General features: G+C 51.9%; 1 protein-coding gene and 1 long non-coding RNA gene across 3 annotated transcripts; one reads left to right on the top strand and one right to left on the bottom strand.

Moving 5' to 3' along the window:
• Positions 1-14,423: 14,423 nt before the first annotated feature.
• ARID5A (AT-rich interaction domain 5A) lies at positions 14,424-31,579 on the bottom strand. Of its 2 annotated transcripts, XM_045005067.1 has the most exons (7): positions 31,470-31,579; positions 26,434-26,570; positions 22,393-22,582; positions 21,325-21,377; positions 19,194-19,291; positions 18,157-18,322; positions 14,424-17,645 (listed from the first exon to the last, which is right to left on the bottom strand). In XM_045005067.1, the coding sequence occupies exons 1-7, from the start codon at positions 31,471-31,473 to the stop codon at positions 16,080-16,082; spliced, it is 2,214 nt and encodes a 737-aa protein (XP_044861002.1). In that variant the 5' UTR covers positions 31,474-31,579; the 3' UTR covers positions 14,424-16,079. The 2 variants fall into 2 exon arrangements, with proteins under 2 accessions (XP_044861002.1, XP_044861001.1); XM_045005066.1 differs by lacking the exon at positions 31,470-31,579 and having other exon boundaries at positions 26,434-27,059.
• A 217-nt stretch (positions 31,580-31,796) lies between these two features.
• On the top strand, positions 31,797-40,769 carry LOC123363744. The gene is made up of 3 exons (XR_006576880.1): positions 31,797-32,135; positions 33,419-33,543; positions 39,949-40,769. It is a non-coding gene; the product is annotated as an uncharacterized LOC123363744 (long non-coding RNA).
• The last annotated feature ends 20,179 nt before the right edge of the window (positions 40,770-60,948 follow it).

The raw sequence follows: 60,948 nt of genomic DNA, 5'->3' as shown, positions 1-60,948 counted from the left end.
GTTGAGGCATCTGCACTAATCATCCCTCAGTGATTCCAGATTCTGCAGGAAACCCACCCGCAGGGATCCAGGAAGACACAAGAGCTGTGAATATTCAACACCTTGTAGTGTCTGGCCCTTCTCAGTACAATGGCGTTTCAAGGGTTTTAATGTTTTAAACGGAAACTACAACATGGGCCGCAAAGATGCTGCATGTGGTCGCAGTATCTGTACCGGGGATCTGGCCCCTTTCCTCACGCGGCCAAATGGAATGAACTGGAGTCCTCAGTCTATGTCACGGAAATGGCACTTGCCATTATGAGCCCCTGGCTGGGAGCCTTGGCTGAGGCTTAGGTGAGCTGTCCTTCGCACCCTTGGCAAGAATCCCTCCAGGACGGGGAGGAGACCTGCTGTGGGGGAGGGAGCGCACCTGCCCTCTGGCCATGCCACACCCAGCCCGAGGACAGCAGGGGCCACGGCTCGCAAGCTGACACACTTCCTGTGTTGCGCTGGGCTGAGTGTGAAGAGCAGGGAACAGCCAAGCCCCTCGTAGATGGAGTGAGTTGAAGTGAGTCTGGTGCCACCAGCATGGAGGTAGAGCAGTTTTGGCAGCCACGTGCATCCTGTCTCACAAGTGGTCTATTCCTCATGATCAGAGTGCCCCTGAATCTGTGCAGGGCGGGCCACTGACACGGGGTTTCAGCTGCTCACACCCAGCTGCAGCAGGTTTTCTGTCAAAGCGTCACCTTCGAGGCTGCTTCACCCAGGTGAGCTAAACTTTAGCACCTGCTGCACCCACATCCAATGCAGCTGTGCCTCCGAGGCTGGCACCACAAGCTCAGTGGCTGTTCCATTCCCTCCATCTGCCTCGGAGGGGCTCTGATGGCAGCAGGGTGGGTTTGCAGACAGTAGGGTAGGCAGTGAGTGGCTTGCTGAGGAGAATTTAGCCCCGTGTGTTCTCATCTGCCCCCCCAGCCCAGAGATGGCTGTTTGGAAACACCCTTCAATTTCTCTTTAAAGTTTTGTGACCATTAAAACAATGGTTTTGGCTGGAGCTTGTCCCGGATGTCCTGGGCAGTGCTGGTAGCTGTTCAGAAGAGTGTTGCCAGGTGAAGCGAGGAGCAGTGCTTTTCCTTTCTCCCCAGTCTGCTGGCATTTTGGTCTCCAGAGGTGTATGGGCCCCGACCTGCTTGTGCCAAAGCTTCAAGGCTAAGCAGGCCCCATGTGAATCCAGTGGCCATTAGATGGGTCACTTGGTCCCCTGTCATCCCAAAGTCTCTCTGGCCCCTCCGCTGCTTCCAGGAGCCACAGGAGCCTGCCTTAGCCCCACTGCACTGCTGCCAGGACTTTTAAAGGCATGGTCAGTGGTGCTGACCAGAGCCGCGAAGATCCCTTTTCGACCAGATGCCTGGCAACCCTACTATAGCCCAGTGGTTGGGGCGCTCAGCTGAGAAGCAGCAGCACCCTCATCAGCTCCCTTCCCTCCTCTGGCAGAGGGGAGACTGGAACCAGGGGCCTCTCCCTCCTTAGGGAGACTTGCACCCTGGGCTCAGGTTCCAAAGGAGGCTGCTCCCTCTCTAGCCATTCTGTGAGCAGGGAGGCGAGGGCCCTGCAGCCTCCCCAGAAATGCGGCTGGAGGCGCTGAGCTGGAGAGAGGCTCTTCCCTGCAGATGGCAAACAGATGTTGCCCCTCCTGCAGCCCAGGATTAGGCGCCGAACGTCACAAGGGGTGGGACTTAAGACACTGCCCTCTCGGCAGCCCGTCTCCCTTGGGCCAGTTGTGGAGTCTCCCCACCTAGTGCCAGCTTTTGAGGAGTCTCCTCTTAGGTGCTGCTCTTCCCCACTCACCGTGTAAAGAGCCTCACTTGGGCTTTCTTTTTTTATGAGGAGATAACTGGCTCTGTGGATGGGGGGAAAGCAGTGGATGTGTTATTCCTTGACTTTAGCAAAGCTTTTGATACGGTCTCCCACAGTATTCTTGCCAGCAAGTTAAAGTATGGGCTGGATGAATGGACTATAACGTGGATAGAAAGCTGGCTAGATCGTCGGGCTCAACGGGCAGTGATCAATGGCTCCATGTCTAGTTGGCAACCGGTTTCAAGCGGAGTGCCCCAGGGGTTGGTCCTGGGGCCGGTTTTGTTCAGTATCTTCATTAATGATCTGGAGGATGGCATGAATTGCACCCTCAGCAAGTTTGAAGATGACGTTAAACTGGGAGGAGTGGTAGATATGCTGGAGGGTAGGGATAGGGTCCAGAGGGACCTAGACAAATTAAAGGATTGGAACCAAAAGACAAGGACAAGTGCAGAGTCCTGCACTTAGGACGGAAGAATCCCATGCACTGCTACAGACTAGGGACCGAGTGGCTAGGCAGCAGTTCTGAAGAAAAGGACCTAGGGGTTACAATGGATGAGAAGCTAGATATGAGTCAACAATGTGCCCTTGTTGCCAAGAAGGCTAGTGGCATTTTGGGCTGTATAAGGGGCATTGCCAGCAGATCAAGGGATGTGATCATTAGATCATTACCTGAAAGGGGGTTCCAAGGAGGATGGGGTTTGGCTGTTCTCAGTGGTGGCAGATGACAGAACAAGGAGCAATGGCCTCAAGTTGCAGTGGAGGAGGTTTAGGTTGGATATTAAGAAAAACTTTTTCACTAGGAGGGTGGTGAAGCACTGGAATGGGTTACCTAGGGAAATGGTGGAATCTCCTTCCTTAGAGGTTTTTAAGGTCAGGCTTGACAAAGCCCTGGCTGGGATGATATAATTGGTGTTGGTCCTGCTTTGATCAGGGGGTTTGACTAGATACCTCCTGAGGTCCCTTCCAACCCTGAGATTCTATGATTTTTCTAGGTGCCTAAATGCTAAGGCATTGCAACACTCAGCCTGACACCAGCGTCCCTTTGAACACCTGAGCCTTTGCCGCGATTGCCCACCCTTTCTCTTGGTTATTTCAATGGAAGTGCAGCACCTAGCCCAAAGGGTCCAGGCTGGCTTTGGGCCTTTAGGTACTGTTGAATACACAGTATACAAAGCACAGAGAACCGCACCAGGCAGTTATTTTTTAGGTCCTCAACAGAGAGCAGCTTTGGAGAGGCCCCAGGGGCCAGCACCTTTCTGCGGCCCTCTCCTAGCCAAGATCGCTGCAGTGAGGCTGGGCACGCAGAGAACGCTTCACCCTCATCTGATGCTTTCAGTTTAATCACAGGTTTGAGTTTTTTTTTTTTTTAAAATAACAAATGCCCCTGCTCCTGCGGTTCACATGTACTGTGAATTGTAAGCAACCCTTTCCAAGTGGATTCTGCAGGCCCTCAGAAATGGGGGTGGGAAAACCTTTTAAGCTACAGCACTGCCTGGCTGCTCCATGGAAGATGCATGCAGTAAGCAGCATCCCAGCCCCTGGAAGGAGAGCCTAGGGTGGGAATGGAAGAGCACGACCAGACTCCGCTTCCCAATGCCCCGGGGTTCAGTCCACATCTCTGTATCAGAAACTCTAGAAACACAGAAAACAAAAAAACCCCTTGTCAGCATTTTAAAATCTAGTTTAATTAAGCCCATTGTCAATAGTGGGGGATGGGGAAATGTAATGTTACATCAGCAGTAACTCGGCCAATCCTCTTCCAGCTGCCTGGTTGCTCACCCACCGCCGTCCTGCTCAAAATGCTACAAAGCATTCTTGCGTTTTCCTGACATTTGACAAAATTCCGCCTCTGCAGCAATGCCATTGAACCTCCGCCCCCAGCAGAGCCAGGAGCAGGGGGCTGTTCCCCGCAAGCTCCTGCTGCCTTTTTCATTACACACAGGCCCAGAATAAAGTTTTTCAGGGTCGTTTAAATTTCTAGCTCTCAGCTGAGAATTGCTTGTGCCGAGTTCCACTTGGGAGATGCCAGTACTCTTCCCTCCCACCCACCCGCCCGCCCTGCAGAGGTAACGCACAAAGACCAACAGCGACTCCTCTCTACACTCAGGCCTGGTCTACACTAGGCGTTTAAATCGGTTTTAGGAGCATAAAACCGATTTAACGCCAAAACCGTCCACACTAGGAGGCACCTTATATCGATTTTAATGGCTCTTTAAACCGGTTTCTGTACTCCTCCCTAACGAGAGGAGTAACGCTAGTATCGGTATTAACATATCGGATTAGGGTTAGTGTGGACGCTGATCGACGGTATTGGCCTCCGGGAGCTATCCCACAGTGCACCAGTGACCGCTCTGGACCGCAATCTGAACTCGGATGCAGTGGTCAGGTAAACAGGAAAAGCCCCGCGAACTTTTGAATATTTCCTGTTTGCCCAGCGTGGAGCTCCGATCAGCACGGGTGGCGATGCAGTCCGAAATCAAAATAAAAAAAAGAGCTCCCGCATGGACCATGCGGATGTGATCGCTGTAAGGGCAGGCAAATCCGTTCTATCCGTTCTATCAGCGCTCCGTTACAGAAGATGAAATTCAGAATCCTTTTTAAAAAATCTCCAGACAGACGCCAGAGCAGGGACTCAGCGCACTGCAGCGTGACAAGCGTAACGGAAAGCCAAAGAATCAAATGGATGCGCATGGACTGGAGGACTGAAGCTATCCCACAGTTCCTGCAGCCTCCTAAAATTATTTGCATTCTTGGCTGAGCTCCAAATGCTTCTAGGGTCAAACACAGTGTCCGCGGGTCAGGGCATAGCTCGGCAATCTACTCACCCACCCCCCACCCTCCCCCCGAAACCGAAGGGAAAACAATCCTCTGACTCTTTTACATGTCACCCTATCTTTACTGAATGCTGCAGATAGACGCGATAGTGCAGCACTCAACACCAACATCCTTGCTCCCCCCCCGTCATGGGCGGCTGATGGTACAATACGATGGAAATCCATCCTCATCATCAGCATAAGCTGATCGTGCAAAAAGATGGAAATCCATCCTCATCATCAGCCTCAGCTGATGGTACAAAAGGACTGGTAACCGTCCTCGTCATCAGCCTATTGGCCCTAATTTTTTCTGGTGGATGGATGGTGCAATATGGCTGGTAACCATCCTCATCATAGCAACAGGGGGCTGAGCTCCATCAGCCCCCACCCTTCATGTGTAAAGAAAAGATTCAGTTGCCCCTGGACTAGCAGTGGGATGCTGGGCTTCTCTCCTACACACTGCTTAATGTCCTGTCTGGACTATCATAGCAGCTGGAGGCTGCCTTCCACTCATTTCTCACTAACAAGTCAGTGTGTCTTATTCCTGCATTCTTTATTAATTCATCACACAAGTGGGGGGACAATGCTACGGTAGCCAAGAAAGGCTGGGGGAAGAACGGAATCAACAGGTGGGGTTGTTACAGGAGCACCCTGTGAATAGCATACAGATAATAATTTCTGCGGGCTCTGACACAGAGCAGGTGGTTCTCTAGCACACTTGCCTATATTAGGCAGCACTGATTCTATTTTTTTATACCAAAAAGGAGGGATTGACTCAGGGAGTCATTCCCAATTTTTGCTTTTGCGCCCCTGGCTGATCGGCCAGGGGCACTTATGACAGCAGCCAATGGTACAAAACGATGGAAGGTACAATATGGCTAGTAACCACTCTTGGCTTTTGCGCCCCTGGCTGATTGACCAGGGGCACTAGCAGCAAATGGTACAAAAGGACTGGTAGCCATGATCATCCTCAGTTCCAATTTATGGAAGGGTTTGGATGGTGCAATATGGCTAGTAACCATCTCTGCTGTCATGCAAAAGCAAAAGCATGCTTCTGTGTAGCGCTGCTGAATCGCCTCTGTGAGCGGCATCTAGTACACATACGGTGAGAGTCACAAACGGCAAAAAAAGCTCCATGATTGCCATGCTATGGCATCTGCCAGGGCAATCCAGGGGAAAAAAGGCGCGAAATGCTTGTCTGCCGTTGCTTTCCCAGACGAAGGAGTGACTGACGACATTTACCCAGAACCACCCGCGACAATGGCCCCATCAGGCACTGGGATCTCAACCCGGAAGTTCCAAGGGGCGGGGGAGGCTGCGGGAACTATGGGATAGCTAGGGAATAGCTACCCACAGTGCAACGCTCCAGAAATCGACGCTAGCCTCGGACCATGGACGCACACGACCGATTTAATGTGTTTAGTGTGGCCGCGCGCACTCGATTTTATAAAATCTGTTTTACAAAACCGGTTTATGCAAATTCGGAATAGTCCCGTAGTGTAGACGTACCCTCAGAGTAGGTAAGTACTGCTATTTCTCTGGTGACTGAAAACACCCCTTTCCTCATGCATCACCTATAGACGTGGGTGAGCCCCTGTAACCGCCCCGGGGCAAGGGCTGTGCATGCAGGTGGTGCAGACGCTTTCGCTGCCATCTAGTCTTGGAATCCAAGTCATTAGTTTTTCGACGCTGGACCAACACTCTCTACAAACTTTGCAGCCCATATGCTGGAGCTGTAACACAGAACTGCTCCCTTTCCAAGAGTTACAGCCTGGGCTTCTTTCCCCAGCCACACTAGAGCCTGGATAACAGATGGCCTTAGCTTTGGGTGATGGAGAATTTCAGCAGCTCAAAAGGAGCCGGGGGGGGTGGGGGGGCAACGTCTGAAAACTCTTTCAGCAGCAGCCAACATCAAACGAGTCCATGGTTGTCACCTAAAACAGAGAGCTGCATCACCAACCTGGGCACTGATTGCTACCACCCACTTGGGCAGCCTCAGAGTGGCCAAGGGCTGCATGGGCCATCTCTGGCCAGGATTCCTCCAACATCAGTCTTGACTCAGAGTGGCAGGAGGAAACTTGCACTGTCTCCGCCTCCGCAGTTGTTAGTGCTGGTCTGACAGTCTTGATGTTACTTGAGGCATTAGATCTTGCCCTTGGAACCGAGTAGAGATCCTCTTACATCAGGCCCGTGGTGAGAGTCTGGAAACATAGGAACCTTTTGGCTCCACGCTGCAGCCCCATTGAAGCAGAAAACCCCAACAGGAAAAGACAGCTTAGGGTATGTCTGTATATTGCAGATTGTAAAGTGCCCTGGCTCTGTAAAGTACTCTGGAGACCAGCTGCAGCAGCAGTTCAGAACCTCCCGCCTCGCAGAACCAAGGGAGCTGCTCTCATTGGCCCCCCCGCATCCCTTCCTAGGTGTGTCGTACTGGGTTTAGACAGAAGGCTTTAGTGAACTGGCACATGGCAAAGCTTCCCTGGACATATTCTTCAGATTCCCATCAAGAGGTATGGCCAGAAACTGGAGAAGGAGAAAGGGCTAGTAGAGGCTCAGTATGGGACATGAGGTGAATAAACCTCCTTTCCTAGCGGGGGAGCTGACAGACACACAGCTTCCTGGGGCCGTACCCTACTTTATTATATTTAAACAGCCCAGGGCTTAACTACTCAGGCATAGGCTGGGGGGGGGGGGAGGAAGATGGCTGTCATGGACACAAACTAAACTAACAATAATACTGCAGCACAAGCCCGTTAGAGACTTCTAAACATGACACACACGAGTGTTGTTGGAACAATTTAGTTCCTGAAAACCTGCTTCCAATGTAGGTGAGTTAAAGCACTCCAGCCTCTCCCACAGAGGGCCCAATCCAGCTACCCTCAGAACAGCAGAGGTGAACGTGAGCCGGTCCGGTCCAGCGTACGGGCAAGAGCCATTACACCATGCTGAACCATACCGGCTTCTGCGGCGGGGCTTTAAAGGGCTCTGGGCTAGCCCTTTAAATCCCGCCTGCAGCTCCCACGGCTGGGCTGGGGCTGGGATTTAAAGGGCCCGGAGCTCCACAGTGGCCGGAGCTCCAGGCCCTTTAATTTGCCCCTGAGCCCTGGGGGCTCTCAGCCACCTCTGCAGCTGGGAGCCCCAGGTTGATTTAAAGGCCCTGGGGCTCCCAGCCACAGCCGGTGCCCCAGAGCCCTTTAAATCTTGAGAGGCCACGCCTCTTCCAGTTGAGGCCACGCCCCCTCAGGACTCTGGCAGTACCGGTAAGTCCTGTAAGTTACTTTCACCCCTGCCTCACAGTGAACAAGTCTCTCTCCCTTGACTTCAAAAGTAGATGGGGCAGGCCCCAAGTGCCCAGAAATGGCTGGGAGATTACAGACTACAGGGCTAACTGCCGTGGCCTCTCCAGGTCTATGTGTATTTCAGCACTGGAAATAATTAGATTGAAAACAAAATATTTGAAAGCTAGTTTCTATTTCCCTGGCAAGAACTGGTCCAATCTCTTTTCCCTGGGACAGCTGGGAGCATCACTAACTACTGTTAGTTACCAAACCTGCGGTGGGTGGCTCCACACTTCTCAAACATTTTGGGCAGTTGCTGTAGCCCAGATGTATCATTCAGTAACCCCCCTTCCCCCCCATTCAGTTATGAGAATTCCAGCCTGTAACCCTGAGGGCGTCTCCAAATGGAAGGACTGGGGTTTGGGAGCAGCTCATCCTCTAGGGGAGGCTAGCTTGCACACAGACAAATGGCTGGCAAGCAGCAGCAGGATGCTGATCCCCAGCATAGAAGGTCTGCATTAAGGCTGCAGCACCTGCGTACCAAGCAACATACTCAGGAAGCTGGAAAATTCAAAATGAGGAACCAATCCAGCAATGCTAAGAGCCACCCTGCTTGCACGTTGCTATTTGATGGCTGAATATGCATGGCCCGTGGGGAAAGGTCTGCTCACACAAAGCAGCTGGCTCGTGTGCTGAATGACAGCTGCCGGTCCATTCCAGGATGTCTAAAACCAACAGACGTGAGCAGCCTGTATGGGCTTGCTGAAATCGCTCCACCAGACATTGGCAGAGTGGGCACAACCAAAATGGAATGATTAGGACAGGTTGAAGATGCCAGACAACATGGCCACAACATGGCAGTTCGCCACCTGAAATCACAAAAAGCTTCCTAGTTGCAAAGAAACTGCTAAAAAAAAAAATCACAGACAGGTGCATGGCTGGAAATGTGGTGCCCACCGCTCAAAATACTCAAGGACATCAAAATGCACATGGCCTTTGCCTTCCCGCAAGTGTGGAGAAGCACTGGTTGACCTGGAGATGTTAGCAGGCTAAAAGCCAGTATCTGGCAGTGGGATTATTCCAACAACTCAGGCACATGTGACTGTGGGGAAACACAGACCTTGGAACATCTGTAGGTCTGCCAGCTCCTGGAGGAACCGTGCACCATTGGAGATCTCAGTAGGGCTACAGACCAGGACGTATCATGTGCCCAACACTAGAAAAAGCCTAGGATTGTGGTGGAAGGACCCAAGAAGGAGAAGCGGCATACTGCTCACAGAAATGTAATGTACCTGTGATTAGAACCACACCTTTAGATACTGGAGATATCAGCCAGTGGTTTTACCGGCAATGGAACTGCCTCTCCAGTGTGTTCCCCTCAGAAATAAGTTTGGCCATGTTTAGAAAGATGGACTGATACAGGTGTTTGCCTACCACTGCTTTGGGGGACTGGCAAGGTCTCTCTCCTTTCTCTGTATTTATAACTACAGGGGAGCATTATGGTTCTGCTCCTCAAACTCAGAAATGTTAAAATCAAAATTTAAGCAATATCATGTACCCATATTTCACAACAATAGGCCCCTTAAAGGTCCATAATAAAATAAGCGTGAAGGAGAAATTGACTGTCAAATATTTTTGTTGGAAACCTGTGTTTCGAAATAATCTCCCATCTGCCTTAGAGAACTGCTTGGGATCAGAAAGTTCCTATTTATTTTTTAATACAAAAGTTATCTGTTCTCTTGTTTCCACCAAGAGCAGTTGCTACCCTACTGCCCCAATTACTGGCCTCCAACTGCATCAGCACCACAGGGTCAGATTTCCAGCTAGCGTAAGTCGGCGAACTTCAGCCGAACTACAGCAAGGTACAGCAGCTGAGGAGCTCGCCTGGTGCTCTCAGATGGGAAGGAAAAGAAAATGGGTCTGATTCTCTAGTGCCCTGCACCTTGGCCACGCTTTTCAGAAGGGCTTGCTCAGCACCCATTTATGCCCCCAAATGGGTAGCCAGATTTTCAAGCTCACCTGGTGAGTACTGAGCTCTTTTGAAAAATCTGACCGTGTGTGTCAAAACAGGGGTGCTAAGTGCAGGCTCTTTTGAAGCTCTGACCCCTTGTGTGGTCATTACTACCCGTGGAAAAAGCTATGCTTCAGCTTTGGCAGCATTTTGCATCCACTCTGCACATGTGTAAATGCCTGTACATGGGACATGGCAACGTAGATTCAGGCTCAATGACTCGGTGACTAAATATTCCCTGGCATGTTTCAGAAGAACACAGCAGATCTCCCATCCCAAATTCCAACGTGAGTATACCTTGCCTCTACACGTCAGCCCTGTCAGCCCAGCTGAAAGAAATGCTTTCAGTTCCTATTCCAAACATCGTGGGAGGTGTTACACATCTCCTGCAGTTTAGTGGGGCATGAAGTGATTACTGTATATAGCAGTTTGAAAAGAGCTTTGGTAAGGCAGTGTTAATTATTATACATAAACAACAACAACATTTCACAATTGCAGTAAGACTTCATTCCGTACACTGCATTATATTCATTCACACTGCACTTCCCTGCTGCCAGGCGACTTCAGTAACACATTACAATTCATGCCTCATCACACCTGTTAGGGTTTCCTAAACGAGACCCGTAAGTATATCTAAAGGAGCCAACGTGTTTGCCCATTTAGCCAACACAGAGATCATATTTAATAGATACTTTCTAAGGCTATAAACCTCTAGTCCAATGGAATAGGAAACAACTTAGACAAATACATAGGAAGAAAACACAAAGTGTCCCCAGGTTCACATTTTTATTTGCATGTGATCTCAGCCTCTTGATTTATAGAGCACCAAGGGACATTTCATCACAACACCGTGCACCTTTCCCTTGGTGGGCTCCCAGCGAGTGACCGACAGAATAGAAGAGCCTGCCTCCATGAGGCTAAGCTTTCCAGGGGATGACTGTTTACTTGCTAATGCCAGGCTCATAAAGCTGTCAGATTTAACCTGCTTCTCCGTTGGACACTGATGGCAGCTAGTCTCTGCCAAGGAAATCCTGCCGTGGAGGTGGGTGAGGCTGCATAACAGAGTGAAACTGGCATCTCTAGTGCTCCCCACCTCATTGAGCAAACACACAACTCCAATGTCTTTGACAAGAACCAGCTCCCGATGCAATGGGTTTACCAGAACAATGGGCCAGGGCACATGATTTGCCAACGGAGGTCAGCAAATGAAAAAAGGGGAAGACCAGACAAAGCGTTTGGATTGGAGGAATACCCACCTCACCCCACCACAGCTAACAAACAACACCAACAGAGGTCATGACTGGTGTGATTTGGGCACTGGAGCAAACGTTTGAAAGACCAGAGAGCAAAACCAAAGCTGTAAGTGAGAAAATGAACACTTTCACCTTGGCTACAAGTAGGGTGACCAGATGTCCTGATTTTATAGGGACAGTCCCGATTTTGGGGTCTTTTTCTTATATAGGCTCCTATTACCCCCAACCCCCATCCCAATTTTTCACATTTGCTGTCTGGTCACCCTAGCTACACGAGAACAAGCTGGATCTGACCTAGAGCACACATTCAGCACACCAGTGAGAAAAGGAGGTACAGCCCAAAACTGCAACGGAGATATTAGATGATATAGATAATCAGAGATACATAAGAACACTTCGATCTCCAAGTAGACAGACAGGGAAACTCCTGTAACTATCTTGCACAGATGCTCAGAAAGCAGAGAACGAGACAATTCAAACTGAAAGGGCACATTGGGTTGGCACCACAGGCAAAAAAAATTGTGAGACTACATAACTCCCTTGACTAATAGCAGGTTCTGGATGCTGCTGCTCCATTCTCTGCCTGAAGCCTCTTTCCACGCAGTATATGTAATATATATATTTATTTGAGAGGGGATCCCAAGGAGGAGAGCAGAGCTTAGTATGCAATGCTTGCCTTCCTACACGGCTCCTCTGAAGGCCACAGAGGAAGAAGCAAGGACAGGATTTGTTGGCACTGGAAACCAAGGCATGGCAGCAGCTGGAAAGGTTATTCCTGTGTCCTTAGATGGAGTCGTTAGGCTCTTATAATGAATGTACATACCAGGAAACGGCAGTAACCTAATTCAGTAGTAAGCTTCGGAACAAAAAGTTGTTACTCCTGACTAGCCACTTGGGGGTGCTGAACACCAGCAGGTGTTTCAGAACAAGCGCAGTGGGATTTTCGTCAGACTTTTTCGTGACATCAGCTGGGCCCCCTCAGAACCAACCCTTCAGACTAACACCATAACATACTTGCAGAAGGTTTCTTTTTAACCCTGTTATCTCAGGACTCTGCCAGGAGAGACACCCCATTACAAGTGGGATTCCTCAGGCTAGAGTAGTGGTTTGTAGTAACTCTGCCAAACTAAGTCCATGCCGAATGACAAAGCGTCCACCACCTCTCATTCACGTCACCTGAGGCTGCTCTGCGCCCCAGCTAAGACCCCCGGTAAATTGGAGCATGGATGTGTAGGGCTGGCGGCCAGAGGAATACACTGGCCTAATACATTAGGGTCACTGGTGTACAGCAGCAAAACCAGTGAGAATCCCTAAACTGATCTTCAGTGCCTAGCAAACTGGCCTCACATTATCCAGCTGCAGGGCCATAGGAAACCTAACCCTGAACGGCAGTTAAATACATTCATTCAAAATAATAGCTTGACAAGGAACCTTAAATACTGCATTGGGGGACTGAAAACAGACAAGTCATTTTCAAGTAACTTCTAATAACAACAGCCTAAAAACCAAGTCCAAAGCCCTCTCAGCCAGTTCCTGAAAATAGAATGTTATTCTACAGTCCCTAACATCATGCTAACTCACAAGACAACTCTCACCTTTGTGCCCAATTTTCTCCACCTTCATCGCCCTCAGCAACTCCCATTAGCGGAGCACGGGTGAGAGCCGGAACGCTGGCCACAGGTCTGGGTGAAGCTTTCCCAGGATTCTGAACAGTAACCGCTGTATACTTTGACCCATAGCTAATTATATAGTGGCCATAAATAGATCCAGTGCTGGAGCCTTCGAATTCCACCTGCCCTGCTGGGAGGGAGCTCTCTGGTTTGTTTTCACAGGGCCTCAGGGCTGCATGGGGAATTTTAAAACGTGTGCTGTAATGGGATGTCTATACGGAAATCTGTCTACCGTGCCCTCTCAAGGAAAGCATCTGAGCTACTTCAGTGCATCTACACTTCACCAACAGGTGTGCTGGCACCCACGGTTACAGTCAACTCTTTTGGAGCTGGAGCATGCAGCAGTGGCCATGAGAAGTTGTGGATAAGCTTGAGACTAGTCTGTTTTCTAGCTTGTGTTCTTCTCAGCTCCAGAAGAGGTGTGTCAAACCCAGCAGGAACTAGACCCAAGGCCAGGAGAAAGCACATGAGAATGGAGCAGCTTTCTCTGAAGCACATGGGACTCACCTAAATAAGGCACTTGTTTAGGATGACCACAGGACTCCTTAGGGCAGAAGCCACCAGGGCTCCTTGGACCCAGGGTGGGAGGCATGCCACTGCCCAGTCTATTCTCCCGGCAGAGAGGTTGATTTGCAATGAGGTGAAGGCCCGTTCAGTGGAATTAGCAGATAGCTCTAAATGGGTGAGAAAGTGGATAAAACAGTGATCATGCCTCCTTATGCCAGCTTCCCCAAGGGTCAAGGGACTTTCGGGCTCATATCTAGTTTTGACAGGACCCTTGAGTGTCTGCAAGGCATATTTCAGAGTCTTAGAAGCACTGCTCTGTGCCTCAGGCAGCACGGTATTTGTGCAGAAATAAAGGAGGGGGCAATGCAGGCAGCATTCCTGCAGCAGGAATGCTTCACAGGAGACACTTGGGGGCCAACCAGGGGAGGGAATGCCTTTCATCTTTAGGGATTTAGGCCAGTCTGCTGGTAACGTGATCCTGCAGAATCAGATGAGCCTGAGAAGGCTGGACACAAGGCCAAGTAAGAGACACATGGAGCTTGTCTCTTTTGGGAATGTGTGGCTAGGTCACCTGTCCATCTGGACACAGTTCCTCTATCCCTTACCTACAGCAGCATTTGTTAATGCTCCCATCTACTGTCCCATCAAATGACTGGAGAGAAGTGTAAAGTAAAATGGCAGGTGATTGTTTCTGCCACCTTTGTGTTGATGCTTTTCTTGCTTCCTTCCTCTTTTTTAGCCTCTGGCCACATAAGTCACAGCATCTTAGACTCAGGCCTGGCCTGGCCTAGAATTTAAAGGGGTGCTGCTAGCTAGAGGGGAGCTGAGACCTAGGCCATGTGAAGGTACAACTTGCCTTGTCTTGATTAGACTTTCAAAGGTGCTGGTTAGTCCAAGCCAGCTGACACGATCTGACACTGCACCTTTAAATCCTGGTTGAGCTGAAGCCTTGTGGGGGCAGATGCAGGTGAGCTGCGTAAGTTATATGTTGGTAAGCGGCTGTTTGAACTGGTGCCACACACACACACACACACACACACACACACACACCACTTCAGACTCCTGGACACGCTCACCTCTGAAGCTGTCCCTGTACTCCCGCGAGCTCTGTGGGCCTGCGAAGTCCCCAAAGGCAGAGTTAGGCAGGACAGGACACTAGCTAGAGTTCCTGGTGGGTCACTGAATTAGAGAAGAGGGTTTGTTTGAGGGAGCTGAACCAAGAGTTAGAAGGGAGAGTCCAGATATGCCCTTCGCCAACACTGCACAAGGGAAGGATGGCCACAGGGACGGGCAGAAATTCCCATTACTAAGAGGCAGGAGGCATTTCAGTCGGAGCAGTAGTTTTGAACACGACACCACTTGCAGAAGCTGAGCAACCCCCAAGATCCCACAGCTGAGGTGGCAAAAAGTCTTAGTTTCCTGCCAACTTTAAGATTCTGCATCTTTAACCCTTTCAAGGCCTTGAACTTGCTCCCACTGAAGTCAGTGGACAGGTCTGGCATCAAAATGGACAGGAGCAGGAATCAGAATTTACATCTCCTTCCAGTCCCACCGGTGTGATTAACCCTGCTGAAGTCAGTGGAGTCGTACCAGCGCTTACACCCTAGGTGAGGGCAGGCAGAACCGTTTGCTGCTCATTCCTGCAGAAGCATCCAATCACCTTCTTTCAAGGTGGTGCCAACCTGTTCCCAAGAGAGCTATTCCTCACCAGCCCTGTACATACTGCCAGGTCAGCAGGTCCCCATCACATGTGCTTCGTTAAGTGACAATGCAATCACCACAAAGCATACACACGGCACACACTGTTTGCTTAGTATTGGGCACTCCTGATGGGCCTCTTCCTCCTCCCACCACAGTCCCGGAGACCACAGAGATCCCAAACACTCTACCCATTTTGCACCATCTTGGACCAGTTTTATTGTAGATACCTAGATGCTTCCAACCAGACCAACGCAGCCTTTGCAGAGATCCACAGGAACCTCCACAGACAGTGTCATGGGAGTAGCTTGGGAACGTCTCAAACCATTTCAGGGTTCTGCAAAACCAATGGGTGTTTTAACTTCCCGCCCCCAATCCCTTGGAAATTTAAACCCAGGATTCCTGTCCTTGAGGCAACTCAACTGAAATAAACTTGCTCCGTTTTTAGATCAGAAGAACTAGTGCTCTGTAACATGGATCATAGAGCACCCCAAAAACACAGCTGGCATATTGGGATACCCTAGAAACAGTACTTGTTAGTACATTTGAATTTCTCCTCTCTCCCTGTCTTTACACTCCTATTTTCAGTCTTGCTATTAAGGAGCATGGACCGACAACATCCAAGTTCGCGCTGCACTTTGGAACCTACTTGTCTGAGCGACTACAAGGTGGATGGGGTCACCTCTGGCATTAAGAGGAATCTCCAGAACCTATTTTGCTCCCTTTTTTTTTTAAGCCCACAACATGTGTGTTGAAGTCCCCAGCGTACGATGTCAATTACAAATAAAGCTCAAAGATCAAGAGTAAAAACGATGTGATCCAGGGCGTCCGTATATTCTCTTACCGCTTTGCAATACAAGGCCACGGGACAGGGACAGCTCCAAAGGCGAGATACAGCACAGCTGCAACTCCAGTGTTACTGAGTGTCCTACCCCTGAGCCATGACTGGCTGAGACCCACTACCATCAGTAGAAACCCTCTCTCTCCACAAGGGACAGTGTCCATGCCAGTGGCTACAGCTTGTTGTTCCGGTGGAAGGTGGTCCCGTGGGGGGAGGCGTATGTTGGCTGATTGTGCCACGTCGAAACAGGGTATAGCCTGTGCCGCAGCGAGCTGTCGTAAGACGTAGGGTAGTGCACTAGGCTGGCAAGCGGCCGGCAGAGGTCTGAGGATTGAGTAGAGGCAGCTAATAAGTGGCCTGGAAACGCAGGGATGACAAATGGGTTGACAGAGAGCGAAGGGATCAGTGGAGAGGACTGGCCCTTTAAATGGTCCGCGGGGGAGCCAAAGTTCACCGGGAACCTCAGCATAGTCCCTTTGTAACTGTCCTGCCCTGCAGCGGAGGGGAGTGGCGCTGGGAAGCTGGGGTTTGGCACCACAGCCTGGGGCTTGGCCAGGCCCGGCTGGAGGCTCGGCGACTCGCCGCGCTTGTCCTTTGGCTCCACTCCCTTGACGAGAGGCGAGATGGCCTTTAGCTTCTTCCCATGAACAAAGCCCTCCTCCTCCAGACTGCGTTTGCTCCTCGGCCTGGGGCCCAGGGCAGGGCTGCCCACCTGGCTCTGTGGGATGGGCTGGATGAGCCCTCCATTCTTGGGTAGCTGGGGACTGGTCTTGGCAAAGCTGGCCATGGGTGGGACCCAGCAGCCTTTCACACTGGCGAAGGGAGAGCCTCTGCTCCCTGCAGAGCCACCTTTATAGAAGGCGGAGGGTCCCTGGCTGTCTCTGCTCCAGGAGGGCAGAGCCTGGCTCGTTTTGCTGCGCAGATCTTCTGGCTGCTCCACACAACCCTCCGTACCCTCCTGCCTCTTCCGAGGGAGGCTGGCTTGCTGCAGGTCCTTGCCTGGCTGCTGATAGATGGAGAGAGACTCTGGGAAATCCTTGAAGCCACGAAAATACTCCATCGGGCCTCGTAGGGGGTGGCAGCTCACGGGTTTCAGAACCTCACTTCTGTACGCATGGAAGTGGCCAGTGAGGATGGCAGGAGCAGGGGAGAGGTGGTGCCCTGAACTCCCGTCCTCTGTCCTCGGAAATATCTGGCTGCTTCTGGGGCTCAGAGATCCCTTTGGGCATGGTGCCCCCTCCCCTTTCTTAGGAGGGTGACACACTTGGGCTGGGTCATTGGCATCATCCCCGTCTGGCACAGGGCTCCTTCCCTCTTTGCTCTGATGAATGACTGATGGCCTGTTGGAGTCGAGCTCTGGGCTGGGGCAGGGGAGCCCTGCAGACCTGGATTTCTTGCCTTCGGGGCAATGGCTCAGGTGTCTCTCATGACAGTGCAGGGATTCCGCCTTGCTCACTTGAGCCAGCAGCTTCTTCTTGGCCAAGGGAGACATGATGCCATGGTTCCCTTTGAAGTAGAAGCTGGAGAAGAGCCGTTTGTAGGCCTCGGAGCAGCCGTGGGCCCTGCAGTTGCTGTGGCAGCTCACGGACGGCTGGCTCTTGGCCAAGTCTTTGGTGTTCGAAACGGGGAGCCCCTCAGCTCGGTCTCCCGGTCGGCTCTGCTCGGGGCCATCCGTCACAGTCTCCCTGCCCCGTTTGGGAGCGGCAGAGGCATCCAGCTTCACCTTCTCAGGCAAAACCTACAACCCAAGGGATGGGAGCATGAGCGCTGGGAAAGGGCTGGGAACACTCCCGTGAGCAGGTTAGGGTCAGAGAGGGCCCGGGACACAGCCCCTGCTCATCTGCTAAATGCAGGCCGACCCCTGACCCGGGTGAGCAGCTCCCCCCCTCCTCAGCCGCTGTGGTAAGAGATCCCCATTCTAGCTGAACTTCTAATTACAGCTGTGTGGGTTCCAGATCCACCCACCTGTCAGAGTCCCCCCCAAAAGCCATGGGGAGCCAGCCCTCCAGCTCCCACACTCCTTTGTTCTCTTCCCCCAGGCATCCAGCCACAGCCTCCTCCTCCCTGCTGTCCCCCAGCCCATTGCAGTTCTCTTCTCTCAGAGGCTTTTCTCCCTGCCCAGTCCCTCGCCCCAGCACAGCCAACAGTATCTCTCCTTGCAGCATGAGCACTGTCAGGAGCAATGGTCTGGAGGCTGCTGTCGAGAGGCCCTGAGGAGGGGGTGTCCCGGGCCTGGCCCAGTCCTGCACCTGGTCTCCGCTTTTCTCCTTCTTGACTCTCTTGCTCTTTTCTGCTGCGTCATCGCCCTGCTCCCCACGGGGCTCCCTGGAGACCTTGTACTGCTTCCGGGGCTTGGTGGGGGGCAGGGGCTTGTCATCCTCGCCCTTCAGGTGTCGCACGTACGGGAGGACCAGCCTGCAGGACAGAGAGGCCAAGTGCATGACTCAGGGACTGAGGCCCAGAGGAGCCCAGTTCCACTGAGATGTGCAGGCCCTTCCCACCCTAACCATGACACACAGCAGAGGACTTGGCTGGGCCCGGGCAGAGCACAGCAGTGGCACTAGCCCCACGCAGCAGTACCCGTGTTCTTAGGAGGAAGCACCAGATTCCAGCCCTGCTACACCCTAGCAGGTGCGACCAGCATCCTCGGGGACCTGTATGTCCTCAGACAATTGGGCTGTAATAAACAACCCCTCCCCTCCCCGCCACCCCACTCTTCTCTGGTCACTTCCATCGGAGGATCTCAAAATACCTCAAACATGGCTGGGTGCATCCCTGCCACAGCCTGCAGAGTAAGAGCGGTACAATCCCCCATTTTACTGATGGGGAAACTCAGGGACAGAACAAAGGGGCAGGACTTGCCGGGGAACCCAGTTTACACGTAGGGTGGGGACAAGGTGAGAAGCAGCAGATGCAGGCTGATGTTAACTGGAAGCCACTGATCTGGCGACCCAGGCCTGGAAGAGTGACTGAGGAGCAGGAGCTTCTGCTGCCTGCATGAGAGGCACAGCAACCTGCTCAAACCTCATGTGCCACAGAGGGAGCAAGCCCCCGGCTGCGCTAGTCTGGGCTCCGCACCACAGACAGTGCCGGTTGCCAGGACAGACCTCACAGCCTGGCTGGCAGGGCGGACACTCAAACCGAGGCCTCAAAGGCAGCCGTCCGTGGTCGGGAGCGGCTGCTCCTGGTGACACTGGCAGCTGGCTGAGGCGAGGCACTCCGGGCGGGCTGGCTGCTCTTCCTGTCTGTGCCCCAGGGCTGTGGCATGGGCAGGAGGGTTCCATACCTCTCGTAGTGCCTCCTGGTGCAGGTGGCCGCGCTGGTGCTTCCTGGGCTGCCTCCCAGCTCATCATACACGTTCTTCCAGAGGCGTCTTCCTGTGACCTGCAAAAGGAGGGGAGAATGAGCCCTACTGGGGACACTGTGTCCACAGCATCAAGGAGCACCTTGCGCAATGCGCCTGTGGGCGGCACCCTTATCCCAGCGATGTGCCACTGCTGCAGAGAAGGGAGAGGCCCTGCCAGCACAGGAAGCTGGGGTGCCTGAGCAGGGCTGGAGGCAGCGACAGCAGCTCCCCTCCAAAGCTGGGGGTTGGGGAGCACCCAAGGAGCTGACCACAGGTTCTATGTTAGAGCTGGCACCTTTGGGCCTAGGCACTCGGCCCTGCAGATGGATGCTCATTGCACTAACACCTGAGACTACATCCAGCCCTGCATGGAGCCTCACGACAGGGCCATGGCTGAGAACAGGACAGGCCAATGAGCACACAGATCACAGGCCACCTGTTGGGATCCGGCCTAAGGCTGTGACCATCACGTTTTACAGCTGGGGAAACTGAGGCACAGCACGACAATGGCACAGCTAGACCAGAACCCAGGCTTTCCAGTTCCAGTGCAGTGCTGGTGTACAAAGGCACAACCTGTCAGCTCCAACGCGGGCCCGACCTCCTGCTGTCCTGCTTTGACCCCCAGGACAGCAATCAGCACTGTGCTGCACTGGGGAGCCAGGAAAGAGTTAAGTGATGGGCACAGATGAGGCTAACTAGATCCATTCCCCTCACTCCAGGGTGGGTCAGCTGTAGGTAGGGTGACCAGATGTCCCGATTTTATAGGGACAGTCCCGATTTTTGGGTCTTTTTCTTCTATAGGCTCCTATTACCCCCCACCTCCGTCCCGATTTTTCACACTTGCTGTCTGGTCACCCTAGCTGTAGGCGGCAGGGCTTTTGGTCAACTTGCTGAAAACGCCACATGCTCCATCTTACTGGTGTCTGGAGCCGGAGAGCCCCTCTTGCGGGCTCCAGGCAGCCTCCCCTCCCCAAGGAACTCCGCACAGGTGCTGGCGCCAGCAACTCGCATTGCTGCTGTTTGCAGGAACAGATGGGGCGACGGGGAGGAAATCAGCTGAGCCAAGCAAAGTGCCAACATGAAGGAAAATGTTCATTCTGCAGTAAAGTCCCCTCCCCCCCTCTGCCCGTTAAATCCACCAGGGACAGGAAGAGGCAGCAGGAGATGCCAGCACTGCTCTGCTCAGAGAGATAAATCACCAGGTGCCTGGTTAACTCACTCATGCCCAGGAGCCTCGGCAGGGTGGGGCCTTTAAAGGGCCAGCTCCAGGACTCTGCACACCGCTCTTGCTCTGCGGGGCTGAGCAGGGTGGCAGGCGCCAGGTACCTTTCCCTTTCCCCCAAACTCTCTTGCTCTGGCTGCCGATGTCCCCAGGGACTGGATTTTCCACCCCTCTGCCTTCAGGTCCAGCACTGTGCTTTGCTTATTGCACTGCACCGTCTGTGCCAATCAGCAGCTGTGTGCGCTGTCCCTTGCTCCAGAACCTGAATCATGAGCTTCACCAAGACGACCCTGCCCCTGCCCCTCTAACATGGTGGATTTGCTTGTTGCAGGGAGGCGTGAACCAGCTGGGACACCCCAGCGATACCATCTTTGCAGTTCTGCTGCAGAAGAGCCCAAAGGCAAGTCTACACCAGCCTACGAGCCCCTTCTCTTCGTTCCAAGTGGGGTCGCTGGGGCCGAGATCTGCACCAACAACACAGTTTGGCCACCACAGCTTTGTGCACTAGGGACCACCTTCAGCCCTCTTGGCATGAGTCTGACTGGAAGCAATGGCCGTTCCACCTCGGCTGAGAGACTCTGGGAGGTCTCTTCCATGCCAAGGGGCCTTGCCCCATCGCTGCAACATTGCAGCTGAGACCTGTTTGAACAGGAATTTGGCCACAGGCTAAGACAGTCCCCTATGAGCCTCTAAACCCTGTCCTGCTCTCAACTGCTGCACATAGTAACAGATTTAGGCACCAGAGGAAGTTGTGTCCCACTTTGCTAAAGAGATGACCCTGCAACAAGGCAGCATAAGGGTGACGGCTGTGGAGTCCCGGCCCCAGTAATACAGTTCCACTCTTCTTACCAGCTCATATGCTCCCAGCTTCTCCACAGCTTTGTAGATCTTCCACAGGTTAACTAGACAAAGACAAGGAACAGGCAAGGAGTGAGGGTAGGTCACCGGGATAACGTTTCATGACCCCTGTGCCAAGGCACTACTCACCCCTCATCACCAGCAGCCCTGTCAGTGGGACTCTTGGGGGTGTGTGAGAGTAGGCCCCACTGACTTTAATGGGAACTACAGGATGGGCCATCAGCAACATGACGCTGGATCGTCAGTCAGGGCAGGGCTCCATACACAGGATGTATAGGGGGCACCACAGCCGTGTCATGCTGGGAGACCAGCTGCTGTGCTACCTTCCAGGGAGAGGTCAGTGCTGGGACACTGGGTGGCTTGGACAGGGCACTGCCACAAGGAAGATTACCAGACTTATGGTCCCAGTGAGTACAGAGGTGCTGTCGCAAGGAAGCTGCTCACCCGCCCGAGGCCCCTGCTGGCATGGCCAAGGCGCTGGCAGAGATCAGAGCAGTACACTTCACCACACACAATGACTTTCTCCTTTTGCTCTCTGCCGTTAGCAAGCACCTCCCCCCCCCTCCCCAGGGCACAGCATAGATCCCTTCCCAGGCCCTGCATGGGTGGGGGTGTTGAGTTCTGGTCACTCAAAAAGCCACCCTTGAATTGTTGTGAGCCACCTGCATGAGGATCTCACTAGCAGCCACAGTTTGCTTCCTTTGGGCCACTGAGTGGTGCTAGTTGCTCATGGCGCTGGCAGGTTACTCAGCCAACAGGCCTGGGCCTGCCAGTCATGGAGGGGGAAATCACTGGCACTGTCCTGGGGTAGCCCCATCTTCCTGCCCCCAGTCTATGACTGGCTGTTACATGGATGTGACAGCCTCTCACAGGCCAGCCCTGAAGAGCTGGCTGGCATGTCACTCCTGCACCCACTCCTGCCGTGCCACCTGTGCTGCAAACCAGCAAAGGATTTGGGGACTCCCCCCCAACCCCGGCCCCAAGACATGGTTATGAGCAGCCGAGCAGTAGGCTGTGGGAGGAGAAATGAGCGGATGCGCGCAAGGTGAGTGGACGCACTCTGCTTGAAGCCGAGATGAGGCACCCTCTCGATGGGGGTGTGACGGTCCTTCATGAACTTGTAGAGATTGACCAGGAAGGCCTGCTCCTCCTCCTTCTCCCTGCTCGATGCCTGCTCATCCCCCATCTCCTCCACCAGCCTCTTCTGCTCCTCTTCGGAGCTGGTGTCCGGCTTCAGTGCTGGCGAGTCCTGCGGAGAAACACAGCCAGGCAATCACCAACTGAGGCGGGGAAGTCAAAGGACAGAGAGGGAGGGGACCTGCCTCAGCTCATATAGACAGTCCATGGCAGAGCCAGGAATAGAACCTGGGAGTCCAGGCTCCCAGCCCCCACTCTATTCACTGGACCATGTTCCCTATCAGAGCCAGGAATTGTACCAGGAGTCCTGACTGCCAGGCCATTGCCACTCGGTCACCCAACTTGTATGCGTTTGCCACACAGAGTCAGCTAAAGTCTTCCTGACTTCAGAGGAGACTGCATTTGTGTGTGGGGGGACGATATTAATTCCTTAACCCTCCTAGATATGCACAGCTGAGGAGCAGCAGCAGCTCCCTCGGCCTAGCTCATGTTTGCTTCAGAACAGCTGTGCAGGCTGGAGTGCCAAGATCCAGGACCAGTTGCCCCCAGAGTCCCTCAGCAAGGAGAGGAACAATGCAAGGCCACTTACGGAATGGCAGGGATGATAAGAGAGTTACTGAAGCTTCATATTTTCTTGCCTCTTTTCAACCTCATCTTGGACACCCCCAACACACATCTGCATGGCTCTGCCTGCTGGATACCCACTCGCAGTAGTGAACTGGGAGTCCGGACTCCTGGGTTCTACTCTCACCCGTGGGGTTTTCACAGAACGCCATGCTGCATTGTACCACTGCTCTAAATACCACTGAGAGGTGTTTTGTGGTCGGAGGTATTTTATTAGCTCCGGAGAGTAACAGACTTGTGCAACTAAAGAGTGAGAGCCAGAGTTTATTATTCTCCCGGCTGGGAAGGCAGCCAAGTTGGTCAGAGCACTGGAGCTGTGTGAGAACACGAGGAACAGCTTCCAGGAAAACAGAAGGGCAGAAATACTCGCTCTCATCCTCTCTCTCTCTCTCGGCTAAAAATGTTTCTCGTTTGTTTGTTCTACATTTTCCAGAGTTATAAAACTTGTTGCTATTTTTGGGCAAAGCAGCTGCTCAGCTCCCAGCACTTTTTCTTCTTTCTATTCTTTTAACTGCTTGTGACAGACGTGTTATTTTAGCTGCTGAGCTATTTCTGGGCCTCCTTTTCCTTTTTTAAACCTCAGTGAATTCAGTGCGGGGGACTGTGTGTGAGCTGGAGTCCTGGCAATTCAAGGCCTCTGCCATAGGGCAAGTTTCTCAAACCCACTCAGCACCGCCACAATCCACTCAGGCCTGCCCTGATGGGACAGCCCTCTCCTCTAGGGCACAAGACACGTTTGTACACCATCCGGTCCTTGCCCACTCTGCTAAACCTGCCCACTCAAGTTGGCTGTGGCAGTGGTTTCAGTGAAGTGGCCACCTGCCTGCTGGAAACCGGACTGAGTGAATGAATCACTTCACCAAACTCCTTTCACCAGAACAACACTCAGAGGGGAACAATTTTTCCTAGATTGGATCAATACTGGTGGCCTGGATGGCGAGAGGCATGGTCTGCCATTGCTGGTGACCCAAGACATCCAGTGCCATTTAATAGGAGCAGTGTTATGGACGGTGTGTCCTGCCATGGCTCTCACAGCCGCTAGGCCCAGGGCAGGGGACTGCTGGGGACACTTTGTCTCTAGTCCTATCTTTAGCAATCACACCAGCCACCCAGTGCCGAGGACTCACACAATCTACACCCTTCACTCTCAGCACCATGGGGAAGGTCTCTTTTGTATCCATCCCATCTCTCTCCCCACCAAGATGGAAGTGGCAGGCGCCCCTTAGATGTGCCCACAAAGACACAAGGCATCATATGTGAGTTTCCATAGTGCTTGGGGAGATAATGGATTGACAAGAACCAGTGTAACCCAACACTCGACCCAGGGAGGCTGTACGACTCACACCCACCCCATGGCTGCAACCTAGGACGACTTTAAATTGACAGCTGAAGTGGAAGAGGAGGTCACACCAGGTCTCACGCGACAGTCCCATGGAAGGTTCTGTGGCCAGGAGGCCATGGAACAGGCCCCGTAGGCAGGCAGATGCCTACAAGCAACAGGAGGAGCAGAACTCACAACCTTCCACAATGGAGAAGCCACAGGCCTCTGGTGAGCTAAAGGGGCATCTTCCCCAAAACAGAGAACAGACACACTTCCTATGGTCCACATGCTCCATGCAGTGACCTGCACTGGGCTGGGCGCGTTCCCGCAGGCCTTTCACAGAGCAGCATGGGGCCACATGTACCCAGCAGCATACATGACTATGCAACATGCTCCATGCAGCAAGGGCAGCGATGCTCAGAGAGACAAAGGTAGACATGACTTTCCTGACTGTCCTTCACCCATTTCCCCCTCACTAATTCCTTGGCTCTCCGTTTCACATGATGCGGGATGGACAATCTGAGCATCTGCTTTCTCTTTTGGGTTGCCACCATTCCTGGAAATGGTCTCAATTCCATAACTGTACCGATTATCCCAGAGGCCTGTAATGTGCCTTGCCCCAAACCACTCTCAGTGTCTCAGTTGCAGCCTGACTTCCGACACCCTGCTCCAGATAGTGCACACCTGTGTGTGCACACCAGCCATTTGTGTGCGCAAACTGAGCACCGGGCAGGTTTGCACGCCTAGGACTGCAGCGTCATCAGTAGTCTGTTCCACAACTGCTTCAGCAGCACAGGTTGCATTTGTCTGGAAGTTCAAGAGAACCCCTGAGTCTTATCTGCATCCAGCTGCCTCAATCAACAATCCCCTTCTATTTATGACAACCAAGTTCTGGGTCTTCTCTATTGTAAGGGACACACCTTTGCTGCATGTTGCAGGTGTAAATAAGGGACTGATGCAGGTGCAAGTCAGCCCTGGCCACACAAACAGGCCCCATGCAGAATTCTGTAGTCACTCTATGGAATGGCTCCACATCACGCCTCCACATTTCTAAGGAGCCTGGCAACTGAGGCCAAGCTGAGGCAGCAGGTTATAAAGACGATGCACACACTCTCCCTCGTAGTCCCTTCATCTCCATGTCATTCCACAGCTGCCCCTCCTACCCTCTCCCCCTCATCCCTGTCCCTTTTCTTTCCCTTTAGCTGATTTTAAGAAAAAAAATCCTGGCACTAACTTGCCATTTGCCTCCATTCCATGGTTCACTCTGCTGGTGTGTTCTACCCCTTCGCCCTGTGTCTGCCCTGCTCAGGTAGACAGCACTATCTCATTGCTTCCTTGTGCTCTGTCTTAGCCTGTCGGCTCTCATCAGGTACTTTGGGGCAGGTCCCCTCTCTCTGTTCTGGGGCTGTACACCGCCCAGCCCAACAAGGTCCCAGGCCAGGACTGGGGCACCTACGAGAATACAAATAAAACAACCCCTGGTGGCTCTTCCCTGGAGGCTTGACTTAAAAATTGGTTGTTTTTCCTTATCTAGAATAAGAGTGATGTCGGAGAAAAACTTGTCACATCCATGCTAACTAACTAACATGCATTAAGATCCCTTCAAATCCTTGTTAATTATTTACTGGCTTCCACAGTGAGACCAACCCAAAGTCTAGGGCTGTCTTTCAGTACAGACACCCAGAGCAGCCCCCATCGGGATACGTTGGAACAGCGATGAACAGCCCTTAACAACTCTTTGCCATCAAGGGGAAGGAGAGAGAGTCCCCCCGCACTAGGCTGCACAGGAATTTCAGCTGTTGTTCCTGGAGCATTGTTGTCAGTTGCTGCCCTGGCCAGTCGAACAGCAGTGCAGCTATGGACACAGGTACCCAAATAGCAAAATACACCTCGACAACATCCTTTGCCCACCTCTCAGAGGGTTCATGCACCCCATTCCCATCTCACGGAGAAGGCCGAGTGCCTCAAGAAACTCCAGTGGGAGACAAGGAGAGAACTTCATGCTGTTCCTCACTCACCACCTGGTCCAGCGGGTCCACAGTGCTCTGGCTCCCCTCGGGTCCAGGCTTCACAGCATCAACCTCTTCCACAGGCCCCGGCCCAGCAGCCTCCATTGTGGATGTCTTCTTCTTCCTCTTCCCTTTAAAGCTGAGTGCTGTGGCCAAGGGAGAAGGTGGAGAAACCATTGAGAAGCAAAAGGCCCAAACAATCATGCAAATCAAGGGGAGGTTCTCGCCATACTCTGCACACACGCTGCAGAGTGAGACACCAGCACTCCTTGGCAGCCCAGACAGATGCACATACTAGGGAATACGTGTGATCAGTCCCTCAAATGCTACAGGACCCCACTTTCCAGCATCAGTAATCCAACCTTCCCTCCCCTCAAACGCAGGGCGCAGAGCTGGAGCTGGAGCCAGACTTCCCAGTCCAGGCCTCTCCAATGGATGGAGACCTGGATGGCCAGATCTGCACAGCCCTGAACTCGGGGAACAGTTGGGTCTCTCAGGATTTCATGCTTGGGCCCATGGTTCATTGCTACATGCCACCCTTTCTGAGGGAGGTCCCAGCTCTGCACAGGGGGCCAGGCCCCAGCTGAGCCCAATCAGAACTCCAGAGAGGGACACTCTTCAGCCTTGGCCATGCCAGAGGGACCCACTGCCCTGGACTGGGCCTGAGGACAGGCAGGCTTTCCAAGAACAGAGACCTCTGTGACGCAGGTAGCTGCCTTGCTTCCTGTTCAGAGACATGCCGTGTTTGTCAACAGCTCCTGACGGTGGGCCGTCTGGCCACTGCTTTCGCTTTCAGGGTGGCTTCCTGGAGCCGTGGGAGCCAGTGCAGTGCTGTGAACGCTTCCCCACCTCAGCCACATCCGTTCCTGCCAGACGCTCGGCTAACTGCCTCTGGCAGGTGGCTCACTCTCCCTCCAGTTGCTGAGGAGGGATGGGAAATCCCCCCAGCCCCAGCGAGCAAGTGGAGAGATCCTTCCACTTCCCCACCTGAGACAACGCAAGACATGGGGACTTGACTTAGGTCTACTGCAGCGCCTGACCACTCCTGCTACTCCTGCCCTGTCGAACCCCCCACCCCTCAGGTTCTTCAACAACAGCCCATAGACAGCGAGAGCCGGGTAGAGGCCACCTCCCTCCACTGCCCAGCAGTTAAATAAATAGTCCTCACCAGTTCTCACCTGGCTCGTAGAAGAATCCCAACCCCTCCAAGTCAGTACGGGGGTACAGCTGGGCAGACTGCCCTGCACTGTCCCCATTAGGCCTAATGCAAGCATTTGGGTCTATGCTGCTGCTAATCCAGCCCGAAAGTAACGGACAATTGAACAATTACAAAAAAGCACACCCAGCCCCGACCAGAGAGACAGCGGGGAACTCCTGCCCAAAGGCCAGGCCAAGGGAAGCCCAGCCGGGACACTGTAAGAGGTGTAACTACTGTAGCATCTAGAGGCCTCACTGAGATCAGGGCCCCACCATGCTCGGTGCTACACGGACACCTACCTGCCCTGAAGAGTTCACAATCTAAATTGAGAGAGGGGAAACTGAGGCACTGAGCAGAGATGTGACTTGGCTACGCTCACACAGCAGGACAGTGGCAGAGCAAGGTTCTAGTGCCAAGTTCCAGTCCTGAGGCCTCTCCTGAGGGGGGTCCCTGATTGCCATAGTGAGTACTGCACGGAGGCCACTCTGTCAGAACCTGGGACGTAGCTTGTCTTTGGCTGTGGTCCAGTAAGCAACCTTGCGGAGCAACTCCCACACTACACAATGTTTCTGGAAATGAGGGGCTTGGAATGGTGCATGATCTGCTGTGAACTCAGGGCAGAGGCTCCACCCCACCTTTCTGCTCTTGTGCGATTCATTCCACATTGCATAACTGCTTAATATAGATTCTGTTTACACAACAAGGAAGGAAGAGAAACAAACAAACAAAAAACCCCTCCTACTCTGCACTTCTGCTGATGCCAGAGCCCGAATGAGCAACATCTGTCGGGCCGAGGTCACCCACTACTCCAACAAACCCCGTCTCCAAACTGAGGGGAGGGCAGTTCGGAACCAGAACCGGTGGATCAGAACCGGGCCACATCAGTCTCTCCTTCTGAAGCTGGTGAAATATCCACCTCTCCTTCTAGAGCTTTTCAAATAACAAGGGCTGATCTGTTCCCAAGGCTCAGCCCCTCAGCCTACTCCAGTTCGTGTTTGCTGTGTGTCGTTCTCAGCCCCACGGGGTCAGCGAGCTCATAAAATGCTTTCACATACTGTACAAAGGGGAGAGAAAACTGGCCGGTTTAATGTTCTCTGGGCATGAGATCACCACGCACGGCAGCCAAAACAAGCCCGGCTTCTGAGAGGATTACTGGACATGATGACAACTTTGGGAAACAGAGCAGAGAACAGCTTGAGTCTTTTACCCAGCTTATGGCAGGAGCCACTATGGGGGAGGGAGGAAGGCTGAGAGTCAACCCCCCACCCCCCAACTGCCTGGGCTCATCAACATGGCACAGAGAACAGGCATGGAGAGGAAGGGACAAAGACACCTGAACCCCTCACTGACAGCAAGAGCACAACTCCCAATAAACAAAGGAGTCAAGTGCAGGTGTTTTTGTTAATTACAAAGCAAGCCGAATACCATTAATTAGGGAGTTCTCCTAACAGTTATACTGGATGGATCATGGCTTGTTGACAAGCTGTGCCCTCCTCTCCTTATATAAACAGGGCAGACCCCTGCTCCTGCTGACATTGGAGACATCAGGGAGGTTGCATATGGAGGAGTGAAAGCACAACTTGGCTCATGCCACATGTAGGAATCTGCCTCTCTGCTCTGCAGAGTCCTGCTGCTCCCGCTTCATTCTTCCTATGCAGATCCCAGCAGTTGTTCCTCCCCTCCCCCCCATTTCCTATCCTGAGGATCCAGTGTGATACTGTTCTTTGTTTCATGCCAGTTGGGATGCGTCTTATCTGGGTTGCAACACTGAAAAGCACCTGTTTATTTGCAAGGCAGCTGTGCAGGACCCTGCTTGGCAGTTTTATTGGGATGGCAAAGTGCCTGTTTTGGGGCTGCCCTTCTGCACAGTTGGGGGCTCACACAGTTTACGCTCTGCCAGCACCCTCCTCTCACCAGTCCAGAGAGGAGAGCTGGCCATGTTGTTCTAAATCAGTTCTTTATCCTCCCATCATTAGTGGATTAATGTCAATACCACAGCATCACATGTGATGGGGCAGTATCATAACCACCATTTTACAGGTGGGGAAACTGAGGCACGGAATGGGGAAGGGAGGGACTCACCCAAGGTCGCACAATGGCAGAGCAAGGAATAGAAGCCAGTTCTCCAGGCTCTGACCCCTGTGCTTCAGCCATGAGATTACCCTGCTACAAAAAGAAACCTTAAACCAAAAGCAACCCAACCTTGCTAACAAATCAAAGACTCAGTACAAACAAGAGTGAGAGCGAGAAACCAGCAGGGCGCCAATGCCAGCAAGGCAGAAAGTGCAGAAAATCCATTCCCAAACTTCAGGGAATCACAGAAATTAGGGATGGCAATGACCCATGAGCTCATCTAAACCCTACCCAAGGGGGCAGCAGGGGGTGCTCAACCTCATACATATTCCAGTGCATAGAGAAAGGAAGAGTGCGTTAACTCAATCCCCAAGGAAAGACGACTCCAATCTAATCCGGAACAGCAGAGTCCTCTGGTATTTTGGATTTTTGGTTCTGCCTTTGCCAACAGTGACAGTGGATGTTTGTATTTCACAGCAGCAATCTGCAATTTCCAGAGTCACACACACGCCCACTGCTGAACATTTCTCCTGTTCACACTAACTACCAAGGTATGTGTGCGTGTATGTCCTCCGGTGAGGGGCAAATGGGAATAGCTTCGCTTCACTCCGCTACACTGCCGTACTGGTTTGGAAGAAAAAAAAAAGTGTTCTTGAAAAGGTCAAAGCATTTCTTGGCTCGGAAGGAGGGGCCGTTAGCATCTTCAAAGTACAAGCGTGAGCCGCTTTCGGGAAATGACAGAGTACAATGGAACCCGAATTCTGCGTACACACTGTACAATACCTCCGCTTAACCCTTTGGAGGCCGTGACGGGGAAGGGGAAAAACAGGCAGATTCTTCTGGGAACCAAAGAGAGGGAGAAAAGAAAGAAGCTGTTGCTGACAGCTGTCACAACAAATTAGCTGAGCCCAGCTAAAGATCACAAACCACAACAGGAAGTGGGATGCCAGAACCCGACGCAGCGCTGAAATTTACCAACTAGAAAGAAAAGTGTATTTCGAGATAAAAAGTGACTGGGAAGCCCCCTGCAGCCAGAAACTTTTGAGAGAAGGAGAAAAAAAAACACCCTCCCTCCCCCCTCCCGCCTGAAGAACCTGCTGCCTAAGACAACTGGGGCCCGGCTCCGGCCGTGTGAACAGGGCTGGGCGGCTGCCGGCGAGCCCCGGCTCTCTCCGAGCCCAGACCCCGTTGCCGGGCAGGGGATCGGGGACGCGCTGCAGGATTTACCATCACCGGGGTCGGAAGCCGGCTCCCGCCCCAACCCCGAACCGCTCGCGGCTCCTGGGGCGCAGCCCCCTCCTCGCCTGCCCCCCCCCAACTTACACCCCCCTGCCAGCCCGCCCCCCCCAACTTACCCTCTCCGGCAGCCCGCCCCCCCCGATTTGCCCCCCTGCCAGCCCGCCCCCCAACTTACCCTCTCCGGCAGCCCGCCCCCCCCGATTTGCCCCCCTGCCAGCCCGCCCCCCAACTTACCCTCTCCGGCAGCCCGTCCCCCCGATTTACCCCCCTGCCAGCCCGCCTCCCAACTTACCCTCTCCGGCAGCCCGCCCCCCCCCCGATTTACCCCCCTGCCAGCCCGCCCCCCAACTTCCCCTCCCCGGCAGCCCGCCCCCCCGATTTACCCCCCTGCCAGCCCGGCCCCCCAACTTATACCCCCCGCCAGCCCGCCCCCCCGCCTGCTCCCCAACTTACACCCCCGCCAGCCCGGCCCCCCAACTTACACCCCCCGCCGGGACACGCTGCCCGGCCAAGACCCGGCAGGGCTGTTTCTTACCCATCGCCCGCAGCGCCGCGGCCTTAGCGCCCGCCCGGCCCCCACGCCGCCACCCGCCCCATGCGAGACTCCGGAGTGTCCGGGCTGAGAGGCAGCAACTCGCCCCCCTCGCGGGCCTGGCGCCCCGCCCCGCCCCGCCGATTGGGCAGGGGTAGCCGGGGGGCGCGGCCGATAGGAGAAGAGCGCAGTCAGTTAAGGGCTGGGCCCGCCCCGCGCAGCTCGGACCCCTGGGAGTTGTAGTTGGCCCTGGGTGCGCGGCTGCTTTGCCGCGCGCCGCTCTCCCCTCTGCCCGCCCGCCCGTCCCGCGCGCCGCTCCCCTCAGACTCCTGTCTTAGTCCGGAGTGACACCGGTATAACCGTTCACACCACTAGGGTTCTCCAGGTTTGACGCCGGTGTAACTGAGCGGAGCTGTGGCGGGGAGAGCCGGCTAACGCGCGAACACCCTGGACGGAAAGGCGGCCCCACCGAGAGAGCCCCTCACCTGTGAGGTTCCGTGGGGCCGACCCTGGCTGCGCCCCCGCGGGCCAGGGCTGTGTCGCTGAGGCGTGTCCTGCAGGGGAGGGGAAGTCCGAGCGGCTTTGCTTGGGGAGAAGTGCCAGGCCAGGCTCGTTCAGGGAGCGCCTAGCACCAACACTCAGTTGCCCCTAGCAGGGCGTGACTAGCAGGTGAGACTGGGGGACTGTCCCTAGTGTTAAGAGAGAGTTACAAAACCAGAGGCTCCTTTCAAGTGCCTGGAAAGCAATGCCAGCCCTGGCGCTGACTTCAGTGGGCTGTGGCTCAGGCCCCTAGAGGCACTGGCTCTGTTTAAAATGCAGCCTCGCTGGAGCTGGATACCTCTGTCCATCCCGAAGCACTGGGTCTGCCATTCCTCTGTTGTTGTGGTTCAAGCCTGTTTCAAGTCTCCATTTTCCATGCCCAGGTGTTTGTGCCTAGCCCATTGGTAGCGTTACATTCTGTAAATGCATTTGCCCTTTTTTCCCTGGCTTCTGCTACCTTGTGGTGAGGACTTTATTTAAAATAAACGAGTGATGTACAATAGTGGGGAATGGGGTTTAATAGGCCAGCTTTTGAATCACACGCTCAAATGGCAACTAGTGAGGAGCACTTAACCCGGAAAAATGGGAAGACTTAAAATAAGGGTTCATTGGGTGGAAACAAAAAACGAATTGATTTTAGCCTGTGCTCAAATGATCCACTAACCCACATGGCACAACCGGTGGAGTGACTAGGGGATCTCAGGTTGCGGGAGCCTGTTATACAGTGTTGCTAAAATGCATTGTAACATTCTGGAGTTTTGCAATGATCTTTAAATTGCCTCCTAATCTCTGTTCTGAAAGAACATAGCAATTCACTGCAGAAGCTTTATTGCTTTCATAGTGGTAGCTGCTGCAGTTTAAAAAAAGTACATTTCAAAATAAAAAATCTAAGCAGTAATGATGCAGGTAGGTGTGAGGCTAGGTTTCCACTTCAAAGTTTTGCCAGCATTGCTATTTGAGTTTTCATGACATTGCTGTGCCAACAAAAGCCCTCGTATAGTCTCAGTTATACTGGCAAAAAGTGCTTTTGCCGTGGAAGCTTATTTTGCTCAGGGAACTGGTATAAACTATGCCACCAACCCCCCCCCCTTTTTTTTTTTTTGGCCAGTATAAACTGAGTCTCCACTAAGAGAGACTGCTGGTCTGCCTATACCAGCCATGCTTTGAAATGTGGCCACATCCTGAACAAGCACCTGGCTGAATCTGGTGAAGGGAAGGGTAAGGTGAGTGTCACAGTCAGGGATAAACTGGAAAAGGCTGTGATGATGGGGCAAAGCGGTGGGAAGACAGCCTGCTTTATATAACATTCCAGCTATGATTGGACTGTTGTCTCACATTTTGTTGTGTTACTGTCATTGCAAAAACTTAAAAGGAAAGGGTTGCATTATTTCCTTTCTTTTGTGAAAAAACAGGAAACTGGAGTTGTGCTCCTCAGTGCAATAGCACAGGAGAGGTGGGGGAGGCTGGAAAAATATTCAACTATATTGTTGTAACTGATCAGAGAGAAAGGACAGCACAGGAAGGGCTGTGGTGTAAGGTACAGTGCATGATTCATTCTTTTTATGACTTCCTTCTCTTGGTTCAAATAACCCCATCCAAGAAACTTTCCTACAATAATCCCCCAATGAGTTGATAAGATACATAGACATAGAGCTAGAGCTAGTGACAGAGACAGAGAGATGGGGCTTGATTTTCTGTAGTGCTGCACACCTGAAGCTCCAAGTGAAGCCAATAGGAGAGGTATCTGCTCAGTGCTACTGAACATCTGGTCTCTAGATGACCTAGATAGTACATGATGGGTAATGTGGGATATAGGTTTTGTTGGACTGAGGCCGGCCACATTACTCATGTGAGGCAATGCAGCTGAATACAATGGTTCTGCAATTCATTACATGGTTCCTCAATTTATTATGAGTCCAGTCCTGCTGTGTGACCTCAATTCATATTGATATTACTAGGAGTTAAGGCAGTCAGTACCTTGCAGGATTGGGCATTACAGTATGTGAGTATCATCCACATGTATGAGATTAGATAAAGAGAGGATGAGTGAGGTCCAGTCCCTAGAAAAGCCACATAGAGTTAACTATCTAGCCATGCGGGGACTCAAGCTAAGGATTTATTGGAAATTGATCTCTGACTGGCACAGAAGGCACTATCAGTAAAATATCGCCTGGTGTTATACATAGTGATTGTGATTGTATGTATTGCCCAGAGCCATAGCTATTCAAAAAATATAATCACTGACAGTTTTATTTGGCTTCATAAGGCAGTGGGATGTAAAACTGAATTAGCAGAGATCTCTGTCTGAGGAGGGGTGTGGGGTAAGAATGGGATAATGTAATAAGTTAACTGTTAGAAATGGATGAATTTATGGTACTCTGAATACTGTAGGCCTTGAACTGAGAGCTACATCATCTGAGATATAGTCTGTATTGTCTGATGGAGAAGATGGTGGTTTCATGCCTGAGTGTTAACTATTCTATTAATATAATAAAAATTAATGAACCCTTGTGCGTACATGGGGTTTACAGCTTCCAAAGGATGTGGAGATGTAAATTAATTGGAGACACTGTGGTGAGAAAGCTAATATAGGGCTTGATCCAAACCCACTGAAGTCAATTGATTGACTTTCACTGATTTGATTGGACTTTGAATCTAGGCCATATTGGATAATTGTATCTTTCACTCTGTATTCTGTCCTTCTGTCTGGAATAGCTGGATTGGTTTCCAGGCCACAAAACAGCTCTTGCTGGGCTTTCGTGATCACAATCAGTGTTGTTTAATCTCAGCCAAGCACTGAGATCTTAGAGCAGAGGGGATGGTTTCCCATGCCTAAACCTCAACTTTGAAATACCTGGACTCCTAGGAATCTCAGGCTTGAATACCAGTGGGACTGAGTCACCCTTTCCTCCTACATGTGTGAATTTCCTTTCCATTTGTTATGTGAGTGTGTTTAGGACAAGACCTTGTTTCGGTGGCTCTTTTCAGTAATAACCTAACTCGGTATTTATACTGTGCTTGTTGCTGTAGTATCTGAACAACCAATAACAATGCAGCTTGGCATGGATAGAGGGCCCTTTATCCAAACAAAATTGAACCAAGCCAATCTCAGGGTGTGGGGAGCCCCTGGATGAAATACCTTCCTGTATGATGTGAAAGAAGATATGAGGGGCAAGCAGTTACAGTCATGCTGTAAACCACCAACTGCAGGCTATATTTCTGCCCAGATGGGCTGAGCCCTTGTTATGCTCCTGAAAAGGGTTCCTGCAAAGTGCTGATCTTAAGACCAGTCCCTCGCAAGTCCCTGCATGATGTTTTCCTACTCCTGGGGGTTTGTTGTCATTTCTGTTTGAGTTAAAGCTCCACCATGAATATTATTTAAATACATCTCCTGTGCAATGAGAGGCTAAACCTGTCCTCTCCTCTGCATTCCTGGAGACACCTCTGCTGCTGTTCTCCTGCAAAGGTGCTGTGATTGGGGTGCACAACCCCTGCATAGCACAGAGGTGCCAACCCCAACTTTACAGGGACTCTGCACATCAGTTGGCAGAGGGAGGGGCAGCACCAGAGTGTCCATAGGGGCATGGATTGTTTATCCATCCATTTATTCATCAAGCCGTCCATCCACAGAAGGATCCTTCCTTCCATCCATAGGAAGATAGATCCATCCATCCCACACAGCAGCATGGTATCTGAATGCATCACAAGAAAATTAACTGATAATGTATCCTCCCTCTGCTAAGATCACATTAGGGGGCTCAGGGAAGTTTCTGGGGCTGGCATAAAGAAGCCTTCATGCATGTCCTTCTCTTTCTCCCTCTTCCCCCTTATGTATCTCCTTAGCACCTGGCCCAGCTACTTGAGGTGGGTGCTGGATGGAGGATGTAGCTCTCAATACTCAGAAGTGTGCAGTTTGCTTTTCAGAGCTGCCCTGTTCCTTTAATGCAGATATACTACATTTCCCAGAATGCAGTGCTCATAAAGGAGGCGGTGTCAGCCTTTGAAAAACACATGAGTGTAATTTCTCGTTAAAAAAAGAAGAAGAATCAAAGCATCAAGCGTCATGTCTAGGAATAGAACGGGAGCATTGCCAAATTATTACAGAAGATGAGTAATCCACTTAAGTCATTCCTCTAAACACCATTCCTTGTAAGAGAATTAAAATATCAGCTTACATCACCAAGTGCAGCTCTTAGCCTGGATGAGATGTGCATACACAATGTGAAAATGTTACACTGGGATTGCAAATCATGAGTAAGATCTGGAGGGCAAATGAATGGCTCATTCAGGATACAGATTTCAGAGCAAAAAATGTGCTCACTTCCAAGCAGCAACAGCTGGACATAAAACACAGATGAGAGATCCACAACTCAGGGAGAAATTAGACAGTGGCTTAAAATAATTAAAATATGTTTATATTGCCTCTTCTCTTGGCGTTTTGGAGACCTGCACCAGGTTTTGTAATTAACAAGGACAAAGGCCACAAGAAGCTGAGGGTGAGTTAGCTCAGAGGCAAATAATAACTTTTAGCATTTACAGAGCACTTTTCATCACCAACCTAAAGCATTTCAAGGTCGGTTTCATCATTAGTCCCAACTTTACAGAGGGGGAAACCAAGTCATTTGGGGGGAGGGATAACTCAGTGGTTTGAGCATTGGCTTGCTAAACTCAGGGGTGTGAGCTCAATCCTTGAGGGGGCCATTTAGGGCAAATATTGGAGATTGGTCCTACTTTGAGCAGGGGGTTGGGACTAGATACCTCCTGAGGTCCCTTCCAACCCTGATATTCTATGAACACAGAAATATTTTGCTCCAGGTCAAAAATCAGCAGAGCCAGGGCTAGAACTCACAGCTTCACAACCCCTGTTTGGTGCCTCATGCTGTTGCTTCTTACAGTATAGCTGGGTGAATAAAGCAAAAAAGTCTTTGTGGATATACTTTGGATTCAGGCTCTCCACTATGCACCTTACTGGTGTGCACTAGTGCCCCTAAGTCACAAATGTTCAGGCCAGCAAGTCTCACTCTCACCCCTGTTGTCAGAAAGCAAAAGCCTTGTGAATACCAGTGCAATGGTTATCATGATCAGGAACTGAACCAGTAACCTCCAGGGCTAAAAGCACAGGGCACAGCAGTTTGACAACTTTTGACTTGAGGTTATGGCTCCTGTAGTAACAGCTATAACAGAACTCATTCTCTGTGGATTTGGCACAGAGGGTGACAACCCACTCAATAGTGACTTATTCTGGTATGTATATCCCAAGTGTATATATGCTGGATATGCCCAACGCAGCTCCCTCCAAAATCTCTTCTTATCGCCCACGTAATAGATTAATTGAAAAGCTACCAATTTTCATGGATGAATTGCAAAACAGACCAAAAGAGCCACCTCCCATTTAATAAAACTGCCTTAGATCATCCAGTCAGAACCCAGAAACAATGCCTTGTGACTCAGCTCGCCCAAGATACCATGCAAATAGCAAATATTGGTAACCACTAACTGGTGTACTAACCATCCTGCGATCAAAAAGTAATTTTTGCGAAGACTAGAAATGCTTGAGATGTGCAAGTGACCTTTTCACTCATGTCACATACCCCACCACTGGGACTGCACTCATACAAGAATCCACACAGGCCCTGGAGGAAGCACAAACTCAGCAGGCCAAGGTCTACCTTCAATTACACCCAGGCAATTTCACTAAGGGCAATTGTGCAGGCCCAGGAGATGCTGCCAAATTCTGGCCCTGAGCTTCTATAACCCACAGGTCACTGTGTGACTCCTTCTCATCAGTGCTTTATCCACAGAAGATGTGAGCCTGCTACAGTTCCAGCTGTAAAGACTCTTGCATCTAACTCAGGAGTCATCAAATGCTGGAGTCCCTGCTTGGCCAAGATGGTGTCCATCACACATCTGTTTAGGAAGTGACTCTTCCCTTTATGGCTTGGCCGCAGATGCTGTTGTTTAGTTAACAGCATAAATGGTTAACCAGGTACCAGAGGAGAGGACAGACATGGCCTGATTTTTAAAGGTGCTCAACACCATTAAAACTAGACAGCCAACTCCTCATTCTCCTGTTCTCAGCGCTCAGCTGCCACGCACACCCCTGGCTCCATCTCTGCCAAGGCCTTGTAACATCACTACCAGTCTCACTACTGCACAGAGGGCTTATGCCTCATACAGGTCAACTCCTTGTTCTGTCCAAGGATCTCAGTGCTCCTGACAAACATATATGAACTAAGCCTCACAGCAGGCAGGAAAGAACCACTATCCCCACCTTAGAGATGGGGAAAGGAGGCACAGGAAGATGAAAGGACTTGCCCAAGGCCACTCAAAGAATCAGTAGAGAGATGAGAATAGAGCTCAGGAGTCTGGACACCTGGTAAGAGCCGTGCTGTAGATTTGCATGTCTTACATTGTACTCCTCTGAATGTCAATGGCATTCAAGGCCGAGCCTTGTTCAACCAGACTATTTCTATCTATTGTAGTGAAACAGGAAAAGTTACCGTTTCGGCCACAAACGACCTTCTAGACACACTGAAGGAGGTCTCTGTCCTCAGAGGAGGGCTCGGAGTTCAGCTGGACGGTCCTGCTACAGTTCCAGTTCCACTGAGCTGGCTGCCCATGCTTAGCCCAGACGGTCTTTGTGGTCCAATCAATGGTCACTTGCTGCGTTTTCCAATAGGTGCCCTAGCTGGTTAGGCTGGGTCCAGAATGCAAGAAGGAGATGGAGGAGAGTGGTGGTAAATACCGGTTCATCTCTGAGTCCAGAGGAAGAGCTCTGTGGTTGCTCGTGTTAATTCTACCAGCGGACAGAGTGGTGGGCTGTGAGTCATCCCAAGACTCAGGGAAGTGGCTTGTGTGTGTATATATGTGTGTGTGATTAACTCTTTCATTACTGGAACACCTGGGCTTTTTGGGGCTGTTGTAACTGTGGCTCGGGGTGGCTCGCTGAATGAGTGTGCCGTACTTTCCAATAGCAGAACAAAAACTTCCTCTCCAGCGAGCTGGGTGTAATATCAGCACCGCTGCATCAGTGAGAGCTTGGGAAGCAGACATGCAGGGCAGCCAGCAATCTGAACTCCTCAGTCTGGCTGATGGCCCCTGCCCTCCATGACAGGACACTGGGCCATCCATCCTCCAAAGACACCAGCTCTAGCTGGTAGGCACCAAATAATTTCACCACTTGTTGGGTGCTTTGTGGCTGATACAGGTTTGGTGAGTCTCAGCCCAGGGGTCATATGGACTAGCTGTCCCCGTGCAGGCAGTCTGAGCCGAGACGCTCATGAGACTGAATGCCCCCCCTCCAGAGCAGTGGGAACAGAGGAATTTCTCTGCTGGGTCTGCCCCAGGATCCTGCATTTGGCAGTGATGACTGCCTGATGCTTCAGATGAAGGCAAAAGCTACCATGTGCCCTGGCCAGTGCTGCATCACTCTGAGGGGGAAACCTCAGCAACAGAGCAGCCTAGCACCCAAATTCGATGCAGAAATGAGTGGGTCCAGCTCCACCCCTCCTCCTGCCAGTGCAGGACTGTTCCCGACCACACATTTGCGAGGGCAGTGGTTTTCAACCTGTGGTACACGGACTGCTGGGGGTCCGCAGAGTATGTCTAAGATTTCCAAAGGGGTCCACACCTCCATTTGAGATTTTTGAGGGGTCTGCAAATAAAAAGAGGTTGAAAACCACTGTGCTAGGGCTTTGTCAGGCCAGAACTCTCCCGCTTCCCACAGCAGAATGTTTTACAGCCTCAGATACCTCACTCTGAGGCAGTTTTCCCTGATAGTTTCAGGTCCCTTTATTTAAACCTCTCTCTTCTATTTACATTCCTTGGTGCCCTCTTCAGTGAACCCTCTCTCCCTTTCCTCAGCTATCTGCGGCTGCTATCTCGATGCCATCTCAGCACTTAGCCAGCCTGGTTGTTTAGCTCTTTTAATCTTCTCCCACAGGGCAATCCGCACTGATTGCTCACGTTGCTTATCTTTTAACGGTCTCCAGTTCACCAGGATCCTGCTGGTACCCAGGGACCCAGACCTGAATGGAGCATTCTAGGAATGGCTGCACCAGGGCCACAGAGTGAGGGACTTTCACATGCCTGTTTCATGCTGATGCTCATGAGCAGGGGATAGATAATTTCATTAGCCTTTTTTTCCTTCCCTCTTGCATTGCAAACTCATGCCTTACATGCTATCCCCTCTCACTCCCATGTCTCTTGGATTCCTACTTCCCCACTGCCTCCTCCCCACTATGCATTTGTGACTGTCTCTACATAGGTGCTATGGGATATTATTCCCAGCTCACATAGATGTACACATGGTAGCTGTGTTTGAGCTAGTGTGCTAAAAATAACAGTGTAACCAGGTCGCACGTGTAGTGCCTCGGCTGTGGGAGGATGTACCAAGGGGGTCTGGGTGGATATGTACTTGGGTGGCTAGTCCAAGCCACTACCAGTGCTACTCCAGCTATGGTGCTATTTTTAGCCTGTTAGCTCAATCAGAGCTAGCGCAGATACATCTACACAACCTGCGATTCACACCTCCCAGCTACAATGTAAACGTAGCCTGGGTTTCAGATTATTGCATGTTACCTGCACTTTTCCACACTGAAACTCAGGTTGTTATTTTTCTGCTCAGGTTTCTAGTCTATCCATGTGATTTCTCTACCCTCACAGATGTTGGCAACTCCTCCCAATTTACTGTCATCTGCAGACCTGGTTGAAACTCAGAATTCCCATTCCATAGGTCATTCCCACATTTCAAATTTGTTTTCATTCCACTTCCAAATTTCCAAAACCAATTTTTCATAAATATTTCCTTTTGGGTCAATTGAAATGTTTCATTTTGATAAAATCCAAAGGTTTTGTTCAAATTTTAACTTTTAAAATATTTTAGATTATACTGTAATTTATAATATACTATCAAATAAAATACATTTCAAAACAAAAAGTTGCTTTGAAACAAAAAATGGAAACATTCCCTTCCAATAAGGTCAAAATGTCCTGTCCCCAGTCCCACCCCCGAAATCACTGTTTCCATGCAAAGGTTCTATTTCAACAAAACAGCATTTGCTGATGGAAAAATGTTTTGTCAGAAAAGTTCTGTCCAGCTCTAGCTGTCTGAGCATTTCAGGAACATGCCATCTGCTTTCTTCTCTGAGACGGGGCCATGAAGCACCATGTCTAACGACCCTTCTCACACTCTTGGCTTGCTCAGCTCCACGTGATGATACAATGGTTGCTCTCAAAATCCCCTTGGTTTTAGCAGCTCCAGAGATTATGTCATTTCCACAGAGCTGCCCTGAAAAGCACAGAGGATTGTGGATAACACTCTGCATTGGGGGCACAGGGAGATTCCTTGCCTTAGCCAAGCCCCCTCGCTTTACCAGTCGTTCGCCACTCTAATCCTGGACTGCAGGGATATCGTCCTCCCCTCCTTAGTCGGTGCCCCCTGCGCCCAATTCTCAGAATACATCAGAGGACACTTTCAGGAATGTATGAGTCAATACTCATCGCAGATGAGAGCAACAACAGAAGAGCCTGACGGCCAGCAAACCGCAGTATTCGACACAGAGCAGCCAGAGACTTCCTTCGTGCTTCTAAGGTGCTGCATCATGTTGGGAGGAGAAGACCCTAGAGCAAAGGTCTTAGCCACTTAGTTTCCCTCAAACCTGGTTTTGACAACAAATTCTGGCAGGGATATTAAACCTCACGCTTCAGTGTTTAAGCCAGTCTCTGACGATTAGGGTATGTCTACACAGCAAAACCCCCCACGGCAGTGAGTCTTGGAGCCTGGGTCAGCATGGGGCTCGTGCTACAGGGTTAAAAATAGCTGTGTAGATGTTCCCGCGCAGGCTCTGAAACCCAGTGAGGGGGGAGGGTTTCAAGTGGAACAGCTACATGACTATTTTTAGCCCTGTAGCGTGAGCTTGAGTGCGTTGACCTAGACTCTGAGACTTGCTGCCAAATGGCTTTTTGTTGTTGTTGTGTAGACATACCTTCAGAGCCCAGAATGGGACCAATGTGGGGACCAGGTTATCCCCACATCTGCTACTGCAGGGTTCTCACACCTTCCTCTGCAGCATCTAGTGCTAATCTCTGTTGGAGATCTTGGGATACTGGGTTAGATGGACCTTGGGGTTGAGCCAGTTTGGCCATTCTGATGTTCCTGATGTTATTCTATTCCAGTGGTTCTCAAACTTTTGTGCTGGTGATCCTTTCCACACAGCAAGCCTGAGTGCGACCCCACCCCCTTATAAATGAAAAAAATTTTTTTTTACATATTTAACACCATTATAAATGCTGGATGCAAAGCGGGGTTTGGGGTGGAGGCTGACAACTCGTGACCTCCCCATGTAATTAACCTCATGACCCCCTGAGGGGTCCTGGCCCCCAGTTTGAGAACTCCTGTTCTATTCTGTTGGAGGCATTTCTAATGTGCCCATCACTGGGATGTTCCCCATTCACACATGTCACAAACCACCAAAAATTCAGCACAGCTGGTACTCGGAGAAGACTACAGGGCTGGAATAGCTGCAGGGAGCCTGCAGGTTGGGACTGAGGGCTCAATGGCCAGCAACTGCAGTAGGTATACCACCCTGCACTGGCCCCACAATTCTGTATGTGGGGAGCCCAGGGCTGGAATAGCAAGGGGCTGCAGGTCAGGATTGAGTGGCACTGGCAGAGGAGCATGGGATGGAGAGTAAGGCTTGTTCTACACCTGGTGATTGTTCCAAGTTAACTATGTTGGTTAGGGGTGTGATTTTGTACTGATATAGTGTTACCACTACAACCTCTACTGTGGACATGGTTATACTGGTATAAGGTGCCATATACCTGTAGCTTATTCTCCTATGTTTACCATTATACCAGTAAACTTAGGTCCACACTAGGGGCTAGCACCAGTTTAAATGATAGCAGTACAAAACCTGTGCAGAGGCAAGTGGAGAATGAGCTGTACTGTTCGACTGGTTTAACGGCTCCACGCTGGGGCTGTAGCCTTGGACAGTACTGGTTTCAGACAGATAAAATGGCAAATAGCCTGTGTCTGGAGCTGCTCCCACTGCACTAGCAGGAGCCCTTCACTTTTACTCACACTAGATTTACTCACAAACTTTAAAAAGCTATAGAGAAAACTTCTCTGGCCCCTTTTCTGTTGCCTTATGAAGCCCCCTGCTCCCACTCCTTCAAGCCCTGTTAACCCATTCGGGGGGGAGAAAGAGAAGCTTCTGACATGTCTACAGAGAGCTCTGTTCTTTTTATAGCCAAGAATCTGCTAATATTCTGGTAGAAGTTTTGAAACAGCTCAAAAATCCCCCCTTGTGACTCAGCCAAAGTCAGCAGCAGGAGCGGCAAAAAAGCAGAACTGGTGTGTGATAGGCAGCAAAACATAGGCCCAGTAACAGCAGGGTGAGAAATGAATGACCAAAGGAAGTTGAAATGGGAGTTCTGAGATTATGGTCTAACTCCCGTAACAGGAACAGAGGAATTGCCTGACCTGCTCAGATCTGGGTCCATCCAGCACCAGCAGCTTCTGGGCAAAAAAGTGTAAGAACCCTTCTAGTGGGCTGTTCTGGAATAACCTGGCCCCATGGGAACTTCCTTCTTGACCCGGTCACTTGAGGGGGTTGCTCATGCCCTGAAGCAGGAAGGTTACTATCCTCTCCAGTGTAACTGTGTGGCTGTTCTCATTAACAAGGCCAGAGGGGAAGAGAGAGAGATGAAAAGAGAGGAAAGGTGCAGGGTCTGTTTCTCCTAGTGAAGTCCCAGAGGAGAGAGAGAGCTGTTGGGGCCAGGCAGGGGCACACTCCCTGTGGGGGAAGACAGGGGGTTATGCTACACTGTGCCAGGGGCCCTTAGCGAGCTTGGCCATGGAACCGGAGAACATGGGATGACTCAGGAGAGTTTCTGTGGTAAGATTAACCCTTTCATTACAGGAAAGCTCTTTCCACACCCTAGAGGGTCTGACTCAAAGCAGGGCCTCCAGTCAGAGTGAAAGAGAAATCCCACTTGCAAAGGTCTTTGAATTTCTCCTCTGTTATGAAATTATTAAAGGGAGCAGGAATAGCAGGGTTTGCTAAGGCCGCCAAGTGGATGGGCTGAGGGGGATGCAGCCTGGGGAGGTTCAGGGGCTGTTGGGAACCTTGGGGCTCAGCTACAGGCCAGCACGAACACCAGCAGGAAGGGAGGAGGTATGAGGGAGGAGAGGGGAATTTTACACATTTGCTACAAAACAGTAAATATAGTTTAGGTTCTTTTTCTAAAAACTTCTTGGTAAATTTAGTCCTGGTGAAAGTGAGTTAAAGGCAGGCATAGCTTGAGGTCCCCCTGCCAATGCCTCTCGTTCCCAGCCTCCAGAGTCCTGCTATCTCAGCTCTTGACTTCCCTACTGTTCTGCTGGTGCCCCTCAATCCCACCCCAGAGCCCTCTGCTCTCCCAGCCCTGCATCTCTCCAGAATGAGAATGGCCCTGCCACTGTAAACTGTGACAAACTGTGTGAAGAGTTAATAACATGGACAACTGGGTCCTTGGGAGAAAATCACCCAAGTCATTTCATCTTGAGATCTGAGGCAGGCCTTGCGATGGTAAGACAGTATCGCCATTGCAGGGCCGGATTAAGACCTTTAGAGGCCCTAAGCACTGAAAAGATGATGGTGCCCCCCCCATATGTAATTCAAAATAAAAACAATACCATAAAATAAAATTTTATTTTTCAAAATGACACAAAACTTACATGTATGCTGAAATTAAAATAGCTTCTTTCTAGATTTTCTGATTGCAAAATTCTGACTCGACGAAGCATGTCTGCTTCCATACACAATAGGGAAAGTGAATCAAGTCTGTCCTGACACATTGTTGTTCTCTAAGGGTTTTTTATTCTTTTCAGCTGAGAAAAAGAGCGTTCTGTGGAGCAGTTAATAATCACCAATGTTAGAAAAATACGTAGTGCAATCTCTACATTTGGAAATACACATTGTATTCTCAGGGGCAGCTCTAGACATTTTGCCACCCCAAGCACGGTGGCATGCCGCAAGGGGTGCTCTGCCGGTCGCCAGTCCCGTGGCTCCGGTGGACCTCCCACAGGCGTGCCTGCGGAGAGTCCGCTGGTCCCGTGGGACCAGCGGACCCTCCGCAGGCATGCCGCTGAAGGCTGGCTGCCTGCCGCCCTCCCGGTGACCGGCAGAGCGCCCCCCGTGGCATGCCGCCCCAAGCATGCGCTTGGCGTGCTGGGGCCTGGAGCCGCCCCTGTGTATTCTGTCTTTCAATATTGTGTCATGAAGATCAACGTGACTGAATTTCATTTTTCCTGTTTCATTAAACTTTGCACGCATATAACAGTGGAACTGCTGTACTTCTCCACAGAGATTCATGTTCAAGTCAACAGGTTATGAGTCAACTAGCTTTTGGGAACCTTGTGAATATTGTTCGTCAGATAAGTCCATATCGTTTAGAAAAGAATCTACTTGATACTTCTTTGTACACTTCACCTCTCCTCTTCATATGAGCTTCAAGTGTATCAATTATAGCGTAGTAAGTAGACACACACAATTTGTCTCTAGGATTCAATGCTGTTTCTGTTGCACTGCTATCATTTGCTTGTTTTTTCCTGATTCACTTGCGGGACTGGGCTTCTTTATAGTTAGTATCAGGCAAGATATCTTTTGATATGTCTTCAAATCTTTCAAAATCATTCCTCAAAGTGTGTAAGTGGTCTGCTAATTATTGACAGAGGTCTGCACATGTTTTCAAATCCAATTCTTTTCTCTTGGAGCATTTGACTTGTGTGGTAAAAGTGTTGTAAAATTTCATTCCACATGGTCAACATGAATACAAACTCTAGTTCTTGCATCTTGCTTGCAATGTTTTCTGCTTCTTGTATAGTTTCTCCCTTTTGTGATTGGTCTTCAGCTATACTTTCTAATGCATCCACAATCTTTGAGTAGGACTCCAGAATTGCACTTGTTGCCACTGCATGTGCCTCCCACCGAGTATTAGAAAGAGATTTCAACACACGATCATTGCCCAAATATGTTTTAAGAACTGCCCATCAGTGTATTGAGGCAGAGAAAAATGTATCAAGTAACTGGACTGTTGAGAAAAACTTCATTGCCACCGGACAACAATCAACAGCACTGCAGCCAACAGGACGTAGAGAGTGTGCAGCACATAGTATGAATATGGCATATTTGTTCTGTTCTAAAAGCTTCTTCTGCATTCCTTGATAACGCCCTGATATGTTGGCAGTGTTGTCATAAGATTGACCTCTGCACTTTGAGAAATCTATTTTGCAAACTTGGCACAGATAATGCAGTACTTAATTTGCCATTTCTTCACCAGTGTGGCTTTTCAAATTGAGGAATGTTATAAATCGTTCAACTGGTTTTCCATCTGTGGGAGACACATATCTTAGTACAATACTCAATTGATCAATATGTGAAAGATCAGGTGTAGAGTTGTACACTATTTTTATGTATATATATAATATATATATATATATATATTATATATATGAAAGAAAAATAATGAATCAAGTACGTATAACTCAGAAGAATATATCAATAATAAAACATAAATTTATTGCAATACATGACAGGATCTGATTTCCTTGCATTATTTCGATCTATGTTAGTAGGATGCCCTCCTGGTTTAGGTGGGGTTAAGTAATAAAAAGAGAACAGAAAAATGGTGGAAGAGAGTGTAGTGGAGTGTAAGGAAGTCTAACAAAGTTCTCATTTTTCCCATGATGATTGCTTCGATGCTTTTTTTGGAAATATCAAATTTAAAAAAAAATCTCATTTTTTTGGGTGCCCCCTGCTTTGCTGGTGCCCTAAGCACGTGCTTAGTCTGCCTATTGGGTAATCCAGCCTTGTCACCATGGTTCCCCAAAGGCCATGTGGCACCTGAGCCAGGTGTCGTGCATGAGAGAAGGTGAATGCACAGAACCCTCCTATTACTTTGCTCTCTGCTGCCAACATCAAATCACGCTGGCTGATCTGTTCAAACTGCGAAGAGAAGCAAAACACCCCAAGCTGATTGATCTTGGTAGTCGATACACAAGATCAAAGGCAGCAGGAGTGTGTATTAGCTTTTTCCTGCCTGGGAATGCGATGCGCCCGTTTGGATCCCGCATGCAGGCTGGAGGGAGTGAGCTGGCCTGCTGCGCAGTGCTCGTCGAGAGGGTGCCCTCCCAATCCTTCTGCTGCAAAGAAACCTCAGCAGGACAGGGCTTTGCTCAGTGCCATCTCCATGGAAGGCTAAGAGCACTGGGGACAGTGTAAATCACCCGAGGCCATGGGTTTGAACTGCCGCTGGCCTGCGCCTTGTGCAGTCCTCTCTGCCATGCAAGGTGAGTGTGAGATGTGAGCAAATCAGAATGGAACACTTGGCATTAGAGTCAGTGAATGGGACTAGGCTTGTGCTGTAGCTGCATTGTTTCCTTTGCACCCCCTGTTCACCCTAAACTGGCCAGACCCTGGGAAGCAGCAGCCTCCATTAATTCCAATTGTCAGTATTTTTACTGCACTAGGTCTGGGCACATATAGGAAGCCCCTGCCTGGCAGAGCGGACAGTCTCCCCACACCAGGGAGGGGCTATTCTCACCATTGCAGAGATGGGGAGGTGAAGAGACTGGCCTAGGGTCACACTGGCAGTGCCAGGAATTGAACCTAGCTCCCCTGAGCCCCAGCCCAGATTCAGGGGTTGGGTTCAGTGTGCAGGTGTGGGGAGTTGGGGGCCTGGATACACAGGAGGTCAGACCAGAGACCTGGAGGTCCCTTCCGGCATTAAACTCTGTAATGCTATGATTCGTGGCTCCAGCACAAACACTCACGTCTGGCAGGATTCTCACCACTGTTCATAACTCCTAGCGATCCCTCATGCTGAGCTCCGTCAGGCTGAAACTGCATCCTGCACCCACAGTGTTCCTCGGACACTGAGGTGAACCCCCTTCTCCCAGAGGGCTGGCTGCCTGCTCTGCAGAGGGCGGTGGGAATGGCCGGTATTGATTTTATTGCTTCAACACCGAGACAGGAAATTCTGCCAAGAAGCAATAGCTTCGGGGGGAGCTTTGAGCCAGAGAGAGAGGCTGGGGAATGGGGGGACATAACTAGGGTTGTACCAGCCACAGAAAGGCATCAAGGCCTTCTGCTGGTGTACTCAATGGCCCTGAGTAACAGGATTAGCCTCAGGCCTCTCATCCGCAGATTCCCAGTTGCTTTACCAAGGCAGAACAGTGTGATTGTCCCTAGTGTACAAGTGGGAAACTGAGGCACGAAGGGGTAGGGATTCATTCCAAGCACACACGGCACACCCATGCTTACACACGTGCTCACATGCACACTCACTATGCACACACGCACACTCCCACACAATCACTCAGCTCCCAGTCACCTGCTGCCATTCACACACATACAGTTCTTCATTCACATCCATTTGCGTAGCTAGCCTGTGTATTGTCTCGTATTGTGCAGTCCCTTTCTCAGCTCACTGTAACCTCACCCAAAGGGGAAGTGGTGACAAGCTGTGTGTTGAACTTGGAGGCAGTGATGCTCACGCTGAGTACGTTCCGGCTGATACTGTACTGGCTGGGACCACAGGAAGGAAGCTCACAGCAGCAATAGACTAATAATATGCATTGTTATAAAGAGAAAGAAACAAAACCACCCTGCTTTCTATTTTTGACTCCGGTTTCTATTAAAGCAGAGCAGGGACTTTCTTAAGCCCATGAAGAAGATAGTTAATTAGCGACACTCAGGCTGCAAACTACAGGCCCAGATTCCAGGGATGGTGCCATGAGCAGGACACCAGCCTGGGATTCAGGGGATCTGGATGCAATTCCCAACTCCACTGCAGACTCCCCACATCACTTAGAGCCAGTTTCACATGGGGCATGTAAATGCCAAAATCACCACTGACATTTACAAAATCACTGCTCAGTTGCTGCTCATAGAATCTCAGGGTTGGAAGGGACCTCAGGAGGTATCTAGTCCAACCCCCTCCTCAAAGTAGGACCAATCCCGAGGCAGATTTTTGCCCCAGACCCCTAAATGGTCCCCTTAAGGATTGAACTCCCAACCCTAGGTTTAGCAGGCCAATGCTCAGTGGCCCTGTAGGGGCCTAAATTTATACTGGGAGATGGGGGGCAGATCAATGTATTAAAGATTGCGAGGTGCTGAGATACGACAGTGATGGGGGCCCAGACAGATTTAACATCTCCTTCACCACAAAGTTAAGTGGGGCCTTCCCCATGGCCTTAGTCCCAGACAGTATTACCAAGTGGCTGGAGTGTGCCTGGCAGGACTGGCTCCAAGCTGTGCTTCTGTCTCCCTCTAGTGGTTGGGCTCTGCACAGGGGATAAGCCTTGTTATAGTGGCTGCTCAGGGGTGTTCTCTTTTAGCTCACGGCGCTGAATTCAATGAACAGGGAAACAGGGTTGCTTGTGCAGGATGGGAGGGGTGCGAGGCAGTGGCTATGAATGACATCACAATGTCTGGGCCTGAGGCAGTCTGGGATCCGTGGGCTGAGCCAAGTCAAAGCCCCACATATCAGAGGACCCCAGTCCCAGGTGCTAGCTGCTCACACAGCAGAGCAAAGGGAAAACACAGACAGCTAACAGAGGGCTAGAGACTCCAGGAGGCTGGCAGGGGCATTCGTGGCACGCCTTTGTGTGACCCTAACATTCATAGGTTGGGAGCAGGATTTGAACCCAAGGCCTTCAGCACCCAGCGTAGACCTGGGCCTGGTAACTCTATTGTAGCTGGCCATTTTTTTCTTCATAGACCAGTCTCTAGAAGGGGCCATGGCACACCATGTAAATATTATGCTGGCCCTACGGGTACTTCTACGCTGCAGTAAAAGACCTGTGCCATGGCTGTGGCTGGCCTGGGTCAGCTGACTTGGGCTGCAGGGCTATACAATTGCAGTGTAGACATGAGGGGAGTGGGTCTCCTAGCCCTGGCTCCAGCCTGAGCCGAACATCTGCACTTCAGTTTTTAGCCCCGCGGCCCATGAGCCTGAATCAATTGACTCAGGCTCCGAGACTTGGTGCCACGAGTTTTTTATTGCAGTGTAGATGTGAGCCATAGCAGCAGACCCTCCAGCCCCACGTTATGTGGGGGGATCTGGACAGAGCCCCTGCCCCTGTTTCGCCACAGCTGCCTCTGATTGCCTTGGAGCCCAGCCTCCTCAGGGGAAGGATGGCTGAGAAGCTGTAGCTGCTGTGATTCATCTCCCGACTACAGTCACTCAGAGCTGAGTGAAAATGGAACGTCCCGCAAGCTACAGCTCTGACCCTCGGCATTTCCCCCCCAGCCCGGCCCCACTGCACTGAAGGGAGGCAGTTATCAGAAGCCGGGGCTCTGAGTCATCTCACCTCACACTGTGGTTTGCAAAGATTCTTTACATCAAATTATATGAAATTTTGTTTCATGATATTTTGGTCTTTGACGCAGTCAGAGGCACGATGGGGCTGGGAGTCTGGGGCTTCCAGCCCATTGTGGAGTACCGTTCATCCAGGGCTCTTTGAAACCCTGCACACAGCTCACAAATCTCCCAGGCTCCAGGAACAAAACTGCAACTGCAGATATAAACACCCAGGCCTAAACTGACAGACACCCAGCTACATGCCCACACGCTGTGCACCCACTGACACACTAAGAGGCACAGCAGGAAGTGAACGGTTAACTGGTCTGAGGAACAGGACAGCTGAAAGTCCAGGATCTCACCCATAGCAAGACTGATCTTGCATGCGGCAAAAGACCAGGAAGATGGGGCCCTCTGCTGTGCAAAGTTATAGCGCAGATCTGTCATGCTGCCATGGGCTATAGAGGGATTTGGCTGGAACAGCAGTGTGGTGATCAGACTGATCCAGGCTTTGGCTTACGTGGACTACTGCACTGACCTAACTACGAGAGGCATAGGACGTATATCGGTGCAGTTAGTGCGATGCAGTTTCTGGGCAGACACTTGTTCCTTACATCGTCGCTGGCTAAAATTCTTGTCAATTTCACCACTCCCTTCTGGAGCTCTGAATTTGACAAGAAAGGTTGGTAGGTTCCCTGCTGTGAACCCTGCACCTGGCTCACAGCTAATGGCTGTCACCCTGGGCAGATGGGGGATCCAGCTGTGAGCCCCACACTTAGCTGTCAGTGCCCCACAATGCCCCACTTCAGTCGGTGCAAGTGCTCCTGCTGAGCACGCGCTCCACCGGCAGAAGCGTAGTGTGGACACCAACAGCTGATTGAATTACTGCAGTGGCTGTAGGTCTACCAAAATTAAGTCGACCTAATTTTGTAGTGTAGACAAGCCCTTAGAAACAGAACAGTTCCCCCAGAGGATCGCTTGCTCTGGATTTGCATGAGGGAGCAGCCACGGGAACGATGGGTAGCATGAGAGCATTAAGGCTTCAGTGCAAGGAACCTGGTCACACTTTCTCGTGAGGCCCCACTTACAAAGAGTTTACAAAGGGTTAATAAATTATTCATAGACATGTTACTAAATGGTTAATCGATTGCATAGAATTGATTATAGAGTCCAAGGTGGCAGATAACCATGTACAACACACCCGCCTCCTGGCGGTGTCCTGCTTGTAAAGGCTATTAATCATAGCAGCCCTTTATAAAGCATGTATAAATGGAACCTTCAAGGAGATGCTGACTGTTAGGAATGGTGGTCGTTGGTTCCTTGCAGGCATTTTTAGCGATACATTGAAGATGTCATCTGAGCACAGGGACTGGAATGCCTAGGGTCAAGCCCCAGCTCTCTCGCTGTGTGATCTTGGGTGAGTCCCTTCCCCTCCCTATGCCTCAGTTTCCCCATCTGTACAATGGGATTCAAAAGGCTTTCCCACCTCCCGGGGTGCTGTAAAAGGTAATTGGGTGATTCGTGTTTGTGCAGCATTGTGAAAATGAACACGTTTGTGGATGCTAATTATGACAGCCCCTCGCGTGTGTCACTTGTCAAACCAGCGGGGGAGAGTTTGACTTTTCAGCTTCCCCGGCACTGTGGGAGAACATGAGACACCCAGGTGCCCTGGTCCTGATCAAGGGTATGAATCGCTCCTACTGAAGCTGGGCCCCAGGAATCCTGCCCCAGCATCCTCTTTGCCCTGGGACTTTCATCCTGGTTTGAGGCACAGAGCAGGGAGACAGAGGCGGGCATGCTCACCCCGACAGGGGCAGGAATGAGGCCCCGTGGCACAGAGGAAAATGGCTCTGAACCTGTAACTCTGACTTGGAGAGCTCAGCTTCTAAATCTGTCTGTCTGCTGCCCTCTCCCAGCACCTCCCCCTTCCCCCATCACCAGTCTAGCACTGAGCTGACATTTAAAGGTTAACCCCAGCATGTTGTCACTTCCCCACCAGGCCTCCATCTCTGGTAACATTTCCAGGATGTCACGAGACACCGTGACCCACAGGAGGGGCCCTCTGTGCCTCCTTTAACCCCCAACCAAGAGCTGGGCTTCTGCACTGCTCCCTGACAGGCCCTGGCAGTGGTGCCCTCCAGAGGGTGTCCACAGCGCTGGCACTGGGACCATCGAGCTCATCTGGATGGGGGTGTGCAAAGGGGCTGCCATCCTCACAGGGTCACAGCGTGGCACCAATGCCCTGGCTCCTCACCACCAGGCCTTCCCCACATCCCAACAGGGGCCCCAAGCCCACAGGACAGGAGTGGTGCTGACGGCTCCATCATACTCCAGACAAATCTGGCTTGTGGGGCAGCTTAGGGTATGTCTACACAGCAATGTGAGCCTAGACTAGGTTTGAGCACCAAGCCCTGTTCCATCTACAAACAAATCTGACTTGGATCAATAGAACACAGGTCGGGGGGTGGGTCTGAGCCTGAGTCCCACTGGGTCTATCATTTTGCAGTGTGGATGTAGATTGAGAGTCTAGGTCCCAAGCCTCATGTGCTGAAAGGCTGCTAACACTCTCCCACGATCCCAGGGTCCTGTGTTTCTTGGCCTTTCTAACCCGGACTGTCCGAGTGACTCCTAGGCAACAGAAGCAAGCTCCTGGTTCGAACACCACTGCTCAGCATTTAACCCTTCCATTCCAGACCCTGACTCGGAATCCAAACCAGACTTACTTGTCTCCTGCACTAGCGAGAAGTCCTTTGCTAAGCACGCTGCTCCCTGGCCACGGGACCACAGTGAGCTTCTGGTAAGTCGCTGCTGTGAGGGGAGCAAGACAGAGACTAAAGTACCAGGAGTACCAGAATGACCGCGTGTACCAAGAAAAATCAGGTAAGCTGGCCGCGTTTGCTTTCAACGGACCTGTGGCAAATGCAGAGTACTGCTCAGGTGGCTCAGACCTGACCATCAGAAAGCCAGGGATGAGACCTGCATCTCTGGGAACTCCCTGTCATCCCTGGTGTGACGCAGTAGGGATTGGGGTGGATTGACCTGGAAATGTCTTTTAGTTTTACTGGAACTGTCTGCATGGGGGATGGGAAAGCAGGGGGTGACTTTAGGTGAGGGATGGTACCTGAGCCTGTAACCTGAGCCAGGAAGGGGGTGTGGCGAGTCGACACCTTTGCCTGGGAAACTGGACAAAGAGAGAGGGGAAGAAGGAGGGAGAGAGAGCCTGCTGGAGGGGTTTTTGGTTTCAGTTTTGTGCTGGCTGGGAAGAGGCAGGGAACCCCAAGTCTGCCCCCCATAGGGACCTGGCTGAGGGGTCCGGGTTGTACCTACAAGCCCTGCTTGGGACTGTGTTCCTGTTGTCTAATAAACCTTCTGTTTTACTGGCTGGCTGAGAGTCCCGGTGAATCGCAGGAAGTGGGGGGTGCAGGGCCCTGACTCCCCCACACTACATGACAACTGGTGATAGCGGTGGGATCTACGGCACCCCGTGGACAGCGCTTCCTGCAGTAAGTGACTGGGGAGCAGTAAAACGAAGGGGGATTGATGGGGACCAGGCGTGCTGAAGAGTCAGCGAGGGACGGTTTCAGGGGGCAATTAACCCCTGGGAGTGTGTAACCAGCAAGAAGGACTTTGCAGTAACAAGGTCCCCCGGGGGGATCGCAGTGAGCGGTCCCAGGGGCGGAGGAGTCTGCTGCTCGACCCTGGCAGAGAGGTGGTGACCTCAAGGACTGGCATACTAGGGGTCTCCCTGGAAACTGTGGGGAACGGCAAGCACCCAGGCCTGTGAGTGGCCAGCAGGAAGATGTATGCCAAGTGTGTTAAGAGCGACCTGGTGGAGCTGTGCAAGCAGAGGGGGCTGCGCAGTGGGAGGCTCAACAAAGAACAGCTGATTGCCCAGCTGGAGGAGAAAGATTGCTCGAATGAACTGATCCCTGTCTCTGAGGGAAGCAGCCTGGTAGATGCAGTGCAGGCACCAGTGTCTGTCCCAGCTGGGAGTGGTCAGCCAGCTGCTGAGGGCTTCCCAAGACCCCTCCTTCCTATGCCTAGGGGAAGGGCAGGGAGGAGCCCAGCGAATACCGATGGCACCGTGACACCCCTGGCCAGCAGGGGATCCTCCTGGCGAAAATCACTGGCCGGCAGGGAATCCTCCCGGCAACACTTGGCATCCATAGAGTGAAAGCAGCTGAAATGGGAGAAAGAGCTAAAACTGAGAGAGCTGGCAGATCGCGAAAAACAGAGACAACATGAAGAGAAACAAAGGCAGCATGAAGAGAGACAGAGGCAGCATGAACTGGAGGAGAAAGAGAGACAGAGGCAGCATGAACGGTAACTGGCCAGGCTGAGGGGCAGCGAGCCCGTGGCTGCGGTGAGGGAGGGGGGACCCAGGACTGTGCGGAGCTTTGATAAGTGCATCCTGGCCCAGCGTAAGGAGCGGGAGGACATGGATGACTTCCTGGATGCCTTTGAGATGGCCTGCGAGCTGCACCAGGTTGATCCTGCAGACAGGCTCTGGGTTCTCACCCCCTTACTGGACCCCAAAGCCGTGGCATTGTACTGCCAACTGGAAGGGGCAGAGAAAGGGGACTACGAACTATTTAAAAAGGCCCTGCTACACGAGTTTGGGCTGATTCCTGAGATGTACCGGGAAAGGTTCCGGGGTCAGTATAAAACCCCTGAGGTCTCATATCTGCAACTAGCCGTCCGCATGGAGGGATATGCCAGCAAGTGGGCAGATGGGGCCCAGACGAAGGAGGACCTGGTTAAACTGATTGTACTAGAGCAACTGTATGAGCAGTGCCCATCCAACCTGAGGCTGTGGTTGAGGGACAAAAAGCCAGATAACCCGTGACACGCAGGGCAGCTGGCCGATGAGTTTGTGAAGAGCTGGTCAGGGGGTGGCAGGGAGGAGTACCAAAGGAACAGACCCGCCATGATACAGAAAGAGAGTGACCCTGGGACCTCCCAAAGGGGGAATATGGAGAACCCCCTCCCAAGGGGAACACCCAGCGTCAGGGCCTACTGACCGGCTCGAGGGGACCAGCGGGACATGGGCTGCGATTACTGTGGCCAGAGAGGCCACATACAGTCCCAGTGCCCCAAACTCAAGGACAGACTGAGCAGACTGAGCCCACACTGGGTTAACTGGGTAGAGACCCAGTTTCCCAGGTAAGGGGGCTGGCAGCTTATCAACTGCTCAGGAGGGAGGAGGGCCCCAGGCCAGCTCCTCTGGGGGCTGGATGCCCTGGACTCAAAGTTCTCTGTTTACAGGGTGGGCGTGGGGCAGTCCCTGCGGAGCGAGTGCCTTGTTCCCCTGGAGGTGGATGGGAGGAAGGTCAATGGATATTGGACACGGGCGCGGAGGTGACGCTGGCCCAGTCCAAGGTGGTAGCTCAAGATCGGGTTATGCCCTACACCTATCTGACCTTGACAGGGGTGGGCGGGACCCCATTCAAGGTGCCCATGGTGAGGGTACACCTGAAATGGGGGGCTAAGGAGGGCCCCAAGGAAGTGGGGGTGCACCACCATTTGCCCACTGAGGTGTTAATGTGGGGGGACCTGGAGGACAGGCCAAGCAACCACTAGGGTGCCCTGGTCGTGACCTGTAGCCAGAGCCGGTGAGGGGCACTACGCCCTGACCTCGGGGAGGGTACCTTGCCCGAGGCACAGGACCCTACCCCGGAGGGGAGGGAGCGCCCCGGGACATGGCTCAGGGAGGCTGCGGCTTCAGACCCAGCCAGCGAGAGGGAGCCGGTCCCCATCCCTTCCCCAGCTGCTGAATTTCAGGCTGAGTTGCAGAAAGATCCCTCCTTGCGGAAGCTAAGGGACCTGGCCGACCTCAGTGCAGTACATACCATAGGGAGAGGTTGCCAGGAGAGGTTCCTGTGGGAGAAGGGGTTCCTATACTGAGAATGGGCTCCCCCAGGGAAAATGGAGTCATGGGGGGAGCAGGAGGCAGCTGGTGGTCCCCCAGAAGTTTCACCGCAAGTTACTGTACCTGGCCCATGACATCCCTCTCACAGGGCACCAGGGAATCCGGCGCACCAGGCAGAGGCTGCTACAGAACTTTCACTGGCCTGGAGTCTTTACTACGGTCCAACAGTACTGCCGATCCTGTGACCCCTGTCAGAGGGTGGGGAAGGCCCGGGACAAGGGGAAAGTGGCTTTGAGACCTTTGCCCATCATAGAGGAACCTTTCCAGAAGGTGGCTATGGACATAGTGGGACCTCTCAGTAAGATGACCCGGTCGGGGAAGAAATACATTTTGGTGGTGGTAGATTTCGTCACCCGCTACCCCAAGCTGTGCCCTTAGCTTCCATTGAAGCAGACACTGTGGCAGATGCACTGCTGACCATTTTCAGCCGAGTGGGGTTCCCCAAGGAAGTCTTGACTGACCAAGGGTCCAACTTCATGTCAACCCTGCTCTGGTGCTTGTGGGAGAAATGCGGGGTCCGGCACACCTGGGCCTCAACATACCACTCCCAATCCAATGGGCTGGTGGAGAGGTTCAACGGGACGCTAAAGATGATGCTGAAAACCTTTATGAACCAGCACCCGCAGGACTGGGACAAGTACTTACCTCACCTGCTGTTCGCATACAGGGAAGTACCCCAGGAGCCTACTGGGTTTTCACCTTTCGAACTGTTATACGGCAGGTGGGTAAGGGGACCCCTAGACCTGATGAGGGACGAATGGGAGGGGAAGACCACTCCCGATGGAGAATCAGTGGTGGAGTATGTCCTGACCTTCCAAGAAAGACTGGCTGAGCTCATGGGCCTGGCCAGGGAGAATCTGGCCAGAGCCCAGAGGAAGCAGAAAGTCTGGTATGACTGCATGGGGCACGGGCCCGCACCTACGCCACTGGGGATCAGGTGATGGTTCTCATTCCCGTGAGGAAAAACAAACTACAGGCTGCCTGGCCAGGTCCCTTCAAGGTTGTCAAGAAGCTAAATGGGGTGAACTATGTGGTGGAGCTGTCTAACCTGGCACTCCACCACCGGGTGTACCATGTCAATATGATGAAGCCATATTATGCCAGGGGGAATGTGGTGTTGGCCGTGTGTGGACATTGGGAGGAGCAGGGAGCCGACCCTTTAGTAGATCTATTCCCTGAGACAGGAGCTGGCTCCCCACTGGAAACAATTCCTCTCTCTGATCAGCTAACCCCTACCCAGCAAGCTGAGATCAGAGGGGTGCTGCATTGGTACCGACAGCTGTTTTCCAACCAGCCTGAATGCACTAATTTGACTGTCCACCGGGTGGAGACCGGATCACATCCTCCTAGAAGATGCTCCCCCTTCCGTGTCACAGGGAAAACTGCTCAGGACCTGGAAAGAGAGGTCAGGGAGATGCTGGCTTTGGGGGTGATCCAGCCGTCTTCCAGCCCTTGGGCCTCGCCGGTGGTACTGGTCCTCAAAAAGGACGGGTCGATCCAGTTCTGTGTGGACTATCGAAAGCTCAATGCCATCACCATTTCTGATGCCTACCCCATGCCCAGGCCTGACGAGCTCCTAGACAAGCTGGGAGGTGCTCGGTACCTTACCACCATGGATCTTACAAAGGCTACTGGCAAGTGCTGCTGGATGCAGATGCCAGGCTGAAATTGGCCTTCATCACCCCTCTGGGGCTCTATGAGTTCCTGGCCCTGCCTTTTGGCCTCAAGGGAGCACCGGCCACCTTCCAGCGCCTGGTGGATCAGCTACTGAGGGGGATGGAGAGTTTTGCTGTGGCGTATATTGACGACATCTGTGTCTTTAGCCAGACCTGGGAGGGCCATGTGTCCCAGGTTAAACATGTGCTGGACCAACTCCAGGAGGCTGGGCTGACTGTAAAAGCTGAGAAGTGCAAGGTGGGGATGGCTGAAGTATCTTACCTGGGCCATTGGGTGGGGAGCAGCTGCCTAAAGCTGGAACCAGCAAAAGTGGAGGTGATCAGAGACTGGCCCGCTCCACAAACCAAAAAGCAGGTCCAAGCCTTTATTGAGATGGCGGGGTACTATCGAAGATTGTGCCCCACTTTAGTGCCATAGCCGCCACCATCACTGGACTGCAAGAAGGGGAAGCCAGACAAGATGGTCTGGACCGAGGAGTGCCAGGAGGCTCTCCGGGCGCTGAAGGAGGCTCTGATCAGTGGCCCAGTTCTGGCAAACTCAGACTTTGACAAGCCCTTCATGGTGTTCACTGACACCTCAGACACGGGGCTGGGGGCGGTGTTAATGCAGGAGGATGAAAAGGGGGAGAAACACCCCATTGTGTACCTGAGCAAGAAGTTGCTACCCTGGGAGCAGAACTACGCAGCCATCAAGAAGGAATGCCTGGCCAAGGTGTGGGCCCTTAAGAAACTAGAGCCATATCTGTCTTGGCGACACTTCACCGTGTACACCGACCACTCTCCCCTGACCTGGCTACACCAGATGAAAGGAGCCAATGCCAAGCTCCTGAGGTGGAGCCTGCTCCTGCAGGATTATGATATGGATGTGGTCCATGTGAAGGGAAGTGCCAACGTGATAGCGGATGCGTTGTCCCGGAGAGGGGCCCTGAACTTCCCCAGGTCACTGGTCAGAGTGACCCCGCTCAGTTCAGTCTGGAAGAGGGGAGAGATGTGATGCAGTAGGGAGCGGGGTGGATTGTCCTGGGAATGTCGTTTAGTTTTACTGGAACTGTCTGCATGGGGGATGGGAGAGCAGGGGGTAGGGTGACCAGATGTCCGATTTTATAGGGACAGTCCCGATTTTTGGGTCTTTTTCTTATATAGGCTCCTATTACCCCCCACCCCCTGTCCCGATTTTTCACATTTGCTGTCTGGTCACCCTAGCAGGGGGTGACTTTAGGTGAGGGATGGTACCTGAGCCTGTAACCTGAGCCAAGAAGGGGGTGGGGCGAGTCGACACCTTTGCCCAGGAAACTGGACAAAGGGAGAGGGGAAGAAGGAGGGGGAGAGAGCCTGCTGGAGGGGTTTTTGGTTTCAGTTTTGGGCTGGCTGAGAAGAGGCAGGGAACCCCAAGTCTGGGGTCTAAGATCCTTGTCCCCCAGAGGGACCTGGCTGAGGGGTCTGGGCTGTACCTACAAGCCCTGCTTGGGACTGGGTTCCTGTCGTCTAATAAACCTTCTCTTTTACTGGCTGGCTGAGAGTCACGGTGAATCGCAGGAAGTGGGGGCTGCAAGGCCCGGACTCCCCCACCCTCCGTGACACCTGGCTCTTCTGCAAAGTCCTGTGCTGAGCACTGAGCCCCCAGCAGCTCTTGACAGTCTGATCAGCAGGGACAGCGACCTTCTAATCCCCAAATCTAAGCACCAGAGTGGAGCCAGCAGCCGGCCACATCAGGCTTGCAAAGTGACTTGTGTTCACGCTGGTCCCTGAGAAGGTTTTGCTGCTGGAGCAGCTGCAGCCTGGCCTGGGTCCATACTTGGAGGAGCTGTTTGATGCCCTCCAGAGTAGCAGCCTGCCGCAGAACCGACCGCAGAACCAGAAGAGGCAGAAGTAGCGCTGGTGCTTGGGAAGTTTCTGTTTGTTGGTTGATACACGAAGGGGACTTGGGATTTCTGGTTTATGACCTAATGAAATCATTATTCGAAGCCGCAGGCAGCAGGGTATGACCGCTAACGGTGGAATGTAGGCCAGCGCTTGGCACCCACCTGCACCTCCCACCACATGGAATTCAAAACGGGTACCGGGAAGCGCAGACAAGAGGGAAACAAGCAGGTTGATGAAATTCATGCATTGTTACAAAGACATGTTGGGCTGTCCCAAGTCAGAGCCTTACATTGCCTTCCCTGACAATGGGTACAATCAGCCACACCAGAGTGCACTGAGCCTCCTTTAAAACTGGCCCCGGGAGGGGTGTGTGTCTGTAATGCACCAGCGGGCTGTGTGTAGTCCAGAAACGTGCCAGGGGCAGGCGGTGCTTGGCAGTTCCTTGTTACAGAAGTATGCTTTGGGCGGGGTAGAGGGAAGGGAATGTAGGTGATGCATTCCCTATGAGGAGTCCAAGCAGTCCCTGTGGTGTGCATAGTCCATACTGTCTGGGGTGTTTGCATGTAGCCCATAGACAGGTGTAGTCCATGCAGGCTGGGTCCTAAGCTGTAGCAGCACCAGGATAACCACACGACGGCAGAGACCTTGCAGCAGCTGACAGGGAGGCAGCAATCCACATGAAAGGTAGCGCAGCGCAGCAGCCTGGTGATTTCCCCAGGAACTTTGATCCAATCCTGGGAGCTGAGAGCTGCAAACTTTTCGCCATGTAGGAAGTCCAGCTGGGTGGCCACAGCATGGGGCAGGCTGTACTTTCTGGGGCCTCCTCCATAGGTCACCAGCTCACTGCATTCATAGCTGTGCCGTAACCTGCACATGCGGCTGGCTGGCCCCTGAGAGCTCGGAACAGACCCTCCCGTTGCCAGGCAGGAATCTCCAGAATTGCTATGGCCTCCAGAAAGCTGAATGCCTGAAAGGACTGGGTGAAAACAGAGGTGGCAAAGCAGGGCGAGTGGATTTCAGAGCCTCAGCAGAATGTCTACATGCCTTTAGTTAGCCTCCAGCTGAGCCCTGAGAGCCATGTCAGCTTCCCCGGGCTCTGAGACTCATTGTCACCAGGTTTCTTTTG

This window comes from Mauremys mutica, chromosome 2, assembly GCF_020497125.1.
Source record: "Mauremys mutica isolate MM-2020 ecotype Southern chromosome 2, ASM2049712v1, whole genome shotgun sequence".
Classification (NCBI taxonomy): domain Eukaryota; kingdom Metazoa; phylum Chordata; order Testudines; family Geoemydidae; genus Mauremys; species Mauremys mutica.
This window is presented reverse-complemented; position numbering and strand designations above follow the sequence as displayed.

What these genes read in the sequence shown, in the direction of transcription:
- ARID5A (XM_045005066.1), bottom strand. Translation starts at nt 26,628, where the DNA reads ATGATTGTTTGGGCCTTTTGCTTCTCAATGGTTTCTCCACCTTCTCCC. An exon ending in TCATCTCGGCTTCAAGCAGA is followed by an intron (nt 21,378 to 22,392) that starts GTGCGTCCACTC and finishes GTCTTTGTCTAG; the next exon opens with TTAACCTGTGGAAGATCTAC. An exon ending in AGGAGAAAAGCGGAGACCAG is followed by an intron (nt 17,646 to 18,156) that starts GTGCAGGACTGG and finishes CTTGGGTTGTAG; the next exon opens with GTTTTGCCTGAGAAGGTGAA.